General features: G+C 35.0%; 1 protein-coding gene across 2 annotated transcripts; it reads left to right on the forward strand.

The window, feature by feature from the left end:
* The first annotated feature begins 7,383 nt into the window (after positions 1–7,383).
* LOC114257639 (Zn-dependent exopeptidases superfamily protein) lies at positions 7,384–53,603 on the forward strand. Of its 2 annotated transcripts, XM_082887663.1 has the most exons (16): positions 7,384–7,809; positions 9,483–9,602; positions 9,745–9,859; positions 12,988–13,070; positions 13,170–13,246; positions 28,320–28,397; positions 30,833–30,904; positions 31,021–31,094; positions 34,642–34,774; positions 34,890–34,961; positions 35,951–36,070; positions 48,532–48,603; positions 49,898–50,038; positions 51,789–51,873; positions 52,004–52,445; positions 53,015–53,603. In XM_082887663.1, the coding sequence occupies exons 1-16, from the start codon at positions 7,746–7,748 to the stop codon at positions 53,277–53,279; spliced, it is 2,013 nt and encodes a 670-aa protein (XP_082743789.1). In that variant the 5' UTR covers positions 7,384–7,745; the 3' UTR covers positions 53,280–53,603. The 2 variants fall into 2 exon arrangements, with proteins under 2 accessions (XP_082743789.1, XP_082743799.1); XM_082887673.1 differs by lacking the exon at positions 35,951–36,070 and having other exon boundaries at positions 7,431–7,809.
* The last annotated feature ends 18,486 nt before the right edge of the window (positions 53,604–72,089 follow it).

A 72,089-nucleotide genomic window follows, 5' to 3' on the forward strand; every position in this document is an offset into this window, starting at 1 on the left:
GGCGTATCAAGTAGCGCTTCCTCCTGAAATGGAGCATATACATAACGTGTTCCATATTTCAATGTTGAGGGAATACCTTCGGGATCCCTTCCATGTGATTGAGCCTACCCATGTAGTGCTAAGTGATGACTACACCTATGAAGAATGGCCTATACAGATTGTAAACAGACGAATCAAGAAGTTGAGGAATAAAGAGATTCTGTTAGTGAAAGTTGACTGGCAAAACCATGGTGGCGTGTATGCCACTTGGGAGAGGGAAGATGATATGATCAAAAGATATCCTGAACTGTTCCCACTGAATCCTGTTTTCTTCCAAAATGAAGGTAATTCAAGTTTGGAGGACTAAACTCTTTATAAGGAGGGGAGACAGTGACAAACCCCACTACTACTTACTAATAACACTACTGATTAGTGCTAATCTATGATTAAGCATGTTAATTGGCTGACTGACTGAATTATGAAACTGATTGATTGATTGTGCTAGTTTGAATGCAATTCTATCCGTTGACTGTTAAATTATCTGTTCATGTTTTATGCTTTAAACTGCAAATTGAAGGCCTTATCGGCGGCCGAATCTGAAATTGATTGATGTTTTGTGCTAATTAAGATTTATATGATTTTATAATATATTTAATTGAAATGTGATTTGGTATGATTAAATTAGATTAAATATTGATAAATTACAAGAGTTGGCCTTATTTACAACCTTGCCACTTAGTGGCCCACTCCATATCATATTTTGAGACTTAGAATCAACACTTCTTCAGCCATTTGCTTGCACCAAACCGACTAGAGAGAGAGAGAGCTAGGAGAAAAACTTGGTTTCAACTTGATTTGCTTGGAGGCTTAGGGATTTTGGAAGATAATTGGCAAATTGAGCTTTTAGACTTGTAATTGAGAACCCAAGGTAGGATATTCAACCTCTCATTAATGTATTCAAGTTAGTTCTTGCATGGTTCTTGATTTATGGAAGAATTGAGTCTTGATTTAGTCTAATAATGTTGAATTGGAGCTTAATCTATGCATGCATGTGCATGGCCTTGTATTTTGAGGTTGTTCTTTATGAAATTCCACATGCATGTTCATATCTTGAGCTTAGTCCATGAATTCATCTTGTTTTTGAGGCAATTGAGCTCATTTGAGCAAGTAATTGAAGCTTTGAATTTGATTGAACACATGCATGTTACATTTGAAGTATGTTCTTGAAGTTTGGTTTGAAATTGGGTTTAATTGACTCACCTTTGGGCCTTGATTTTACAAATTGAGTTTTGAATCATGTTATACTATGAGTTTTAAAGTGTTTTCCAGAAAATTAGGCCAAAAGGATCGAATTTGGTATATTGAAACTTGATTTTGAGCTTGAGGTTTAAATCTGAAAATTTCAGATTTTGGACTCCCGCTCAAGCGGGAAATTTGCGCATCCAGCACTTTTGTTGTGTTTACAGTCCGCTCGAGCGGGGTTTTTCACGTGCGAGCGAGGACTTGTGTCACACGCTCGAGCGGGTGTTGAGCACCCATCGAGCGTGATTTTCACACATCCAGTGCTTTTGCAGTCCGCTCGAGGGGGGAAACCCACGCTCGAGCGGGACCTCTGTTTTCTGAAATTCTGAAAATGTTTTTAAAGTGCATCTTTGTATCCTTATTCCATTCTAGGCATTCTTAGGCCTAGTTTAAGGCATCTTAATGAGGATATTGATGTAGAACCACACCGAGTCAAGATAGGGATTAAGTTATTATTTCCCAACTGTGTAGCTTAGTGTGTGTTCACTCTATAACTGTGTAGGGTTGGCGTCCGAGGACGCGCACTAGCTTATCTGTAGCCCAGAACTCTGTGAGTAACAATGTTGTAAAGATATGTTCAATTGAGATTATTTTCTGAACAAATGACTGCACTGTTTAATGAAATGACACTGTTTATTGAATGAAAGTTTGTCCTATTTGTGAACTGTATTCGTGGCATCCACAGCAATATACTGTTACTGAACTGTTACTGCTACTGTTACAGAGATCTCTGTCAGTTCCCATGTTTGGAACCACTACTGTTTACTGATATGATGGCCATCATTGACTGTTCGATCTGTTAAGACCTATTGCACTGTTTTGCTATTGGGTGTACCACATATGACTATTATAGTTTCTGAATTACTGTATGGCATGAATTATGAGCCACAAACTGAATGACTGATATACTGATAATTGACTGCTTTCAATACTGAAGGGACATTCATTCTTAACCTCTTTACGCATATGTTATTCACTGGGCTTTAGCTCACTGCTCATATATATATGTAGGTGTACAGGCACCGGACCGTTGCTAGAAGTGTCAGGGTAAACTCCAGTTTTGTCGAGCCAACCACTGTGCCTCACTGAGAGATTCCAAGTCCTTCAAGTTAGGGCTTTTAGGGTGTTTTAGTTTCCCCCTTTTTGTATCTGTTTTGTAATTACTGTATAGATTGAATGATATCGTACTGTACTGTTATGGTAGGGATCCAATCCCTAACTTGAATATCTGTATATGATGTACGTATGTACTGTTTTGTTCTGAATGTGTATATGATATGAAAAGTCTTTTTGCATACATACTGTTACAGCTCATTGGATATCTTTTAATTACTGTTTTGGCTTCCGGCAGCCCCTGTACTCTGTATTACTGTTATTGCTGTTAAGCAGGCCTTCGGTAATCTCGGATTACTGGCCGGTTACGGTGCTAAACCCATAGGGGCGGGTTTGGGTCGTGACAATTATCTAGAGAAATTGAAATTTTTCTGAGTTCAATCCAGAGAAATTCAGAGAAAATTGAATACTTTGAATTTTCTCTAGTTTGAACCCAAAGAATTTCTGGACTTCCCAAAGAATTCAAGCTTTTTGAATTTTATAAGGGTTTTAAGTTTTTTAGAGTAACATTTACGATATGGTCATCATTAAGAAGCAAGCCATGAACTTCATACCATTGTTGGTGAAATTTACTAGTCTGGTTAAGTGTTGTGTTGTGATCTCCATTGCTTTTGGTGTTTTGAATGTCTTACAGTCCTGAGATAGTTGGTCAAAATGAAAATGGTGTTTGTTCAATTTTTTCTGGGTTGTTGTTGCTTGAATGTCTTTTAGTTTAGAGAAAATTGGTCAAAATGAAAATGGCGGTTGTTTAATTTTCTCTGGTTTGATAAAAAAAACACAGAGAAAATTATGAGCAAACCAGACAAAATTGATAAAAAACACAGAGAAATTCTTTGGGGAAGTGCGGAGTCTGTAGAGAAAATCTTTGGGAGGTCTAGAGAAAATCTCTAGGAAGTCCAGAGAAATTCTCTAGGTCGAATTTTCTCTGGATCGATGTTGAGGAACCTTAGACATTATGAAAATGTTTGGTGTCCTTTATATTATAAAATTTTAATAACAGGGACCTTAAAAAAAAAACTCCAAAATTTTATCATATTTTTAATATGAATTATGATTATCAAATAAATTATTTTAATTTCATAAAATACATTTAATTTTAAATATTGAACAGCATTTAGTGTGTTTAGTTTTAGTTTTCTAAATTCAGTTTTTTGAAAATTAAAATTTTTATTTTTCACGTTTTTTTGTTTTTAGTGAATATTTTTAAAATTTTAACCATTTTTTTTTACTTTTTTAGATACACCTTACTTAGATATATCTAAATAGTAAAATATTTTAAAAAATTAATAAATACAAAAAATATACTAAATTTTTGTATTTTTTAAATATTTTTGGCATTTAGTGAATTTTTTAAAAAAAAATTTCACAAATATTATACTTTTTAAGCATATTTATGTTAGGTGTGCCTAAAATTAAAAAAAATTGCTTAAAATGTTAAAAAAAAATCATTGAAAATAAAAAAAATACGAAAAATATACTGAGTTTTTGCATTTTTATTTTTATTTTTGACATTTAGTGAATTTTTAAAAGTTTTTTCACAAATATTATACTTTTTAAGTGTATTTATGTTAGGTGTGTCTAAAAATTTAAAACATTTGCTTAAAATATTAAAAAAATTCATTGAAAATGAAAAAAATACGAAAAATAAAAAAGTATAATTTTCTGAAAAGTGTTTTTTAAAAACCAAAACCAAACAAGCTGATTAGTTTCTTTAGTAAAAAATATTTTCTACGATTTGTTTTTCTAAAAAATATATTTTTTGCACTCGTTTGGAAAATGGCTACGGGGTTAAAATAGTCAAAAAAAAAAAATTTAAAAAGTCAATAAGACAAAATGTCACATTCAAGTTATGATCATTTCATTTTTCTCTCACAAAAGTTAAAGAAAAGCCAAAAAGTCTACCCCAAATGAGACAAATTAAACATATTAGCTAAAAAGTCAAGTTGTCACATCACTCTCTCTATTTTTTTCACATTTTTTGGTAAAAAGTCAAAAAAAATTACAAAAATAATGTGTTCCCAAAACAAGACTTAAAATAGTTAAAAAGTCAACTCACATACTAAACAAACCCTTTGTATAAAACGTTTTTGTATGTAGAGTTGTATTCTTAAATCTAATGTATTAATGGTTGTGGGGTAGTGATGGTCATGATGGCGATAACAGTGGGAGGGTGGAGGAAATAATGGTGAGATAGAGATGATGGCAGCAACAACGATGGTGGTAGGATAGATGTGGTGATAGCGGTAGCAATAATGGTGGGGTGATAGTGGAAATAGTAGTGTTGTGGTATTACAACACTTTATTTTGAAAAATATTTTTCACCCTTTAAAGTGGAAAATATTTTTTGTCCAAATAACTTTATTTTTTCTTGACTATATTAACTTTCATTTCCTATTATGCTAAATACCAATAAAGTACATAAAATATTTTTTTTTAACAAAAGGAAATATATATATATATATATATATAATCACGGTTTGATCATTGTAACAAAATAAATTCTGAATTTTTAGTTTTATTAATTTAAACTCTAAACTTTTGATTTGTTTTTAATCTAAACCATCAACCAATTTTTGTTAAGTAAAATCGATAAAAAAAATAATATTTTAGATATTAAACTTAATGAAAAGAGTATTTTGGACATTTTATGCATGCTTACAATTAGTTTAATGACTAAAATATTATTTTTCCGTAGACTTTACTTAATAAAAATATACTAATAATTTAGATTGAAAACAAATAAAATTAAGATTTAAATTGATAAAATTAAAAATTCCTTGCACGGATATAAAGAGTTTTTTTTTTATGATTACAAATAAATAAATTTGGCTTAAACAAACAGAACATATACATAGAATTTGTTGGAAAGAGGGCTGAGCTAAAATAGTCCACTAACAGATAAAGTAGGCTAAAATAATCAATAAGACAAAATGTTCATTCAATTCATAATCATTTCACTTTTGTTCTTACAATTATCAAATCAACTACCAAAAAAGAAATAATAATAATTTTCCAAACACAAATTTTCTAACCAAGTTAAGATAACCAAAAAATTTAATAATTAACTAAAACAGCCAACTTCTCAAACAATGAATAACTTTTAGAAAGATGCTAGAGATTTCAAAAAAATTTCTAGCAAATGTCTCATATGGGCATGGGTTCCATATAAGACCTGCACCTATATGAGACATTTGATAAAACTTTTGAGATCTCTAGCATTACTCTAAGGCCATGTTTGTTTGACTCTTTAGGAAGAGAAATTGGATTAATAATTTGTGGGACCCACTTAAAGAGTGTTTGGTTAGGGACGTGAGTGAGGGAATTAACTATTCATTTGGACTAGAAATCCTCCCATGTAGTAGGACTAACAAAGTCATAGGAGAGTTATGATTAGAAATTAATTGAGGGGATTAGTGAAATTTTAAATGATTTTTAAGTAAAAATTATATTTTTTATAATAAAAAAATAATAATCATATTATTAAAAAAAATACTAAAACTTAATAAATATTTTATATACAAATAGTATTACTAATCCGGTGGTGTAGAAACAAATACTATTTATCCTACATTTCTAAATTAATATCATCTTATTAATAATCTTTTCACTCATCAATTAGATCGTATTTTTAATCCCTTTCATTCTAAGAAGCCAAACAAACGTGACTTAAGTTTTATCAAAGACAATCACACTTGTATAAACAAACAGAGCATACATATACAGCAGGGGTACTCGCGGTTCGATTGCGGCCAGGAGACCTCTAATCCGCCATTCGTCTATTGGATTGGTAAATTGCAAAACAATCAATCTGCATCTGTCTACCGGATTGGTGAACGCGAATTGAGTAGATCAGCGGATTGGTGGATGGATGCAAATCGGTTTGGCGGTTTAAACTTTTACAAATGTTGAACATAATATAATAACTTGTAAACATTTTTTTTGGATAACAATCCAACTCAATATAACCAAAAGATTATCAAGTAAATTGTCAAATACCAATAATAAATACATATAAGAAAATCATGCATTATCAAAACTACTTCATTACTTTTTTTTATTCAAAAACTATTTAATTTGATTTTTTTTTTAAATGACAAAATTAAGCTTTATATTTTTCACACAAAAATATTAAATATTAACACTGCCATTTGATAAAAAGATTTCCAAATTGAAAATAAATTGAACACACAACAGAATATCCAAACTTTTTTTTAATTGAAAACACAAACTAAATATCTAAGGGCCTGTTTGGTAACCATTTAATTTTTAGTTTTTAGTTTATATTTACAAAAAATTTTAAAATTGCCATAAAAATTTGTTTGATAATTTTTTTGGTTTATAAATGGTTGTCTCAGTTTATAAATTTGAGAAAAAAACGTAAATTCAAAAAATGAGTTTACATTGGTTTTTAAACAGAAATTTAAATATTTGACTAACAAATTTTTTTTTCAATTATTTTTTTTCAAATAATTTTTTTATTTATTTTGCAATGAATTTTTTTTCAATTAATTTTTTTCCCAAATAATTTTGTTTTCAATTATTTTTTTTTCAAATAATTTTTTTCTCAATTAATTTTTTTTTCAATTAATTTTTTTACAATTAAATTTTTTCAATTATTTTTTTTCCCAATTAGTTTTTTTAATTATAATGTGTATGATCCACTGTCATAAATAATAAAAAATAAATATAAAATATTTTAGGCTTGAACAAATATATTTTTTAATTTATATTTTTAAAAATTTTTAAATATTTTTTTCAAACCAAACGCATTTGTAATTATGTTTTTTTAAAAATAAACAAAAACTAATTTATAAAACTTTTATAAATATAAATTAAAATTATAAACATTACCAAACGCTACCTAAACAAATTAAAAACACAAAACGTTATAAATTATTAAGATACTCATGATTTAACGGTTTAATTAAAATTAAAAAAATCTTAAACTCGTCATTCGTTCAAAACTAAACAAATTCAAAAAATTAATCCGTAACTATCTATTCATCGTCACACGTCTATCTAAAATGCGACCAATCGATTAATTCCAACGATTCAGAGGCGGATCAAAACATCAGCTAAGGGCCTAATAAACAGGTCATCGAACAAGATCCGTACCCGTAAATTAACTTGTTCAGAGATGCATAGCATACCCAATCGAAAAGCCTTCTCTAATTCTAAAGGAAGAAGAAGAGTCTTATCCTCAAGTGAGTCTCTCAATTAACCAGTCAACCCAAATATTCAGAGACTAGAGAGAGAGAGAGAGAGAGAGAGAGAGAGAAGGCTGTGACGACATTGATGGGCGTAGAGTTTAGGGTTTCTGATTCTTTACACTGATACATTCCTCTTCGCCCATGGCTTCCAAGCTCTTGTATTTCCTTCTATGCTTCCTCGCTCCCCTTCGCACCTCTCTTTCAGGTGAGACTCACTTGTCTTTGAATCGCTTTTTCTACATTTTGTCTTCTAATTTGATCCTTCCGTTTGGTTCCTGAGAAAATCAAATGCTTAGTCAGTCCTCCGTGTTCCTGTATTGTTTGTGTACGTGTGTGTATTGAACACAATTTAATCGTGGTGTACCGTATTTACTGTCAATTAGTTTTAAAGAATTATTTTTTCGTTTTTCTTAACTAGGCAACTGAATGGAGCATGAATTGGGATTGTCATATGAAAAGGGTTTATCGGATAACTTATCAATTCCATATTGAGTCACAGAGCGTCACACATTTCTGATTAGCTTGTTAAAACAATGGTTAGGAGGAATGTCTGTTTTGTGATATAATTCATTGACTGCTCAAATTTCCAGGGCTTTAGTATTAGTAGGGCACTCCAGCAAATCCAAATCCAAATATAGAAAAAGAAAAAGACGAAGGACAAATTTCTATGGTTTTTACCCAGACTGATTAGCTGGAGTTTGGCTTATTTTTATCTTATTTTGAGTTTATGATGTGAGGTCAATACAGAAATGTGAACTTCATATGAGAAAAGCTTGAGAGCCCATTCTTAGTGGTCACTTGTTCACACACGCACACACTAAAAAAAAAAAAAAATTGAATTCCCAATCACTCTAGCAGTGCATCAAGTGTCAACTTTAAGCCATTACCTATGTGTCTTAGTCATGAATGAAGTAACTAAACATATTCAAGATAACATCCCATGGTGGATGTTGTTTGCTAATGATATCGTTCCAGTAAATGAAACTAAAAAAGGAATTAACACTAAATTAGAAATATGAAGAGGAGAAATTGAGTCAAAAGAGTTTAAAATAAATAGAAATAAAACTGAATATATGGAATGTAACTTTAGCAATAATAGACGTTAAAATAGTGTAGAAGTGAAGATTGAAAACTAGAAGATAACAAATAGTGAATATTTTCGTCACTTAGGTTCAATTATTAACAAGGATGGTAAGGTTGGAAATTATGTGATTCATAGAGTTAAAGTAGGCTGGCTCAAGAGAAAGGAGTGTGTCTAACATAATTTGTAATCAAAGAATACCAACAAAATTGAAAGAAATTTTTTATAGAACAATTATAAAGCCAACGATGCTTTACAGGATACAGTATTGGGTGACTAAGAAACAACATGTGCATAAAATGAGTGTAGTTGAGATAACAAGGCTTAGATGGATATGTGGTAATACTATAAAAGAAAAAATTAAAAATGAATATGTTTGTGAAATGGTAGCAGTAGCACCTATTGAAGATAGGTTGAGAGAGAACATGTTAAGATGATTTGGTAATATACAACGAATACCTATAGATACAACAGTAAGGAAAAGTGATGTGATCACATAAATAGAGATGCTAGGGGAAGGGGGAGACTTAAGTTAATATATGATGCAGTAGTAAAAGAAAGATATGAATTTATTTGATTTAACTGAGCATATCGCCCTTGATTGAGCTAAATGGAGGAAAAGGATTCATGTAGCCGACCCCAGTTGATTGGGACACAAGGCATAGTTTGGTTTGGTTTAATCATGCTTGGTTGTGTATTGTATGTTTTCTTGAAATTAGATTACTTCTTAATCTTTCTTGTTTTCATATTTTTGATTTTCTCTGCTTCAATTTGAATCTTTTTCTAATTTTGAGCAGCTTCAGAAGATGTGAACTTGCTGGAGTCAGTTCCTGACCTCGAGAAGTCAATGTACATGGTTGTTGATGGATTTCCTTGTGTACGACTTCTTAACTTGTCTGGGGAGATTGGTTGTTCAAGTACGTATCCATGTAGTTCACCTCATAAGAGTTTCATGGAATCAATTTATTTTTATTTTTACGTAGTATAATATGTATATATATATATATATATTTTTGCATTATTATTCCCCTTTATCAACAACTTCCATTGTATTCTTAGATCCTGGCCGTGATAAAGTTGTTGCTCCAATTGTAAGATTCAAGAATGCCGATAACTTGGCTCAGTTATCTGCAATATTGGTGTCATTACGTGAATTTGACAGTTTTCTTCTTAGGTATGATTAGTCTGTAATTTTTCCTTAATAATTGTAATTATTTCTATTTTTCTTTCTCTTAAAATATAAGTGAAGTTGTACTTTGCATTTTATTGTAGACACTTACTCTTTGGTATACCATGTGGTTCTTCTATTTCCCCAATTTTCGTGGTTATATTTATATCTAATTGTTACTGAATGGTAGATAGCCTTGATCTGAAATTTGTAATTTTGAGCTTATGATTTATAATGCATTCAGGCCTCATACATGGGATTGTTTTTTCTCCAAACAGTCCATTTGAGCTATGAAATTGGGTGGACATTCTATTATATTCCCAATCGGGGTTATCTGTTTGGCGAAATGTTGCCTAGAATTACTGGAGTTGTAACGAACAGATCTAGTAACCATTTTTCTGGAAGTTGAGGGTTGTGCTTTTAAGCAGGAATAAATTAAAGCTGTTTGCCCTTATACATTTTCCTTTCTCTCCTGTCTGTTTTTGACTCTGATTGGAAAAGGAAAACTTTTATGTAAATCAGTTGACTTGTAAAGTTGAAATTTTACATCAGTTTTCAGCTATTGACTAAGACCTTTGGACAAATTAGGAGGAATTATGGTTGTAGAAGATTTGCGTAACTTTTTCTTTGAACTTGGGAGTATTCTTGCATAGGTGCCTAGTTCTTCTTATTTTAATTCCAATTTTTTTGCAATAAAAAGAGCCTTGACCTTGGAAATCGTAATGATAGAGAATCTATGATTGCCTCTTTGTTGACATTTCTTGAGGGCTTTTCCTTGTCCAATGGCTCTTTTGATAAGAGGTTGTGGCCTAGGGTTTTAAATATTGGTTCTTGCACGTTGTAAGGGGATTTTGGCCTCTTTTGTTGTAGGAACTAATTAACTTATTCCACTAATTATTTCATTAGCTTAATTGACCAAGTTTAACTCAAATTAGTCTTACTTAGTCATCAAGAAAGAGAATTTACTAAGTAATTATATCTCAACAATCTTTATTTAACTTAAGCACCTCACTTAAGGTTTTCTAGATCACCTAAGTGTTCAATTCTTAAGTCCAAAAGGATAAATTTAAATTTGCTTTGATTTTCTTCCTATTTCTTTTTGTTTTCTCTAACTTTCTCTCCTACCTCTCAGTAAAAAAGTTTCTCTCAAACTTTCTCATTCTTTCTCTATCCTTTTTCTCTTTTGTTGTATGAACTAATTAGCTTATTTCACAAATTGTTTCATTACCTTAAGTGACCAAGTTTAACTCAAACTAATCTTGCTTAGTCACTAAGAAAGATAATTTACTGAGTAATTATAGCTTAACGATCTTTGTTTAACTTAAGCACCTCACTTCAGGTTTTCTAAATCACCCAAGTGTTCAATTCTCAAGTCCAAAAGGATGAATTTAAATTCGCTTTGATTTTCTTCCTATTTCTCTTTCTTTTTTCTAACTTTCTCTTCTACCTCTCATAAAGAAAGTTTCTTTCTAACTTTCTCTCTGTTTCTCCATCATTTTCTCTTTTGTTGTAGGAACTAATTAGCTTATTCCACTAATTGTTTCATTAGCTTAAGTGACCAAGTTTAACTTAAACTAATCTTGCTTAGTCACTAAGAAAAAGAATTTACTGAGTAATTATAGCTCAACGATCTTTGTTTAACTTAAGCACCTCACTTAAGGTTTTCTAGATCACCTAAGTGTTCAATTTTCAAGTCCAAAAGGATGAATTTGAATTTGTTTTGATTTTCTTCCTATTTCTCTTTGTTTTCTCTAAATTTCTCTTATACCTCTCAGTAAGAAAGTTTCTCTTTAAGTGTCTCTGTCTTTCTCCATCATTTCTCTCTTTTGTTGTACGAACTAATTAGCTTATTCCACTAATTGTTTCATTAGCTTAAGTGACCAAGCTTAATTCAAACTAATCGTGCTTAGTCACTAAGAAAGAGAATTTATTGAGTAATTATAGTTCAACGATCTTTGTCTAACTTAAGCACCTCACTTAATGTTTTCTAGATCACATAAGTGTTCAATTCTCAAGTTTAACAGGATGAATTTAAATTCGCTTTGATTTTCTTCCTATTTCTCTTTTTTTCTTCTCTCTAACTTTCTCTTCTACCTCTCAGTTTGAAAGTTTCTAGCTAACTTTCTCCGTCTTTCTCCATCCTTTCTCTCTTTTGTTGTACGAACTGGTTAGCTTATTTCACTAATTGTTTCATTAGCTTAAGTGACCAAGTTTAACTCAAACTAATCTTGCTTAGTCACTAAGAAAAAGAATTTACTGAGTAATTATAGCTCAACGATCTTATCCTGATTCCATTATTCGAAACCATGGTGTGGTCTGTCCATTCATCTTGAATGATCTCTTGCAAATCCTTTTTTGGGAAGCTTATTGATTGCATATGTTATCTTCCTTCTCTTCTTTGTAAGATGATTTAGGATGCTTATGTGCCTCTTAACATTGAAGTGTTCACATAGACATTGGCTCACATGAAGCTTAATAATAATGGCATGATTCAAAGAAGGCCAATTTGTTACATGTTTCCACAGTGGTATGTTATGTGTGGGGATGTTGAGGAAAACATCAATCACTTATTCTTGTATTGTCCTTTGGCTCTTTCTTTTTGATGGAGAGTCTTTAAATTGGCAGAGGTTTATTGGTTCATTCCATTGTAAGCATTGCTTCGCATTGACTTAAGAGGTCTTGGATCAAATGGCAAGACTCAGGCTCTTTGCAGATATGTGGTCGGTGTAGTTCTTTGGGTGTGATGGCTTGAATGATTTTTTTTTTGAGGGGAAAGAAGATATTGAAAGCATTTGGGAAATGATCTGTTTTTTGGGTGTCCATGGCGGCTCCTTTTAGAGGGTTCCTCCTTTTTTAACTTCTAGGGATTGGAGAGCGATTTGTAGAATGTGAGATTGTTTTTTTCTTTCTTTTTCTTGGTCAACCTCTAGTACCTCTTTTGACTGTTCTTTTTCTTTATCATTTTAATAAAATTCTTTTTTGTTGTTGCCAAAGCCAATCAAAAAAATTCTGTGCGCATTTCCATATCTGACATGAATGATGCTTTTGGAAACTGATGCAGTTGTTCTTATACCTAACTGACTAAATTTTTTTCTACATTCTGACTGATTTTAAATTTTTTGTTTCTTTTTCAGAGTATCAAATGATTCGAATTTTACTAGAAATATTGGTGGTGTTTTGGTTGAATCAGGAACTGATATCCAAAATGAGTTAAAAGGTAAGTGGGGTTAGTTAATCATTGTCAGCTTTGACAAAGCTGACTGGAGATTTTTTTTTTTTGGGTGGCTATTAACCATGATGTGTCCCTTTGTTGTAGGATTTTCTCCCGATGAAAAGTTTCCGCAAGCTCAATTCTCTCCTTATCAAAATAACAGTTATCACTGGAACCCAATTGTATGTTATGAATTAATTATGAGACAAAATTCTTTTTTGTTTTATGTTGCCTTCCCTGTAATATTACTCATCGTTTTGCTAGAACTTACAAAATTATTACTTCTAAAAAAAGTACTAATCAAAATCTGTCCCAAAAGAGCTTCTATCAGACTGGCCTACGTTAGGATTAGGGCATAAAATATGGCTCTTGGGGCTAGTAGACTTTGATGCATGTGATCTAGGTCTGTTTAGAGGTTGGAGACGAAATACTTGGGTATGCATGTTAGCCAAATTGGAGGCAAATCTCTCGGCAAAAGAAGGGCTGCTACTTGTAACTACTTTTGTGGGATTCTTTAATCCCACAAGTGATTTGTGTATGGGTGTTGCCACACAATGTTGAAGGAGGGGGGGGGGGGGGATGGGTGTTGCCACACAATGTTGAAGAAGGGGAGGGGGGGGGGAGGTGGGGGGGATGTAGGCAGTGGCGGAGCCAAGATTGTAGGTCAGGGGGCAATAGTAAGGTAAAATGTTTTGTGTACAATAGTGTCCGCCACCCTCACCGTGCCTCGGCCCTAACACCCTTAACCTTTGACCCTAACTGCAACACCGACTTGGACTGTGATGGTTGTCCCCAAAGAAAACAAGAATTTATTGAGAGATTTCATCGAACAAGTAGTCATTCTACATATTTGTACATATATTTATCACACAAGAAGAAAAAAAGATAGCAATAAAAATAAATTAGCAAGTATTAGTAGAAAGAATAAAAAACAACCTTTTAAAGGTAGACTTTATAACATCATAAAGGAGATGTCATCATAAATAAACATTTAAATAAAGCAAATTATAGAAAAAAATTTAAAATAAAAAAAACATAAAGAGTATATATTCAAATTTAGAGGGGGCAAATTGAACAACTATTTAAAAAAACCTAAACTAAAGCGTGAATTTCATAAAGTTGAGAGGGGCATGTGCCCCTCCTAGGCCCATGCTGTGAATTGTTTGTATTTGTAGTTTATATTATCCATTAAGGGTAATTTAGTCTTCTAAGTTATTAGGGTTTATTCCATGAGGTTATATATTTGTACTTAGCTTTGGTGTTGATCAATTCAATAAATCGAATTCCTCTTCTTAGTTATCATGGTATCAGAGCAAGGTTACAACCATTATCATACCTGTCGCAGGTCATCATTGACCATTGCAGCTGTCTCTCTTTCTTCGCAAGGCCATCGCAGCTCGTCTCTCTTTCATCGCAAGGCCATCGCAGTTTTTCCTCTCATCGCAAGGCCATCGCAGCTCTTTCTCTCTCTTCGCAAGGTCATTGCAAGGCTTCGTTGGGATTCTCTTCTTCGCACATCGAAGCAGTTCGTCTCACACTTGCTGGTTTTGGTTCTGGTTCAATCGAAACCCTAGGAAGCCTTCATCGCTGGTCTTTGGTTCTTCGTTACTGGTCTCTGGTTCATTTGGAGACCTAGGTTGGGTATCTCTCTTCTCTCTTTGTTTCGACCTGGCTCTATCTCTGGCTAGTTCAGTGGAGGAGGAAGAGAACGACGAGGGGGCAGAGAACGATGAGGACCATAAATTGCTAGTGACAGGTCATTCATTTCTCTCTCTCTCTTCGCTGCTGTTTTAACCCTGTTTTGAATTCACTGCATAGTTTGGGTATAGCAATATGGCTAATGATAAATTGCAAGTTATCATTACTAAGTTGGATGGTACCAATTATTCTTACTGGTCTCATGTAATGAAGAATTTTATAATGGGTAAAGGTATGTGGAACTATGTTATTGGTGTAACAATTAGACCTATGGAATCCAAAGAAACTGAGGATGATGTTGCTAAATGGGATAAGGAAAATGCACAAATTCTTACTCGGTTTCATAATTCAGTTCAAACTACCATTGGTATGAATTTTTCCAAGTATTTTACTTCTAAACAAGTTTGGGACTATTTGAAAACTATGTATCTTGAGTCTGACTTTGCAAAACAGTATAAACTTGAGATGTCTATTTGCAGTGCTAGTCAGAAAGATAAGTCCATTCAGGAATTCTACAATGAGATGACAACTTATTAGGATCAGCTTGCTTTAATGGAACCATCAGATTTGCAGTTACTTGATAGTTATGCCAAGTATCGAGAGAAGCAACGTCTTGTTCAGTTTCTTATGGCCTTTCGTGATCAATTTGAGCCACTTCGGGGAGCTATCCTTCATCGGTCTCTCTTGCCTTCTGTTGATGGTGCTATCCGTGAGCTTATTGCGGAAGAAACTCAGTTCAAGGTGGCTCATGGTACTCCTCTCTCCTAGTCAGTTTTTGCCACTCCTTCACTCTTGCCTACTCCACCATCTCATTTATTTCAAGTTACTGGTAAGCCCAAGCCTCGGGTTTCCATGGATGAGTGTAATTTCTGTTATCAGAAAGGTCATTAGGAACATGCTTGTCCTAAACTTTTGCAGCCCAAGGGTCGTTCGTCTGCTCTACCATCTTCTAAGCCTATATCTTTAGGATCTCGCTCATCTGTTGCCTTCTCTGCACCAGTTTCTGAGAATGATCTGTCTTCCAGTTTGCGGTCTATGTTTGAGCAGTTCAAGTCTTTTATGGTGGCCAATCCAAATTTTTTGTCCCAAGCCTCCACTATGACTACCACTCAGTTAGGTTTGTTTGGTTCATCCTCTTCAGGTAATATCCACACTTCGTGGATTTTTATTCTGGTTGTTCCCATCATATGACCCCTGTTGCATCTTTCTTTAGTAATTGTGTCTTTCTGTCTTCTTCTATCACTATTGCTACAGCTAATGGTTCCTCTATGCCTGTTCACTCTATTGGTTCTATTTCTTCTTCCCATTTGTCTCTTTCTCCTGTATTTTATGTGCCTCACCTCTCACTCAGTCTGATTTCTACTAGTCAATTATCTGATTCCAGTTTTGATGTTGTTTTTTCTTCTCATTGTGTTGTGCAAGATCGGATATCCAAGAGGCAGATTGGGTCGGGCGTAGAGTTTGAGAACTGTATATCTTGGACAGCTTGCATGTTCCTCTACAAGTGTTTTCTACTGCATTGTCTTCTTTTTGTTTAACCAATAAGTATTCTTTATTTTATATTTGGCATTCTAGGTTAGGTCATCTAACGAGTGACCGTTTGAGGATGTTAGTTTGGTCTGGACATTAGGCAATTTTCCCATTGATGATATGTCTGAGTGTCGTGGTTGTAAAATGGCTAAAATGTCTGCTCTTCCTTTTAATAAAAGTAGTTCTTTTTTTTCTTCTCCTTTTCAATCGGTTCATACTGATGTTTGGGGTCCTTCCCCTATAGTTACTAAGGGTGGTTCGCAATATTATGCGTCTTTTGTGGATGATTATAGTCGGTTTACCTGGGTATATTTGATGACTCAAAAATCTGATTTTTACAAAATATATTCTAATTTTCACTCCGTGATTCGTATGCAGTTTTCTACCGCAATTAAAGTTCTTCGTTCGTTCTGATTTGGGGGGTGAGTATTACTTGTTTGAGTTTGAGGAGTTTTTAGCTACTCATGGCACTATTCATCAGTCTTCATGTTCTGACACTCCTGCCCAAAATGGTCGAGCTGAGCGTAAACATCGCCATCTCTTTGATATAGCTCGTTTTTTGTTGCTCTCGTCTTTTGTCCCTTCTGTCTTTTGGGGAGAAGCTGTGCTCACTGCTGGATACCTTTTCAATCGGATGCCTACTCCTCTTCTCTCTGGCTCATTCCTGTATGAGCGTCTTTTTGGTGTTACTCCCAATTATTCTCTTTTGCGTATTTTTGGTTTTGCATGCTTTGTGCTCCTTCCTAAACGGGCGCGCTCTAAGCTTAGTTCTCGTTGTGTCCTATGTGTCTTTTTAGGGTATGGCATTAATCAGAAAGGTTATCGATGCTATGATCCTGCCACCAAAAAGCTATATGTGTCTAGGCATGTCACCTTTTTAGGAAAACTACCTTGCTACACTATACCTTCCACCCCTGTTCCTTTTACCAAGGTTGAATTAGTTCATGTTGACCCATTTCAATGAGTTTGTTTATGATCTTGAGGTCTCTATCTTGCCTCTTACTAGCACTTTTGATATCTCGCCAGCTCCCTCTCTAGCTCCCGCTTCTCCTGTTCCTCTTTTTGTTTATCAACGCCGCAAAGCACTTCCGAGCACGCCGGTCTCTAGCTCTACTGTTTCTCTAACTGTTTCTTTGGATCCCGCTCCTCCTGCACATCGCTTTCCAAAGCGAGATCGTCATCCTCCGAACTGATATGGTTTTTGTAATACATGTTTTTCCCTTTCCTATCAGTCTTTTTTTTCTTGTCTGCACACTTATTTTGAGCCTAGGTCCTACAGGGAAGCTTGTCATGATCCCAATTGGATTGCTGCCATGAATGACGAGTTAACTGTTTTGGTTAACACTCAGACTTGGGATTTGGTTCCATTTCCTGCTGGTAGAATGTTGTAGGTTGTAAATGGGTGTATAAGGTCAAAACTCTTTTTGATGGTTCTTTGGAACGGTACAAAGCTCCTTTGGTTGCCCAGGGCTTTTCTCAGGAGTATGAGATTGATTACGATGAGACTTTTGCCTCCGTTGCCAAGATGACTACTGTTCGCGTTCTTATTTCTTTTGCCGCTGCACATCAATGGCCTTTATTTCAACTTGATGTGAAAAACGCCTTTCTGAATGGGCATCTTGTTGAAGAAGTGTATATACGTCCTCCACCGGGTCTTTCTCACCCTCCTGGTGTTGTTTGTCGTCTTCGCCATGCTTTATATGGTCTCAAGCAGTCTCCTTGTGCTTGGTATGAGCGATTTCACTCTGTTGCACTTCAGCTTGGTTTTTACCCTGGTCATCATGATTGTGCTTTATTTGTTCGGCACACTTCTATTGGCCTTGTTCTCCTTCTTTTATATGTGGATGATATGATCATCACTGGTTCTGATTCTAGTACTATTAAGGAGGTTAAGCATCAGTTGTTTCAGGAGTTCGAGATGAAGGATTTGGGGTCTCTTCGATATTTTCTTGGTATTGAGGTTGCTACTTCTCCTATTGGGTATCTTCTCTCTCAAACTAAATATGTACATGATATTCTTTCTCGTGTCAATCTCACTGATGACAAAATTGTCGACATTCCTATTGAGTTGCATGCTAAGTTTTCTGCTTCTGATGGCGTCCCTCTTGAGGATCCTACTTTGTATCTTGAGTTGGTTGGGTGCCTTATTTATCGCACTGTTACTCGTCCGGATATCTCATATGCTGTGCACATTCTCAGTCAGTTTGTTTTTGCTCCTCGTTCCACACACTGGGCTGCTTTACTTTGTACTTTGCGCTACCTTCGTGGTACTTTGTTGCAATGTCTACTGTTATCTGCCTCTTCATACTTGACTCTCCGTGCCTATGCTGATGCTGATTGGGCAGGTGACGTCTCTGATCGCAAATCCACTTCTGGTCCTTGTGTTTTTCTCGGAGATTCTCTCATATCTTGGAAGAGTAAGAAACAGTTTGTTGTTGCTTGTTCCACTGCTGAGGCTAAATATCGTGCCATTGCTCATGCTACTTCCGATATCGTTTGGCTTCGGTGGCTTCTTTCTGATATGGGTGTCTCTCTTTCTGATCTGACTCCATTCTATTGTGATAATCAGAGTGCTGTCTAGATTGCCCATAATTCAGTCTTCCATGAGCGGACTAAGCATGTTGAAATAGATTGTCACTTTATTAGACAGCATCTTCAAGTTGGCACTCTTACTCTCCCTTTTGTTCCCTCTTCTCTTCAGTTGGCCGATTTTTTTACGAAGACGCACACTGTTGCTCGTTTTCGTTTTCTTCTTGGCAAACTTTCGATAACTTTTTATTCTCAATTTGAGGGGGGGGGGGGGGGGTGTGAATTGTTTGTATTTGTAGTTTATATTATCCGTTAAGGGTCATTTAGTCTTCAAAGTTATTAGGGTTTATTCTATGAGGTTATGTATTTGTACTTAGCTTTGGTGTTGATCAATTCAATAAATCGAATTCCTCTTCTCAGTTATCACGTGCTCCCTTCACCCTTGGAGGTGGGTTAATCTCCTTCCATTTTTCCTCTTTACGTTTTATGCTTTTCTTGCTTTCTTTGGAGGAATGTTTTCATTTTTTTACACTTGAACATGGGATACTAGTGATGTGGACTCTCCATTACCCCAACGACCCACCATCGTAGGACTCTCAGAGATCTGCGTTGTCTCGGTATCTTTAAATTCTAAATTGGTACTTTTGTGGCTCTGAATCCACTTAAAGAATAATAAATATTATAGTTACTCAATATAGTTGAATTAAATGAAACATATGTATACAATGTTCTCATTCAAAGTTTCACAATGATTGTTCCAATTTATTTGGCAAGTGTATTCAAACATTCAATAAAAGTAAGATGCTTTATCATGAATTCAATTTTTGTTTTTCTTTGTTGAATCTCATTGATCACTGACATTAAATTAAATGAAAGATATTTATACAATGTTCTTGTTCAAAGTTTCACATGATTGCACCAATGTATCTTTTAAGTATATCCAAACCTTAAATAAATGTAAGATTCTTTGCCATGAATTCAATTTTTACTTATTTATTTTTGAATCTCATTGATTGCTGAGGGTGGCCATAAGCATAAAAATTTGTCTAAATAGGGGCAGTGGAGAACGAAAGGTACTTTCGCAAGTGGGTTGGTAGTTGCTCTATCTGCTCAAAGATCACGACAAAGACAATTCATGGTTTAGGTGGATTGAGAGGGAAGAGGTGTGCATTGAGATGTTTGGCTCCGTCGAGAGGTGCTTGGGTAGGCTTGCTTGGTGTTGGTGGAGGGTTCTATGGAGGACAAAAATTGTTACTTCTTCAGATGTCAGAGTTGGGAACCTCGAGTGGTTGGAGTGTTTTGCCACCAAAATATGGGGGGGAGTTTAAGTGGAGGGTGGCGACCCTTTGGTGCGGGGTTTTTTCCAGAGCCTAAGGGTTGGGTGGGGAGGAGATGGCGAAGGTTTTTGTTGAGTTTGGATAGTTTATTAGCAAGGTGGTGTGGAGGGATCTTTCTTAGAAGTCAGAGTTTTGGGACTAGCCCAATTACCTAGTTCAAGTGTCTCGGCAGAGAGGAACTTTGATTGTGCTTTTAAGGTTGATTGATTCTCTTGTGATTGTGCAGTGGAATATCTCCAACGATTCTCGGTCAAGAGGTTCGGAGGTTGGAGTTTTTTAGTACCAAAAGTTTAGGCAATGGAGGATTGGTTTCACTAAAAGTGGGAGGTCCTAGTAGGTGTGGAGGTTTCAGAGATAAGTGGGTCCTTTTTATTATTGATATTGTCGTTGGATGGTAAGGCTATTTGGGTGCTACAACACCGAGGGTTTAGATTATATTGGCAGTGGCTGGTGGTTGCTTCGAAGGAGGTTCGGCCTTGTGGGTAAGAGATCTTGGTCTTTCTTTGCATTTGTGGAACATATTGGTGTTTCAGCAATCAACAAGTCTTGTGGTAGCTTTGTTATGGTGGATGAAATTTTGTTTTAGCACACACTTGAAATGGGCTAGAATCTTGATGTGAAGGACTGGTCGACCTTGCGATCGGCCTTTTCTGTTGTTGGTCACCAACTAGACAATCTACTAGAGATTCATCATTTCTTTATGGGTTGAATTGAGGCCACATATAGAACTATGGGCTACCATTGTCTGGGAAGGTGGGGGATGGGTGCATGGTAGTCACATGATATTGCTACCCAGTTCTGGCATAAAGGGGTACCATTGAGGTGGCGAGAGAGGGATGCATGGTAGGCAATCGTTATCATATAATTTGATGATGGCTAGGCAATCATTAGCAGCTCATTTCAGTTTTTTGTTGGTAGACAATTTGGTGAGGGTATAGCTTGGCAAAGGATGATTGCACATGGGTGGTCAGATGTGGGGGAACTTTCTTCTGATTTGTTGGGTCCCCTATGGATAAGGGTAATTTGCCATTTTTGTTGAGAGGTGGACTTGAGAAGTAGGTTGGGGGGATAGTTTGTCATAGGCTAATTTGAACCAAATGATTCCCATGGGTTGATGAATATAAGGGGGGATGGTGTTTTAGCCCAGGTGGTTATCTTTCCCTAGGTTGATGAATAGTAGGAGGGTTGGTGTTTAAGCTTGGACAATTAAGTTTTAGCAACAAAGCTAAGGCCCTTTCAGGAGTGCCAATTTGGCGACTTGGAGCTAGGCGTAACTCTAAAACCCTACACAATTGAAGTTGCAAGCCAAGGAATATGTTCAAAATTTGCCCAACATGAATGACGACCAAATTATGAAGGTGAGAAGCCTCCAATTGAAGCTCCATTTATTGAATTTGAAAAGGCTAAGGGTGAAATCAGAGAAATTGTTGTTTTTTATGCTCTTAATAGCAATGAATTGAATAGGGCAGTTTCTGGTCTAGAACTTATTATGCCTTTAGAGGTCATGATATTGCATTCCAAGGTCTTTGATGCAATGCCTACAAAGTCACCTACATCCTCCGTCCCAAAATATTAGTCTCTTATTCCATTTTTCATTGTCCCAAAATATTAGTCCTTTTTCAAAAATCAAGTACAAAAATAATATAAATTTTCCATTTTGCCCTTCTTTTAAATTCATTAACAACATAAAAAGTACAATTATGACATTAATATTTCTCAAAAAATGTACTATCAAAGGGTAATTTTGGAAAATCAATTTTTTTAAAGTGTAATAATTATACTACTAGAAAAAGTTGGATTCCATAAAAGGGGCCATTATTTTGGGATGGAGGGAATAGTAAATTTGCTCTAATCATAGTCGGTGAAGCAGCCAATAATGAATCAAAAGATGACCTTGTGTTGGGAAAAGAGATTAAAGAGAAAATAATTGAGGTTGTTGCTAGGAATATCAAAGAAACAACACTTAAAGGCGGAACCTATGAAGCATGGGTACTTCAAAAAACATGCCGTACCCATACCGGATACTTACCGGCTTATGATATCGCGTATAGTACTTCTGCATACGTATTGGGTACACGAAACACATATTAAAAATTTTTCTTCTTAATTTTTGACGTACTCAAACGTGCCTAGTATATACCCAAGTCGTACCGTACCTCAGTTGAAACAATATTTTCTTCTATTAGAGAGATAAAACTTCTTTTACTAGATTTCTTTTTTATTTTTTGTTTTATGCTTAGCATGATTTTAAAATTAAACTATGGTTTGTAAGTTATTTAATATATTGATGTTTAATTTTGATTTATACTTTTACTTTTGACATTAAGGCTTCGTTTTGCATAACCTAAAAAAGCTAAAAAATCAAAAAGTCACTATCCTATTTAAGTCACATTATCTTATTTAAGTCATATCACCTCTCTACCACATCATTTCAAACCCAACCCATACCCAACTCATATTTCATAAAAAGTCAAAAAGTGCACTTATTTAGTTTATCCCAAACAAGCCCTAAATGTTAATTGTAGGTTGGACCTTAACAAATTTAACCATTTAATTAATTTTTGCATTACTCTAAATTAAAAATAAATATTTTTTTACAGGCATAACAAGGTGTATCTGTACCTTGTTTTTTTTTTGAATTTTACTGCATCGACGTACTCGTATCGTACTAGTACCAGTACTCATACCCGTACCTGTGCTTCATAGGGCGTAACCAACGGAAAGTTCTCACCTTAATAAAAACTGATTTGGATCAATTCAAGGATGTGATTTCTATGCCAATTGGCTTTATTATTTCAAACAAATTTAGTGACATAATTGAAAAGATTAATCTCTCATTATTTTTGTTGTTGTCTCCAATGAAGAAAAGGCAACGACAACTTGAAGATTTTAATATGAAGCTGTGGATGCAATCTAGCTTGTGGATTTTTATACTTCAATATTTTAAAACTTGAGGTCAAGTTTTCTCCAACCAAGGGAGAAAGATGCAGTCCACAACAGGAGCAAGGGAAACTAAAATTAAGGAAGCATTTATGTTTGAAAATTGCTTGGTTTTGAGCTGAACTCGATTGGGATCAATTGGAACCATCTATAACTATGTTTTCAATTATTTATGTTTATTTTAGGTTAAGAAAGTTGTTGGTTAATTTTATAGTTAGGAGTAATTTGGAAATTTGTTGGATGAGTTGTGCAGGTTAGGATGCCCCTGGGTCATATTGTGGATCAAAATGTTTAATTGATTTTTATTTATTTATCGGTTTTATTTGGGCTTGGATAGGTTTTAGAAGTCACAATTTTAGTAGTTTCCTATTTTGGAATCCTAGTTGGTAAAGGTAGCTCTAATGTCTGTATAAAGTCATGTAATGCTTTTAAGTTAATAACGTTGATATTTTATAGAATTTTTAGAACTTTGATGCCTCTTTTGGGTTTGTTTGATGTAACCCTAACCTTTGATGTGATGTCTAAGGGATTCTATGAGTGATTCTAGTTTTCATCATCCTCTTTTAACTTCTTCGCAACAATTTTCCAAGGTACTGTTCTCTGGTACTGTTCACAGTACCCAGAGCAACCTTTACACAATGTTGAAAATCTTATTTTTAATGAGAAAAGTGGATAGCCTAAAATGTAGTGATTGTAAAGTGATTCCTGGAGAGAGCTTGACCTCTCAACATAGGGTTTTGGTACTATATTTATATTTTGCGGGGCAATACCAAGTTAGGAAGGATGATGGGCATCGTAGAATGAGATGGTGGGACCTAAAAGGGGATAAACTAGAAATTTTCAAGAATAGAATGGATAAAGAAGATATTTTTGACTTGAAAGATGATGCTAACACTATGTGAAACTCGATGGCCAATTGTATGAGGAGAATCTCAAGGGAAGTTCTTGGAGAATCGAAAGGAACAGGAGCCAGCTCTAGGGAAATTTGGTGGTGGAGGGAAGAGGTTCAAGCGATTGTTAAGGCAAAAAAAGAGTTTTAAAAAGTGGCAGAATGATAGAATTGAGAAAAACCTTAAGAGCTATAGATTGGCTAATAGGAAGGTCAAGAAAGTACTGAGAGAGGCTAAGTTAAAAGTTCATGATGATCTATACACTAGACTAGATAGCATAGGGAGAGAAGAGGGTATACAAACTTGCTAAGATACGAAAGAGGAAAATAAGAGATTTTAATCAAGTTAAGTGCATTAAGAGTGAGTATTCTAATGTGTTGGTGAAGGATGAAGAGATTAAGGAGAGATGAAAGAACTATTTTGAGAAACTATTAAATGAGGAAAATGGAGGAACGTCAATAGGAGAAGAAATAGACAGTAATACGATAAATTAAGACTATAGATTCTATCGCAGGATGAGGAACTTTGAAGTGGAGATTGCACTTAAGAAGATGAAATCAAATAAGGCTTTAGGACCTGATGATATCCCTATTGAAGCTTGGAAGTGTTTGGGTAAAAAGTGGTTGCTTGGTTGACTAGGCTGTTTAGCAAAATTTTGTTGACTAGGAACATGCCAGATGAGTGGAGGAAGAGTATTTTAGTGCCAATCTATAAGAATAAAGGAGATGTCCAGAATTGTAACAACAATAGAGGAATCAAGCTAATGTGTCATATAATAAAAGTGTGGGAGAGGGTGATGGAATGCTAATTGCGAGACATAACAAAGGTGTCAGAGAATCAATTCGGGTTTATGCCTAGCAGGTCAACAATGGAAGCGATCTATCTTTTGGAGAGAGTAATAGAAAAGTATAGGGAAAATAAAAGAGTCATTTATATGGTGTTTATTGATCTTGAGAAAGCATATGATAGAGTGTCTCGGGATATAATATAATGGGTGTTAGAGAAGAAAGAGGTGACAAAAAGTTATATTGATGTAATTAGGGACATGTATGAAGGGGTGGTAACCACTATTAGATCGCCTGTTGGAGAGAAATGAATTTTCTATTACTGTAGGGTTACACCAAGGATTTACCTTAAGCCCTTATTTTTTTGTTTTAGTTTTGGATGAGTTGACGAGAAATATTTAGGATGACGTGCCATGGTGTATGCTTTTTGCAGATAATATCGTGTTAGTGGATGAGACTAGAGAAGAAGTTAACACAAAGTTGGAGATTTGAAGAAAAACACTTAAATTTAAAGGATTCCGGATAAGTAGAACTAAGACAGAGGAGTATAAATTTAGTAAGAGTAACAATGAAAGTAGAGGAGAAGTGAAGATTGAGAATCAAGAACTGCCTAAGAGTGAACATTTTTGTTATATAGGGGATTATCACAACGGCGAGGGAGATTGATGCGGATGTGGCCTATAGGATTAAGGCGGGATGGCTTAAGTGGAGAAGTGCGTCTGGGGTACAGTGTGATAAACGAATACCCACTAGACTAAAAGGAAAGTTCTATAGAACGACTATTAGACCAGCGATGTTGTATGGGACGGAGTGTTGGGCAATCAAGGAACAACATGTAGATAAGATGAGTGTTGCTGAGATGAGGATGTTAAGGTGGATGTGTGGCGAGACTGAACAAGACAGAATTAGGAAAGAGCGTATTCGGGAATGGGTAGGAGTAGCACCGATAGAAGATAAGTTGAGAGAGAATCGATTGAGATGGTTTGGTCATATTCAACGGAGACCAACAGAGGCAGCAGTGAAGAGATGCGACGCAGTGACGGTAGATGGAAGTGGTAGGGGATAAGGTAGGCCTAGGTTAACGTTGGCTAGCGTTGTAGATAGAGATGTGACTCTACTTAATTTGACTAACGAAATGACCTTTGATAGAGTCGCGTGGAGAAGAAGAATTCATGTAGACAACCCCATTTGATGGGACTTAAGGTTTGGTTTGGTTTGGTTTGATTTATTTATAACCGGGTGTCCGTTCCAGCTTATGTGCACCTCTTCTAATCCCGAGGGACCAATCCCACCGCTCACTTGTGTTAAAGCCAGAGCAAACGCCTGTATGGACTGGCCCCAGGGAATTTAGTGCCTCTAACGAGTATTGAACCTGAGACCTGGAGGGATCACACCCCTAAGCTCCAAGTTGTGCCCACTAGGCCAACTTTAGCATTAAAATCTATTCAAAATCAGTCTATAAAACCCACTTTTGTTGATTTCCCTACTGGACATGTGGGTGTATGTTCTTATAGCTGAGGGGTGCATGGGCTGATCAAAAGGTTTAGAGGGGCAGGGACACATGGAGGAATAGAAGGCTTTGGATGAAATGATTTGAATTTTGAAAGGGGGAGTAGACAACTGGGAGTTTGTGCTGGAAAAAGACATGAAATAGCCGTGTGGGGGTGATACTAACAGCTTAGAAGGATAATGAAGGTAGTGGGTCACGGTGGCTGAGGTTAAAGGCGGAGATTTGCTCTCCAGTGGACTGCGGAAGATTAAGGCCCAAGATGATTGTCCTACATCATATTGATTTCTCCATGGATTTATGCACTGCAATGTCCTCTTGCTGAGACTCTCATTGATTGCAGGAAGCACTAAATCTTTTGCACCATGGTTGTCTTACATCATTTACCCAATCGGAAAATTATCATCCTTTTTCTAGAATTGCTTTCCAAGCATCAGGCATCTTAATTGGGTTATTCCACACCAAAGTTACGCCTCTTTTTTTTAGATGTATGCATGGAACTCCTGCCAATAACATGAAATGCAGGGTTGCTTTGCAATGATAATTTTAATTCTCCTGTTTGGGATGATTGGCGTTATTTATCAGCACTTCATTTTTACAATATTTGGGGTTTGAGAAGCTTGCAGTATTTGTCATGATGTAATGTTGGGTTGGTTGAGTAATAATGTTGTGAAACTACTAGAGATGAATCAATAGAGATTAAGTATCCATATCTTAGGTTCTATGAAATGAGAGGAATAGAAAGAAGTTTCAAGGTTTGGAGTTCTTTTACATTTGTTGAAAGTTTTCGCCTTGATGAGTGTCCTTATTTGGAGAAAATAAAGGGGAAGGGAATTTTGTTGATTTTACTAATATTTTTGCTTTTACATGTTTTGGCTTCTTTCTTATCTCACTATACCTGTCATGGCTGGCTTCGCTATTGCTGTTCTAACTGACTTTTGTGTTCACCATAAAAGTTACTCTTGGCTTGCACCAAAATGTTCTTGGGCACTTGGAGGTTATGAAACAATGAAGAACTAAAATTGCACATGTGAATTTATTAAATAAATTAATGTTTGTTATGTCTTCACAAGCATTAGAAGAAGAGTAGAGAAAATGTTTTTTTTGGTTATTCAGTCACTGGTGGATGACAGTAAGATTCGTTATTCAGTGATATAATTCTCTTTCTATCCTTGTTGATTTGATTTTGTCTTAGTGATCCTTGTGGTAGATAAAGAATGTTGTGGCCATAGCCATGGTATTGTTGCCTTTTTATGCGAGAACACTTGTTTTAAGTTTCCATCAAAAGATTTGACATTAAAATAAATGCGTTGGTCTTTTTTTTTTAATTTTTTTTTTTTTTTTGGACTCTATGCTTTTGTGTAGTAAAAAAATTTAATTTGTGATTGGACTTTTGTTATGATTTCTTCCTCATCATTTCATCTATACACAAATTACTGAAATATACAAATAAATTAAGGGATGAGTGGTTGTATCTCTGCTCAGGATCTAGTTACCAATAAAAAAAGGGATGCCACTTTTTATTTATTTATTTTTATTATAGAATTTAAATATTATTTGGATTGGGAATTGCATAGAAAGTAGTCACTCTCTATAGACTCCCAACCGACCAGTCAGGTGAAGCTGAAACTTGACATCCCAGAAGCAACAAAGCACTCAACCAACTTGTTTTCCAGATGTTGACTGCCTCCTTTTGCCTCAGTTTATGCTTCTAATGTACATGCAAGTCCTTGTTGGACCTTATGAGAAGTCTCAATAATGCAATTTCCTTAAGAACCACAGTGCTTTTTTTGTGTGGTCATTAAATTGCCAACATTTGGTCTTGTTGGGTTTTATTCACATGAGTGAGCTTGATATTTTATTTTAATTCATCAAAAGAGTGTTAATGTCATGAGGATCAGTCCAAAATTTTGTGACTATTCTGTATAGTTTATACAATGAACATCAACTTTTGAATACCAAACAACTGTTGAATTTTAAAGTCGTCCTTTACATATTTTTTTTGGGGAAGCTAAAGTGTCATTGCTTGTCAATTGCAGGGATCTGGTATCATGTGGAACAATTACAATTTTCCGGTATTCTTACTTTCTGAGAGTAGCACATTGACCCTGAAGGAGGTATGGTGTTTTTGAGATTTCTTTAGCTCATGAAGCAAATTTTATTAGTTTAATTATTGTCTTATTGATGCAATAAATAAAATTAGTTCAGCGGCATTAACAAAAAACACGAAACATGTTTTTTTTTTTTTTATTATTTTGGCAAAAAAGAAAATTTTTTTGGTACACACATGTAAGACCATATAAAGGTGGTGTTTGGCGAGACTTCTCAAAGCCCTTCCTGACCATAGAAGTCCTTCTAATTTTTTTTATTTTTTTATGTTTGGTGAGGTTAGAAGGAAGGAATTTCTGCAAAAGTAATTTGTCAGGAAGTCCATTTCCTAAAAATTAGCTAGGATGGCTTCTAATTTGACTTCTTGGGAAGTCTTTCATTTAATTGAAGTAAAGTGCTTGTATTCTCTATACTATCCTTATTATATGTAATAAATTGCCCATAATACTCCTAATATCCTTATTGCTAGTTTCAAATATATATATCTTTGGGGCTTTTTGTGGTGATATATTGCAAACCCACCCACCCCCCTGCTTTACATTGCTTTTTATTAATTTTGAATATATATAGATATATACATATGTTAAATGTATACATTAAAAAGGCATTAAGATCATGTTTGTTATCCATTGTAGATGTTGGAATTAGATTACCAATCCTATGGGCCCCACAATTATGATGTTTGGTTGTTTTAAATTGGACTGACTTCAAAGGACATACAAACAAACCATTCACCAAATATACATCTTCTCATAAAAGTCCTTTTATGAAGTTCATACAAAGTCCTTTTTCACGAAGGACTTCAAGCACAAGAAGCTACGCCAAGTGGGCCCAAAAAACAAAAGCAAAGAGACATGTTTTGTGGGTTTCTAGAGATGGTGGGGGTGTGTGGAGAGAATCAAAACTTGTTTTGAAAATACTCTTTTGATTTAAAAAATTTTGAAAATTTTGCCATTTTTTGGAAACAAAAACCCCGAACATATTTTGGTTACTAGTTTTCAAAATTTTAGAAAACAAAATTTGAAAATAGAAAACAAAAAACAAAGACATTACCAAACAGGCCGTTAATATTCCATTGTTATTTTTTTGTTAATTTTTAAAATGAGAACTAGTAATTTCAATTGATACTAGTCTAGCGACTATACTTGTTGGCAAAATCCCTATATTTTTCCCTCCTTGTGTGAATAGAAAATGGGCAACAAACCACAAACAATAAGAAATAATATGGCTGAAAAATTAAAGGCAACAAAAACAATCACAAAACACCAAATTTACGTAGTTTGGCAAAGTGACTATGTCTACGGGTCCAACTCTGAATCAAACTTCCACTATAAAAAAATGGGGTTGCAAGATGTCATTTCTAGTTACAACTAGAGGTATACAATCATCAAGCGAATATTCATGGATCACTAATCATCAATTATATCACCATCACAAAGGTGGGTTTCAACGAAATCAACAAAAGGTAAAAGTTTAGGTCTCACCAAAGTGGATTTTCAAAGCTACAAATCCAAGAGAGCTTTGACAAAATCAACTCCAATCAAAGTGTAGAGCTTGTCTTCATGAGCAACATACTCAAATTTCATCAAAATGGGACTTAAATTAACCACCCGATCTTGGCTTGAAGTATGGAAGAAAATCTAGCTTTTTTCTCCTCTTCTTGGTCTCTCTCGCAACACTCTATTTTGCTGTTGCTGTGTGTTGATTAAATCAGATACAAAAGTCTCCTTTTTTTCTTTTCTTTGTTTGACGGTGCAAGACTTCACAAAGAAGCTTAACAAATAAAAACAAATAAAATAAAATACAACTAGTTGACTCATTTTGAGTCTTGGTGTGGGACCCCATTAAGGAGGGAACCACCCAACAATACAATGCAATGGAATACAAAATATCAAAATTATGTTGACAACCAACAAATAAAAGTGTACACAATTGATACCAGTTTTCATCCTTTCATTTTTCTTTGTTCTTCACTTGGCTCATTTTTTCCTTCTTTTATTTGTTTATTCTTTTCTTTACTTCTCGTGATGGATGACTCTAGAGAATAACAAGTCTAGAGAAAAGTCAGTGTTGTCTTTTTCAACAGTCAAAAATTGGATTTAATTATTTACACCCATAATATTTTATGAAGACTCCTAATGTATCAGTTTGAATAGTATCCAAGGTCTGGTTGGGCTTCCTTCTGGTAGCGCTGGAATAGAATGGAGGTTCTAGTAACCAAGAGTTTGAAAGTTCTGCAGAAAACAAGAGGTTTATCTTTTTATGCTAAGAGGTGTCTTTTAAGTAATATTTCAAACATGAGGAACACTTTGTTTACCGTTCTACAGCTTTTTAACCAGATGAACTTTATGCAAGCTGATGGAGTCACTGCCACTCTATGAACTACCATCTTGGACTCTTGGTTTATGTTGTGTGTGTTTAATGCTCTCACTTGTACATTCAGGCAGCCATAAAGAATGATGGAAACAAGAAAGGTTATACTGCAGATGTTGCTGAATTTGATTTAGTCATGCAGGTTAGAGATTGTGGTGGTGCATATTGTTTGATCCAACATGTGACGATTATTTCAAGTAACTCTTTACAAGTTCTATATACTGTGTATTGATAATTAGTATGTTTCATTTTGATTAGACAACAAAAGTGGGAACTCATGATTCAGAATCTTGCTTGAAAGAAGAGACTTGCCTTCCATTAGGTGGATACAGGTGAAGTTCTTGTGATTTTCTGTTTCCCTGGTGTTTTCTTATTGCCATTTAAATTTGGATTTAGCAGATGTTAGGTGGAAATAAAACCATCACGGCGAGGGTTAAGGGTTATTTTTAGGTTTAAACATCTTTCACCCTTCCCTCTTTTGTTGTTTCCTTTAACATCTAAGGCCAAGTTTGGCGTATTTCAAATAATCCATCTTTTATCTTTTTTCCATCACATCACCTCTCTACTTTTCTGCACATCTTTTCGTAAAAAGATAAAAAGTACATTTATTTAGGTCATCCCAAACAACCCCTTCCTATCATCGGCATACACCAATTAGAACTTGGTGTTCTTGGATTATTTTGTTATTATTTTGTTAGCTATTGACTTGTCAGTTCAGGGTCAGTAGGAGAACAACATGGTGCTAGGAGCTTGAACATAATATGAAGTATTCTGTGATCTACTTAAATCAATTTAACTTGTGAAAAGCCTTTGTCCAACCAATTGTATGTTGCTCACTGGATGGTATTTTCATCATTCTACTTCATTCTTTGGCTTAAACAATACTATTTCCTTACAATTTTTGTTAAACTTATCATAGACTAGTCCGACCCACACATTCCACCCCCACCCTCTTGATAAGTCATGTGATTTCATTGAAAGAGGAGGAGAATGATACACATGAAAGAAGACTTGAAATCCATTAACTGCCTCTCTATGTGCTAAGATGTGTTTTATGTTAGATTAACCCCTATGCTAGCAAACTCTGTAAATCGTTATTCATCTATTTTTTTTTTTTTTGCATAAATAAATGAACAACTTTATTAGAAAGGTATCAAGACGATGCAAAGAATACAAAAACAGCCCACAAAGGCCCAAACAAAACTAACTAATCAAATCCTCCACAAAATCTACAAAAATCAAAACATTTGGATCAACCAAATCCGTAACCCAACTATGCAACACCATCAACAATCGGTTCTCTAACCATAAAACGGAATGGCATTCATCTCGAAAAACATGCCTATTTCGCTCCAACCACACCAACCAAAGCAAACAATGGGGAGCAAGAACCCAGGCCTTCCGACGCCTCTTCCCCACCCTAGCCCCACCCCACCTTTGTGACACACCCGGCACCGACCCCGGTTGCACCCAAACCAAATCAAACAATGCAACAATAAAACTCCAAAGTTGGGACGCAACGGGGCAATGTAGAAGCAAATGATCCACTGTTTCCTCATTCCTATAGCACATGCAATACCAGTTAACCAAAACATGCCCCCGCTGGATCAAATTGTCAATAGTCAAAATCTATCCCAAAGTGGTTGTCCAAACAAAGAAAGTAACCTTAGATGGTAATCCCGTCGCCCAAATGCTCTTCCATGGAAACACAACCGTACTACCCCCCACGAGCACACCATAAAAAGAAGCCACCAAAAAAATCCCTTTAGATCTCAGACAATCCCACACCAAGAAATCCTCCCCATCCCCTCTATCCCTCACACCATACAAAAAGCCCAGAAGGTCCACCAGTTGATCCAGCTCCCAATCTTGCATATCACGATGAAGATGAACATTTCAAACAGACATTTGCCCTTGCCTAACTATGACAGACGCAACCACCTCCTCCACATCCGCAACAATAGCATAAATCATAGGGAACATACTCACCAAAGGCACCTCGCTGCACCACCGATCCTGCCAAAAGCGAGTCCAACCCCCACCTTCACCCCCACCTTAATCTGAGTCCTATCCTAAAATTCCTTCCACCCCAACCAAATCCCCTTTCACAAACTGTGGCCATGAGATTTGAGCACCCCCCCCCCCCTCCCCTCCTCCCCCCTCTCCACCCTATACTTCGCCACCACCACCCTCCTCCATAACCGCTCCGTCTCCTTAACAAAATGCAACAACCATTTCCCCAAAAGAGCCCGGTTAAACACCACCAACCTCCTCACACCCAAGCCCCCCCTCACCTTAGGAGTACAAATCCTCTCCCACACCACCAAATGATAATGAAACCCTCCCCTCCACAGCCCCACAAAAAATCTTGTTGCAGTTGCTCCAAATAGAGTTCCCTAAAATTTGGCATTGGTAGCTATGCATGAGCTTGGTGCTATTGTGCCACTAAACCAGAGCTATTTACTACGTGTTGCCTTAACCAATATTATTCTTCCTCCTTTTTTTTTTTTTTTTTTGAATTGGCAACAAAAACTAAATTTTTTCCAGTCCTCTTATTCTTGCACACCTTAATTTGGACCTTCAGCTTGTTATGTATTGTTTTATCGCAATATCTCATCTAACAATTGGGATGTGATAAAAGTAAGCTAACAATGGGTTTACTGTTAACATGGTAATGACCAGACTTAGTTGGGCTATTATTAAGGGATTTATTTCCAATATAGGCTGACCTAGTCCAATAAAAAATGGTCCTGTGTCTTATATTGTAGCGCCATTCTAGATTATAGTCTCCTGTAGCTAGCTTTAAGTAGATCAAAGTAAGTTTGTTCAAGTGGAGTGTGTATGACATATTATGTGAGCAACGAATATCAACAAAATTGGAAGAATTTTTTTTTTTTAATAGAATAACTATATGGCCAATGATGCTTTATGGGGTAGAATGTTAGACAACTAAGAAACAACACATTCATAAAATGAAAAAGATGGTCAGATGAATATGTGATAAGACTAGGAAATATTGAATTAGAAATTAATATATTCATAAAATTGTAGGAGTAGTACCAATTAAAAGTTGAGAGAGATCATATTATGATGGTTTAGTCATACAATGATGACATATACGGTTAGGAAGAGTGCTATGATCACCATAAATAGAAAAGTTAAGGGGAGGGGAAGACCTTGACAGAGCATAATGGCAAAAATGATTCATGTAGTAGACCCCATTTGCACAAGGCTTAGTTTGGTTTGGTTATTCTTCAAATTATTCATGTGAAAACACAATTCTAGGAGCATTATTGCCTCTCTATTTTTATTATTATTATTTTTTTTTATACATTTTATCATGCCAAAACTCTAATATAGATTTTAGTTTATCAGATTGGTTTCTTTCTTCCCAAGGAATAATTTAAAGAAAATACATAGGAAAGAAATTTGAGATCAATTTGCATTGCTAAATTCACTATTCTGGAACGAAAGTGTATTATATTTCGGAATGTGCACTCCAGAACATAAACGCTAGGGTATTAGTGTTTTCTAGCAACATTGGTTGATATACCTTTAGTGGTTAATGTGTCAAAAACCATAAGTTTTCCAGCTAGGTGCTGACATAAAATTGCAAGTATTAGCCCAACCAGAATATGTCTTTTTGTTTGCAGTATTGATGATGCTTATGTCTTGGGGGCATACTTATTCATGCTTACTGTAAGTTTTACCCCAAATCTGCCTGTAGCTTCTAAAGATCGAATGTTGTGGTTTATACCGGAGAATGAAGAGAATCTTTAGCATTGCTTATCAATTGACTGCATAAGATAAATATATAGAGAAGTGGGAAGGATTTTCACATTAATCTTTAACTTCATGTATCTTTAATATGAAGGGCAGTGTGTGGTCAGCACTTCCACCAATTAAAACTATGTCTTCAGAATCATCCAAGCGTACCATATTAACAGTGGCATCCATGGACTCTGCTTCTTTCTTTCGTGACAAAAGCCTTGGTGCAGATTCCCCTATATCCGTAAGTGAAAGTTTCTTGACACAAATATTTGCCATTGTAGAAGCCAATCCATTTTTTTTGTATTGCTTTTCTGATCTGAATTAAGGCAGAAGATTATGTTTAAACCACTGTTTAGGGATTGATCTCATTGCTGGTGGCAGTTGATGCTCTTTCTCGTGTTGATGGTTTGGATAATCTTGGTAAACAGGTGCGTATATGAGATAGTACTTGTATTTTACGTAGCTGGTGACAAGTTTGCTGATTTTCTGGAGTTTTTAATATAATGATATGCTTTTGTTAATAAGTTGATAGAATTTTTTATCTTTAAAGTTAGCTGTTTTTATTGACTATTTAGTGGTTCGGGATGTGTTTATAGTTTTGGCGGTAATATTTAATTTAATAATTACTTATTGTGCTTTTTGTCCATTCACTTCTTTGAACGTACATATGTATATTGTGCTTGTGTCAGAAAATCCATTGAGTGATAGGGAAGGAATGGATATCTTTACGTTTCTGCGGTGAGAGAAAGGTTAGCCTACCATTTTTAGCTCTTTGCCTTCGGATGGAAAAGGGAGCCAATTGTGAGCTATTTTTGTTTCACTGCTGTTAGTGAAGGTTACTCTGGAAATGTGTGCTTTAGTCTAGACAGATGCATTGAATTTCTTGCAGACATTTCTGCATACTAAAACAGTTTTGGTCTCCATTTTTTATTTATTTGTTATAAATTTATATGTTGAATGCCCAGCTCATAGGTTTGCATTAGATCAATGGAATGGTCATCACCAATTAAGTCTGTAGGCTTTTTTTCTTTTTTCTCGGCTGTTAACTTGTAATATGTTTTTTGTGTCTCATTTTTTCACCATTAGAGATATCCCCTGCTTGTAAGTTTGCCTTACCTACTATGTTGAGTAGCTCAGCACACTGACACTCATTGATGGCCATTGTTGATATCATCTTATATTTTCTTGTTATCCAAGCATTTCTAGGTATTCATGCTTAAGTATGTCATTGGAATGGTAGAGGTCATTGATCAGCTGGTGTGTTTCATTAGCTGTAGTATGTGTTTTGACTTTTGCTGATTGTCCCGTGATTTTTCCTCCTTTTTGTTCGTCAAATATATTGTTGTTCTGCTTGTGGTTTTTTGTATTGTTGCTTTGCTGATAGTTCTCCTCCCCACCCTACCTTTTCTTACTGCAGCTTGTTTTTGTAATTTTCACTGGAGAGTCCTGGGGTTACCTTGGTAGTCGAAGATTTCTACTTGAACTTGATCAGCATTCGGATTCTGTTGATGGGCTTAACCACACATTGATTGATACGGTATCTTCTTATCTTGGCTGAGTGACACTCACAGCGTAATTTCAAAGGTTTGTTGTATGTGACATCGTAATTTAAAATGAAGTTGGACTTCTAAAATTGTTGTCAGACAATCTTGGAGTTGATCTGACTGTGGGGTTGGTTCAGTAATTTGCTATGGACTAGAGGTTACCATATCCCCAATCCAACATCAAATTTCACAAGGACAAAAATGCGAAAATTAAAAATCCTACTAACTTCTATACACAAAGTTGGAGATTTGGAGAAAAGCTCTTGAATCTAAAGGTTTCCGGATAAGCAGAACTAAGACAGAGTATATGGAGTGTAAATTTAGTAACAGTAACGATGAAAGCAGAGGCGAAGTGAGGATTGAGAACCAAGAACTGCCGAAGAGTGAATATTTTCGTTATTTATGGTCGATTATCACAGTAGAGGGAGAGATTGATGCAGATGTGGCCTATAGGATTAAGGCGGGATGGTGTAAGTGGAGAAGTGCGTCTGAGGTACTGTGCGATAAATGAATACCCACTAGACTAAAAGGAAAGTTCTATAGAACGGCTATTAGACTAGTGATGTTGTATGAGACGGAGTGTTGGGCAACCAAGAAACAACATGTAGATAAGATGAGTGTGGCTGAGATGAGGATGCTAAGGTGGATGTGTGGCAAAACTAGACAAGACAGAATTAGGAAAGAGCGTATTCGGGAATGGTTAGGAGTAGCACCGAGAGAAGATAAGTTGAGAGAGAATCAATTGAGATGGTTTGGTCATATTCAACGGAGACCAACAAAGGTAGTAGTGAAAAGATGCGATACTGTAACGGTGGATGGAAGGGTTAGGGGACGGGGTAGGCCTAGATTAACGTTGGCTAGCGTTGTAAATAGAGATATGGATCTACTTAATTTGACTAATGAAATGGCCTTTGATAGGGCCACGTGCAGAAGAACGATCCATTTGATTAGACTTAAGGCTTGGTTTCATTTGGTTTACTGATTTTTTTTTTTTTGGGTATTACATTTATTGAAAATTGGCAATCTTAAAATTTCCCAGAACCTTTTTAATAAACAGATTCTTGAGCTTCTCAATTTTCATGTGAATTTGTGGTACTCTTCTGGTTGGATTTTTAACCATTCAGTTTCTAGGCACTGTGAATGACACAATAATTCAGTAACTATTTTTCTTTGAAAGAGGTTGTTGAAGTTGAGAAAGTGGATATTTTCTGCTTAAAGATTGTAATCTATGAGTATCTTCTTTCCCAAAGGTGGAAATTTCATAGATAAAGTTAATAGTAGATCGTGCTAAGGTAGCGTTTGGTTCACTGGAATGAAGTGGAATGAAATGATCATTCCATCAAAATATTCACTCCCATGTTTGGTTAGTCTAAAACAACATTGACAAATGCATTATAAATGGAATCATCTTACACCATTTTAGGGGAATGATCATTCCATAAGAAAGCCTAAGGAATCACCATTCCATTCCATTCCTTCTCATTCTAGTGAACAAAATAGAGCATGAATGTTAAACTGTGCATAACATGTCAAATAAATATGTGTGAAGAAGAGCTCATCACCAATCATGTCTACAAATTGTCTTCCATGTGCCTAATTTTTTTCCCCACTAGTGAGCAAGAGATAGGAGAGGCATTGAGAAGTTTATTTGGAAAGTACTGATGTTCACTGGAATGAAGTGGAACAAAATGATAATTCCATCAAAATATTCATTATCATATTTGGTTAGACTAACAAAGAATGACAAATGCATTACAAATGGAATCATCTTTCACCATTTAAATGGAATGGTCATTCCATAGAAAAGTCTAAAGAATCACCATTCCATTCCATTCTCTCTCATTCTAATGAACCAAATAGATTATAAGTGTAGATATACATCCAAGTTCCAACAGTCAGTTACTCAGCCATGAGAAATTCGTTGGACCTTCTCTCATGTTTTTATGCTACCTGCTTGGTAGTGGTGGACTTTCTCCGTTCAGTTTGATGCTTAGTCTTTTTATGAGCCCTTAAGAGGTGATGGGGGCCCATCCTTGCCTTGGAAGGAGGTTTGCGGGACATAGACTCTGTCCGAGGTGACTTTATTTGTTTGGTGTGCATCTCATGATAAGATCTTCACCATTGTCAATTTGATTAAAAAAAGGCAAGTGCATGTCAACTACTATTGCATGTGCAAACATGACGAGGAAAGCATGAGCTATGTAGCATTGATTGTAAGGCAGTCCAAGAGTTGTGATCTTTGACCCTTTTCTTGTTTGGTGTGGATTGGGCATTCCCTAAGAGGGTGAGGGGTCTCCTTTGCTCTTGGAAAGGTGCCATTGTTGGGAAAAGAAGGAAGATGGCCTAGAGTTTGGTTCCTTCAGCATGCATGTTGGTAGTATGCAGAGGGAGGAATAAAATAACTTCTGTTGTGAAGAAGAGTCAATTTTGATATTAAAGAGCATGTTTTAGTTCATTTTGTATAGTTGGTTTTGGTGGACAGTTAACCTGTCCTTGACTCTTTTTTTGGTTTTTCTAGAGACCTTTGAATTGGTTTTTGGTGTATAGTTTTCTTTATTTGCTCTTGTATATGATTGGCTTTGGCACCCCCTTGGTCCTTTATAGAATATTATTTTAAAAAATATATGTTGGGAAGACGCCCAATCCTTTTTATATCATTAGTTAAGACCCATATGCTTTATTATCATTTTTTTTGCTAAAAGAATGCCTCGCACCTTAAGAAAATTTACTTTCCTAGCTTTATGAGATACATAATTACTAAATAAATCTTTGTACTCAAGTTTTGCTAACAAATCATTTTCAATTGATAATATAGTGCATAATCCACTTAATCTTGTCAATCTTAAGTAGAATTTTATCAATTTTAATTTTAAAAAGCTTATTTCTGCATAAGCAACGATTACATGTAATGTCAATAATACTCTGCAACCAATACATAAAATTAGAAGGAAAAAAAATCTAATATTTTAATATAATTTATCAAAGTTCCCAAAAGTCAAAAGGAGTCAACTTATATTACAATAATAGAAAAAATCAAAACCAAATTTACAGAGGACCAAAATACACCTACTATTTCATTTATTTTCTATCCATCAATTTTAAATATATGAAGGTGGTTTTGGTTTTTATTTGATTTCAAAATTTTAAAATCATTATACAATGATAGTTTAAAAAAATATTGTTTTAATCTCAAATATAACCTAAAATGTGACAATTATTTTGATATTGATGGTTTAGATTTGTTTTTAGGATTGAAAGTTTTAAAATAAATTTTACAGAGAGGAAAAACACTTCAATTGAGATAATAAATGATATTAAAATATTAGGAGGAAAAACACTTCAATTGAGGTAATAAATTATATTAAAATATTAGATTTTTTTCCTTCTAATTTTATGCATTGGTTGCGGAGTATTATTGACATTACGTGTAATCGTTGCTTATGCAGAAATAAGCTTTTTAAAATTAAATTGATAAATTTCTACTTAAGATTAACAAGATTAAGTGGATTATAGCCTATACTATCGATTGAAAATGATTTGTTAGCAAAACTTGAGTACAAAGATTTATTTAGTAATTATGTATCTCAAAAAGCTAGGAAAGTAAATTTTAAATAAAAAATTCGACAACAGTATTAATTTTTTTTGAAAGCCTCATTTTAAGTTGTTCACTTTAGGCTTCAAAATGCCTTGAGCCGGGGCAAGAACACTTCTAAGAATATGATATGTTCATGTCAGATGCAGACACTCATTAGACATGCCCCAAATGATGTCCCATTTGCCTGTATCTTTTTTCTATTTGATATCGAAGTTTCTTGTTGGTTTGTGATGAATGGTGAATGAAAGCTTTTCTAGTGCAAATATACTCGTGCTTCGTTGCTCTGTTTTCATGTTGAGACACTTTATTAACTTTCTTTTGTTTGGCTTGAAATATCTGAATTTGTTTTAATTATTTTATAAATGTTTCTTTTATAAAAGGCTAAAAAGGTCATTTTTGGTTACACATTACGACCTATGAAACATGAATAATTTTAACAGGGAGTCGTGTCCATATGGTACCCATATCAAACATTGATACTCCTTGGATACATACTCGATACTTCCAAACATATCAAATACTTATTGTTATTTTTTAGAAGCATCATATACTTTTTGGACATTCTAGGTCAAGTATCTAAACTGTTATGAAAATTAGATTGTAATAATTTTTGAATAGTATTTGAGTATAATTATTAGAATAAATACAATAATTTTTCAATATTTTCTTATTTCTTACCAAGCAAGAATATGGTGAGATTCAAGTAGTACCCTACTCTTTTTATTTTTTATTTTAAAAATTTTATCAAATTAATGTATCCACTAAAAAAAAGTTAACTGATTGTTGTCACTTAAATTAGGCCAAGTTTGGCAACCCAAAAATAATCCATCTTTTTATTTTTTTTATCTTTTTTTCATCACATCAACTCTCTACTTTTCTGCACATCTTTTCGTAAAAAGACAAAAAGTGCACTTATTTAGGTCATCCCAAACAACCTCTTAATATCTAATTCTTTAAAAAAGGTTTCTCATTATTTTTTTGAGCTCATGTAATATAATACCAAAAATTATATATATATATATATATTTTCAACGTATCTTGGCCATAAATGTATCCCTTTTTATAGATTTTTCGTATCGCTGTATCCATATCATATCATATCTTGTATCTGTATCCATGTTAAATAGATTTCGACAAATCAGTTATATATTGAGTTTTTTTTTTAATTTTTTTTTTTTATTATTCCTAGTTACAAGTATCCTTTTGTTTAAAAACCGTGGGCATGAGAGGTTAGAGGTGGTCGATTGTGCACCTCTGGAAAGATGGCTGGCACTTAAATGGCTCAAGATTACCAGAGGTGAAGGAGGAGAACAAGGCAACATTGAAGATAGAGAGAGTGGCACCTTGAACACTTTGTTGTGGTGTTGCTGTGCAAGTGTTATGATGTTATATATTGTGGTGGTTGCTTTCATGATACTATTATGTAGACTTTAGGAGTATTGAAGCCCAAGCAACTTATGGACATATAGCAAGTTCTCTTCAACTTCACAGGAGGGTGATATCACCCTTACTAGTTGTGTATGATTCAAGTCCTTAGGAAGGCTGCATCATAGGAGTTGTGGAGGTAGGTATGATATATCAGGGAATGTATCATGTACGTAGCAAGCATGAGTGCAAGGTCAACGTTCCCTATCTCTAAGCCTGGTCAAGATGGAGTTGTCATTGCAGGGAGACAACCAAGCAACCTTGATGAACCCGTGGTCTTAGCCTAAAATCCACAATCCATCAATAATCCCTAGTGGGGGTGCCTAGGTACTGCTCCTAACCTAGGCAGGCGAGTGATTAAGTGAGTGAGTACATAGTTGAGTTAAGGGCTTAGCCTAAGCAGCTAAGTGAACATAGGTGAGCACATGGCTCAAATTTGTTGCCATTAAGCGAGAGTGAGTGGAGAGAGAATGCATTCTCCTATGAGGTATGAAGTGTAAGTGTAAGTGGAAGTGTAAGTGTAAGTTTAGGGAAGAGAGAGATAGAGAATGATTGAGATCTTATCCCATTTTATATTGATAATAATACGTAATTACAGGAGTGCCATAAGACATAAAGTATGGGTCAGCCCATTACATCAATCAAGGAAAAGATAATTAAGAATAAAATACAATCAATATTATTTTCTATTCTAACACTCCCCTTCAAACTGGTGTGAAGATATCTCTCATGTCTAACTTGTTGAGAATGCCATGAAATGGTTTGCTCCCTAGTCCTTTGGTGAGAACATCGACTAGTTGGTTCCCAGTCTTCACGAAAGGAATACGTATGGTGCTACTAGTGAGTTTTTCCTTGATGAGGTGCCTATCAATCTCCACATGCTTAGTTTTATCATGTTGAATTGGATTATGAGTTATGTTGATTGCGGCCTTGTTGTCATAGTATAGTCTCATGGAGTCGGTCTGATGGATTCCCAAGTCTCCCAACAATAGTTTAATTCATAGCAACCCACATACACCCTGAGCCATAGCCTTGAATTCTGCCTCAGCACTAGATCTAGCAACCACATTCTGTTTCTTACTTCGCCATGTGAGTAGGTTGCCACCAATAAATGTGCAATATCCGGAAGTTGATTGTCTGTCAGTGACTGATCCAGCTCAATCTGTATAAGTAAATGCCTCCCACTGAGATGACCATGTTTTGAGAAATAGAGATCCTTTTCAGGAGAAGACTTCAGGTATCTCAGGATCTTCATAACTACCTTTAAGTGGGAAGTTTTAGGAACATGCATAAACTGGCTAACCATGGCAATGTTTGGACATGAGTGGGATAAGTATATGAGCTTGCCCACTAGTCTCTGGTGTCTCCCCCTGTCCACTGGCTCTCCCTCTTGATCCTTAGTTTCTGGCCTGGTTCTAGATGTGTATCGCATGGTCTACCTCCAAGCAGTCCAATTTCCTTTAGCAAATCAAGTACATACTTTCTTTGATATATGAAGATGCCATCCTTGCTCCTAGCTACGTCAATACCCAAAAAATACTTTAAACTACCAAAATCTTTGATTTCAAACTCCTTAACTAAATATTCCTTCAACCAAGGGATCTCCTCAACGTCATTCCTTGTCAGAACAATATCATCAACATAAACAATAAGAGTTGTGGTCTTACCATGTGAGGAGTGTTTCACAAACAAGGTGTGATCAGCTTGACTCTGCTTGAACCCATATTTCAGCATAGCTTGAGCAAACCTTTCAAACCAAGCCCTCGGAGACTGCTTTAGTTCGTAAAGCGAAGTTGAGAGCCTGCATACTTTACCTTTGGACTTAGCATTTGTAAAACCAGGGGGAATATTCATATAGACCTCTTCTGCTAGGTCTCCATGAAGGAAGGCATTCTTCACATCAAATTGATGAAGTGGCCAATCCAAATTTGTAGTAAGAGAGAGTAAGATTCTCACAGAGTTTATCTTAGCAACCAGTGCAAATGTCTCCTGGCTATAAGTCTGAGTGAAAGCCCTTAGCAACCAATTTTTCTTTGTACCGCTCTATAGAACCATCTGCTTTGTGTTTTACCATGTACACCCACTTACACCTAACTGGATGTTTGCCTCTATATAACTCCACTAACTCCCAAGTGCCACTCTTGTTGAGAACTCTCATCTCTTCCATCATGGCATGCTTCCATTCAGGAATATAGAGAGCATCCTGAAAATTGGTAGGTAGACTCACAGAAAACACTTTAGACAGAAAAGCTTTATATGATAAAGACAGATTAGAATAAGAGACATGATTAATAATAGGATGCTGAGTACATGACCTAACTCCCTTCTTATTAGCAATGGGAACATTAAGATCTGAAAAAACAGGAATATGAGCACTAGAATCAAAATTACCTGGACTCTTAGGAGAGGGGTGTGATTTTGGACACTCATCTGGAGAAGAAGTTGGCAGTAGAGAAGGGAAAGTAGGCTCTTGCATCCAGCTAACTCTCTGTCTGTCCTTGTCCCTGATATAAACTTTGCCTGCTCCCTTTTCCTCCACAACTGCTGGCTCATCATCCTTGATTTGTTCAACCACTAGCGAAAGTGGAACATGAATCTTTTCACACTAAGGCTCCCCCTGAAGGGATGACTGTGACACGGGGGATGCAAAAAAGTAAGACTGAGACTCAAAGAAGGTGGCATCCATGGAGACAAACCATTTGCAAGTGGGAGGACGATAACAGTTACAACCCCTTTTTGGAGGTAGAATAACCCAAGAAGACACACTTAAGAGACCTAGGATCCAATTTACCACGGGTGGGGGAATGATGATGGACACAGCAAACACAGCTAAAGGTCTTAGGAAAAATGGAGAACCCGAAAGAGGTAGACTCGAACAAAACTTGAAGAGGTGTTTGTTTGTAAAGGACTTGGGTAGGAAGACGATTAATCAAATAAGCAGCAGTGAGAACCACGTCCCCCTAATAGGATCGGGGAACCCGCATCTCAAAGAACAGACAACGGGTGACATCATGGAGATGGCAATTTTTACATTCGGCAACACTATTTTGTTGAGGGGTATTAGTGCATGAAGTTTGGTGAATAATACCATGTGTGGCGAAGTAAGTGGTAAAACCAGAGTCAATATATTCTCCCCCATTATTAGAACGTAGAATTTTGACAACCATCCCAAACTGAGTACAAACCGTTTTGTGAAAGTTTTGAAACACAGAAAATGCCTCACTTTTATCTTTCATCAAACATACTCAAGTGGCTCTGGAACAATCATCTATGAAGGTAACAAACCATTTTTGACCGGTTAAAGACAAAACGAGATGGACCCCATACATCAAAATGAATCACAGAAAATGGAGCTGAACTTTTATTAATAGAAGGAGCAAAAGAGGCTCTGTGTTGTTTTCCAAGTTGCAAGGACTCACATTGAAAATCTGACACATTATTTTTCTCAAAAACAGAAGGAAATAAATGCTTAAGTAATAAAAAGGAGGGATGTCCTAAGCGACGGTGCCACGGCCAAATGTCTACCTTGGTGGATGGTAGCTGAATAGATGAATGAGCTAGCTTGTCTGTCTAATCTAGAATGTAGAGACCATGTTCCTTTTTACCACTGCCAATCCTCTTTCTCGTGACAAGGTCTTGAAAAAGACGATGATCAGGAAAAAAACGTCACGCTACAATTTAAATCACGGGTAATACGACTCAAAGATAAAAGATTAACACTAAAATTAGGAACATGGAGGACAGAGGACAAAGGAAGGGAAGAGGTGGCATGAATTAAACATTTCCCTGACATAGGCGAAATAGTACCATCAGCAATAATACGCACTTTTTCCTGACCTGAGGAGGGGTTATACTCTGAAAATAAATTAGAGGAGCCAGATATATGGTCGGAAGCACCAGAATCAATAATTCACGGTGTAGTCGTATGAGATATTAATGCCTATGGAGAGGAAGTCAAGTTACCTGAATTGGCAAAGAAAGAAGAGGGTGCACTTGTAGCAGAAGTAGAGGCGCGACGGTCTAGCAAGTGGCGAAGAGCAATTTCAAAATCAGAGACAGATAACCCCAAAACATCAGCAGCCGGTGAGATAACGGGAGATAAAGGTGGTGGCTCAACCGTGTCGGAAAGATGTGCTCTTGTATTTGCCTCTCGGCCTCTCGACTGATCAGACTGACCCCCTCTAGTACCAAGGCGGTCTCCTCGGCCACCAGAAGGGGTTCCATGCAGCTTCCAACAAGTTTCTTTGGTGTGGTGAGGTCAACGACAGTAGTCACAGCAAAGTTGATCCTTTCAGAGAAGGGACGAGAATCACGAGGCACACCATCTCGAGGAGGTGTAAAAACCAAGTTAGAGCGATCAGTAGTGACAGGAGAAAGCATAGCAAAGCGGCGACTTTCTTCATTTTGTACAAAAGCAAAGGCTTTCTGGAGAGAGGGAAGTACATCTATGCCAAGCCCTCTTCTTCGAACAAGATCATACTCCACATTCAGGCCTTCCAAGAACTTGAAGACCCGCTCTTGCTCCACAAATTTTCGGTAACCAGCAGAATCAGTGGGACATAAGGCTTGTAATCTTGAAGGTGATCAAGTCGCTTCCACCCATTGCTAAAGAAGGTAAAATACTGGAGAATAGTCATCTCACCTTGCATCGACCTCTCAATGGAGCGACGCAACTCAAAAGCCTGTGAGAAGTTTCCTTTCCTGGAATAAGTAGTAGCGACATCCTCTTAAATATCCTGGACAGTGTCCATAGACAAGTAACCCTCACCAATCCCCGGAACCATAGAATGGATCAACCAACCCATAATCAAAGAATTGGCGGTCTCCTATTGGTCATAACGAGAGTCAGTGATACTAGGTGCCTAGACCCTTTCATCCACATATCTCATCTTTTCTCTACTCTTCAAACAAATAGTCAGACTCTGCGACCACGCAAGGAAATTCTGACCATTGAATAGAGAGGTAGTGATTTGAAGACTAGGGTTAAGATTATCAGTCATAGGAGAAGGGATAACCAAACTCTCGCCCTGAGATGGGTGAGAGGTAGTAGATTCACTAGTCAAATCTGCCATGGAGATTTTACTAACTATTCCTCAATCATAATGCCAATCACAAACCCAAAAGATGAGAGTGGAGGAACAAGTACAAGAAGAATTAGAAAAGCATAAAGAATTTAAGAGTCTTTTTTTTTAATTTTTTAATTTTTAATTATATATATATATATATATAAAAAGAGAATTAAAGGGTGTTTAATAACCAACCAATATAGATGATGGGAGACGAAGGCATAAGTCAAACCGAGGCTTAGAGGTGCCGATAGGAGTCATACATACCAGAGGCTCTGTCGACAAGGGCCACGAAGGCCAAGGGGACTGCCGACAGGCCCCTAGTCAGTCAGAGGGACTGCCGACAGGCCTTGAGGGGCTCAGAGAAGCTGCCGAATAAGCCTAAGAAGTTGTCGGGGAGCCTAGATGATGAGTCAAAGACCTGGGAAGGGTGTCAAAGGTTGTGGGGTACTTGGGTAGACTACCAACTGGTCTGTTGGACTGTAAGGTGGGCTGTCGGCAGAAGAGAAGAATGGCAGTGGAGGGATGGGCTAGGGTTTTAGCTCTGATAACATGTAAGTGTAAGTTTAGAGAAGAGAGAGATAGGGAATGAGTGAGACTTCATCCCCTTTTTTGATAATAATACGTAATTACAGGAGTACCATAAGGCATAAGGTATGGGCCAGCCGATTATATCAATCAAGGAAGAGATAATTAAGAATAAAATACAATCAATATTATTTCCTATTCTAACATGAAGGACCATGGCTAGCGAGGGCTTTAGGTGAGCCATGGTGCTGCCAAATTGGGCTCTTCATACTACTCATTTGCCTATGAGCTCTTGTGACTAGGGCGGCAGCTGCAGTGAGTTCTGCACTTTGTGGTGTGTAGGCTAGGCATTCAAGTCAGCTGGTCGTGGTGCCCTGAGGTCTATCATGTAAGGATGTGATGATGATGATGTGGCACCCGTAGGGGTTGCCATGTGCTGGGTGTGGTTACTAATACCCACAAAAACTAATCGAACTAAGACCAAATTGTGATCTAATGGAATTTTTGTTACTTCATTATTTGAAAAATAACACTTTCACTTGGTTGACCAAGGTAGTTATCTCAAACTATAAACTGATATAATTACTTTCAGGGAGTAAAGCAGCCAAGCTATTTGAAACCAAACCTTAGCCTTTATATGCTGATTAAATGTCATGGCAATCAAGACATAATGTGGCAATTGATCTTCACCAGACACATGGGTTGTTTACAGCATTCACTTCTACTGAATTAATTTTGACCACTAGCTAGTAAAAATTTCAGTATAATCAACTGTGGACTCATTCCTTCGTGAATCTTGTGTGGGAATTGGTAGAGGATCTGAATTGTGTCTTATTTTGAAAGTTCCTTGTAATATCTTTATGTTTTTTCCAACTATGTCTTATTCGAGTTAGAATTTAGAGAATCAACTTGGCTTTTTGCTGTTTCAATTCAGCAGCAGCAAGAGAAGAACGAACCAGGCAAAAAATGCCCTTTCAAATCAACCTTAAATTTAATACAAACTGGATTTAGTGACAAGAAGTTACATTGCCCTGATTGGGCTATGGAAAGAAAGCTCAAAAGGAGTTTATTTATTTCTGAACAAGCTCCTCTTTTAAAAATTTAGTTCAATTTTCAGTCCAGATCAGGATTGAATTGTTCTGGACAGGTTACAACACAACCAAACCAAACCAAGCTTTAAGTTCCATCAAATGGGGTCAGCTACATGAATCCTTCTTCTCTACTCGATACTAAATAGTTTTGAGAGATGAACTGATGTAGTTATGAAAGAACATTGATGCTAGTGACATTATGAAAGGATTCAAACAACGCGATGATGAGAAAAAGTAGAAAGTAAATAGAATACTAGTGCCTCCAATCAGTGGGCACCTAAAATTATTTTTAAAATTCTAGTGAAGCCAGCATGGTAAAAACATTGCTTGAACTATATTTTAGAAATTTACACTTCATCCTGTGGTAGTCAGAGAGAACATTGAACTTCATGGAAATTGCAGCATGTCAGACTCTGGGGCAGTGATAAGGAAAATAATGTTATTTGGTGTCATGCTTCCCAGCTTTCAAGTTCCTGCACCATTATAAGTAGTATGACTATATCTCAGTAACCACATGAAATTAAGTCTTTTGTCATTTACACTTTGGTTTGCTGTTTCCTTACACTATTGAATGCCCTTAACTTGTTTGGAGCTTGTTCATTCTTATTTTTATGAAGTCATGGGCATATGTTCATTGTTGCTTTTGAGGATATTGCATTTATTATGGAACTGATTTGGCGCTTGCTGAATTTTATATTTGAGATAGTGTTGAAACATGCTTACTTTTACTATTGGATAATTTTACCTAGGTTGTGGAAATTGGATCTGTTGGGAAGGGCTTTAGTCAAGGAATCACAAGATTTTTCGCTCATACCTCACAGGTAATAAATAATTTGTTTCTGGTGCTAACTTGTAAATTCCTATACATGATATATGCACTTCCTGCTTTTCATTTGCACTAACGCTGTTCCTCATTTTGTATTTACATCATTGTTATGACTAGTAATGAAGCAAAGACATGTTTAGTGTGTACAATGTCTTGTGGTGCTGACTTTGGAAAAGGTGAAGGTAATAGTGGGAATGGTGGCAAAGTTGGTGGTTGTGATTATGTGTACGGTGTGTAATTGGTCTTGTTTGTGAGTTAATGGTGAGGAGCCTAGGGAGATGATAGTGGTGTACAGAGATAGTGATGGCAGTAGTTTTAAGGAGATGAGGGGTGGTGGAAGCAACAGCAGTTTTAACTACAAAAAAGGAGAAGGGATTTGAAAATTTTGAAAGATAAATCAAACATCAAGTCATCAAGGGAAACGGAAAACCCTTGGTACAAGTAGCTTGTACAATGGATTAGCAATCGGCTGCTTTAGTCCAATAGCTCTCCCAACAAAGAAAAGATGCTTACTATGTTACATTACCTGCTGGTTTATGATACATAAATGGGAGAAAAATCCTAGCCAAAGCCTTTTATCTTAACTTTAGGTCAATTTACTTCGCCGAAAGGTATCAACATTGTTTGACGCCTTGTTTTTTTATGGAGTGATTTGGTTAGAACCCCAAGGCGTTGGCTTGGTGGCAAGGCCTTGGGTCTTGGAGGTGTGCTCCCTCTAAGGTGTAGAGATCGAAACTTCTTAGGTGTTAACAATTCCTTGGGGCCATCGGACTAGGGAAAAACACTTGTATTAGCCATGGTACACTTGCGGGAAACTCCTTGCCGAGGGCCTGTGCACCCCTAGGGATTAGTCGGGCTTTGATCTGGAAACCCCGGTGCCAATAAAAAAAAAATGGAGTGATTTGGTTAGTTATGCATGAAAACTTACTATGATGGATCTCAATATTTAGTTGGGAGCAAAAGAGTCCCTAAATACCTGGGCCTAGTTTGTGTTTAGAGATATCCTGCATAAATGAGTATTTTGGATATTTCTTTTGTTAAACATCAAACGAAAGCAAAGCTGGTCATTTAGTACTTGATTTTGTTTTCTTTCTTCAAGACACTCTATTGAACTAATATGCTCAAAATATGATATTTTATCTGCCAAAATGTTTTGATTGTAATCTAAGTGGTATCACATCTCTGATAAATAAATTAATATTCTTATTCTTTAATTTTTTCCACAAATAGGTTTAGCATTCACTATTCAGCATGATTATGACCGATACTTTTCTAAGTTATTCTTGTAGGTTTCAGCTGCCACAAATGAAACATTGAATGCCTTGCAACTTGCCCAAGACTCGCTTCAATCTAGTGGCATTAAGATCTCGAAAGCAAATGTGTCGAATCCTGGCATACCTCCATCATCGTTGATGGCTTTTCTGAGGGAGGTTTGTGACAGCATAAATGAAATTCTCTTTCCTGATTCCACTATCCATGGCTTTTCTGAAATGTGATCATTTTTTCAGTCATCTTTGAAGACTAATGTACAAACTTTTGTTCATTCATCTTGATAAAAACAGTTGAAATGGCTGTTTATCTGGAATGTCATGAAGTTACACTGGGGAAAAATATTTGTAGGAAACTTGTAGGGTAGATGCAAAACTAGTAGCTCCTGTAGCTAGGCGAATGTAGGATGGGGAGTGATACTAGCGAGTATGATAAGGGAAATAGGGGATAAACAAACAGGAATGAGCTAAGTTCCACCCTTTCCAATATGAATATGAGCTAAGCTAACTGAGTCCTCTCTACTGCATTCTCCTTTCCTTGGTCCTTCCGTGGTTCTCAAATGGTCAGGTTTGAAGCATCGTCCCAACCTTATTTATTTAATATTGATCTACTAGACATAGGCCCAGTTTGGTAGAACTGTGGAAAAGTTATTATAGATTATAGCTTAATAGATTATGGCTTATAACTGTGAACATAAGCTGTAACTTATTTGATGCAGCTGTGAGCAGAGTAGTGTTTGGTTAATAAGCTGTAAAATAGTTTTTTATTGTATAATTGTCCTTTTTGCCCTTATATGATGTAAAAATGATTATGTTGTCATTTTTTTCAGTTTTAATTTTAAAAAAAAAATTATTTCATTAATAAAAGTTAATATAATTAGTATTAATTAGTATCAATTAATATGAAAATTGATACATTTGATAAAAATGTAATGGAAGTATTATTGTTACAATTTTTTTCCATTATAAATTAATTAGTATCAATTAATGGCTTAATTAGTCTCAATTAATACTAAAATTATTAATTAGTATAAATTAATATTAATAATTAATTTTTGTTAGTATCAATTAATATTAATAATCAACAATTGTTATTAATTAGCATCAATTAATAATTAATTCATTACAAAAGTATACAATATTAATTTATTAATAATTAATACCAATTAATATTGATTTTTAATTAATATTGATTTTTTTCTTTTTCTTTAGAAATATACAATTTTTTATGTTTTAATTAATATAAAAATATCCAATATGAATTTATTAATAATTAATAACAATTAATATTTATTTTTTAATTAATATTGATTTTTTTTCTTTTTCTTCAGAAATATACAATTTTTTATTTTTTAATTAATATAAAAATATACAATATGAATTTATTAATAATTAATACCAATTAATATTTATTTTTTTAATTAATATTGATTTTTTTTATTTTTTAATTAATATTAATATTTGGGTATTGACGAGGGCATTTAAGTAATTTTAGTACCCCACATCAACTGCGTGCTTAAGCCGAAAATTTAAGCACCCCCTTGACCAGCTTTTGAGATAAGCTGAGAAATAACTTGATTTAAACTATAAGTTGATTAACTTAAACTGTACCAAACACAATAATTTAACTTAAATTAAGTTAAAAGTTGAAATAAGCAGCTTATAAGCCCTACCAAAACAGGCCTATAGAAAAAAGGTAAAAAAGACAACAGACTCATGTGAAGAGGGTAATAGGTCCTTATTTTATTTACCATGTCACTATTTCTTGAATACAATGTTACTTGTTGAGGCAAGAAGAAATGTATAGGATTTTATGTTTGATAATGAATTTGAATCTAGATTGCAAACTAAATTTGAGAAGTATTTGGTTTGCCAAATTTCTTTTATGCACTTGACTGTTTTTCAATAACAGAACTCTCAGATTTCTGGGGTTGTCTTAGAAGATTTTGACAGTGTCTTCACCAACCAATTCTACCATAGTCACCTTGATAATTTGTGTGAGTTGATCTGAATTCTTGAATTTTATTTATTTATTTATTTATTTTTACTTCAGCTGATTCTTATTGAATTTCACAATTTTTCCTCAACGGCTTGTCATTTTATCTTTGAATGTGTATCTTGTTGCAGCAAACATTAATTCCTCAGCCATAGAGGCCGCTGCTTCTCTTGTTGCCCGCACCCTTTACATTCTTGCCAGTGATAATAAGGATCCAAGTACTGTGGCTCTAAATGCTATCAATGTGAATACCTCTCTGGTTGAAGAACTTATGGGCTGCCTATTGAGCTGTGATCCAGGCTTATCATGTGGGCTGGTGCAGCACTATATTTCTCCCTCTGGCACCTGCCCAAGCCACTATGTTGGTGTCCTTCTTGGGGAACCTTCATCCACACCTTATCCTCCATATATTGGTGATGTTCCACGGTTTTTGTGGAATTTTCTGGCTGAAAAAACATCTGTTCCTTCTGAGAATTCAGGTTCTTCTTGCCCAAAAAATTGCAGCAACACTGGTCAATTGTGCATTCGATCAGAGACTGATGGGAAAGGAGTTTGTGTTGTCTCTACAACTAGGTATACGTTACTAGCTGGTTTAGTTTGAATTAAACAGTGTTTCAATGTCTGCTTTGGATATCTTTGGTTTGTCAGATTGCCTTATGTGCTCTTAATCTCTGGGGTCCTACCATGATTAAATTTTGATCCAATTTTGGAACTTTCTGCCTAACTCAATTCATTCTACCCTCATATTGTCAATGTAGCTCAAATGTGGAATCATCAGCCTGTTGTGCTACTGTCCCTATTATAATATCAGTCCGCAAAACTGGGTCTGGTCTGAGAATTCATTTCATTCCTTTGCTTTTATACCATTGTGACATTGTCTGTATACCAATCTGGTTCAAATAGCCATGGAAATTTAGCAAATTAATTTGCGATTTTGCCATTTTAAAATGTGATCATCGACATCAACAACCCTTCCCTTAGATTTCCAAATATGTTGACAATCAATGCGTAGGATTCGTCACATAACCTTGAGTTGGTGATTCCAATGCATTGGCTAGGTGATGCGACTAACCGTTGCTTGTTGTTTCATAATTACTGATCACATCTGTTGACTTGAATTAACGTATAGTTGTCAACTTCAGGTATGTACCAGCATATTCAACCCGGTTGAAGTATGAGTCTGAAAGTTGGAAGGTGTTGACCCCCAATTCCTCTGATCAAATGGGGATGGTTGATCCTGTTTGGACGGAGAGCAATTGGGGAGTGATTGGGCTTCGGGTGTATACTGTACAGGATGCAGCTTATGACCGCATAGTTTTGATGGCGGGTTTTAGTGTTACAGTGTTGGCTTACCTTGCGATAGTAAGCACAAGAGCCTTCATTGCCAAGGCCTTGAAGCGGGATTGACATGAAAATACATTTTTGTAACCTTGTCTTTTTTATTTTGTCACAAAGATAGCCTTAAAGTACGGTCCACAGGTTAGGCTTCTGGTTATGGTACTTGTCTGACGTTGCCAGACTCTGGGTAAGTTTTTGAATTATACCCATAGAAAAGTTATGGGAATACAGGGGTGAAAAGAACCAAAAATCAATTGCATTGTACATTTTATTGTAGGAACTTTTAAATTTTTTGCACTTGTAGGGTTGTTGCTTATTTGAGTGGCATCACTGCATTACATCATTACGACATTGCAATTAATTTAATTGAAATACATATATTTTTTTTATGCATCTTGTTAGTGTGTATGCTTAGGCACATGTAAGATAGCATAAATTGTAAATTTTTTGTTATACGTATTTTTCTGTAGAATGTATAATTTTTTAGACTTTAACATGCATTCTAAGTGCATCCGGCTCTTGTTTTTTTTGAAAATTGATTTTTTATTGGGTAAATTATACTGGCACCCCCTGAGGTTTATGTTTATTACAGTTTTTTCTCTTACTTTTTGAAAATTATATCTCCCTTTTGAGGTTTAAAGTTTTATTACAAATTTCTCCTTCAGTAATTTAATTTTTTTAAATATCAATTTTGCCCTCATTGGGTAAATTACATTGACACTCCTCACATTTTAGAAATTACAATCCCCTCCTTAAGGTTTAAAGTAGCATTGCCAATTGCCCTCTCTGTTAGTATTAGTTGGAAAAAAAAATCATTGAAAAAAAAATTAATTACATTTTTTTTTTATTAGTAAAATTTTTAAATTTTTGTTTAAAAACCAACTTTAACTTATTTTTTGAATTTGCGTTTTTTTTTTTTCTCAAATTTACAAATTGAGACAACTATTTATAAGCCAAAAAAATTATCAAATAAGTTTTTATGATTTTTTTTTTAATTTTGGTAAATATAAATTGAAAATTGAAAACGAAATAGTTACCAAATAGGTCTAAGATGATAAAAATATTGTAAAATTAACAAATAATTAAATAAGTTACTAACGTAAGAAATGACTTATCAAAATATTCTTAGGCTATGTATGGTTGGACTTTTAGAAAAAAAAATTTAAAAATTAATAATTAATTTGGTTAAGAAATAAAAAATAAAAAATAATTATCCTTTAAGGGTAAAAAATAATTATAATTTTAACTTTTGGGTAGGTTATATACATACGTATGACTGTTTCAATTTAATTTATAAAAAATTATTTCTAACCACTGAAAAGATAAAAATTAGGGTAAATTATACTTTACCCCCCTGTTGTTTGTGCAAAAAACACGGAGCCTCCCTGTAGTTTCATTTGTAACATTTAAACTCCTAAACTTAATACCAAATTGTAATTTTTGACAGATCCGTTTATTTAACCAGAGTGTGAGATTCACGAATATAAAAGTGTAACCAACACTCTCCCTTGCCAAAAATGTTACATCTTGGACCAAAACACCCTTTCTCTCTCCCTTCGTTATATAAATATATAACAAACACATTGAGGCCTTTAAAATTGCCCAGATTTCTTCCTCACCGCACAGCAAAACCAGCCTGAAATTCAACGCCGCCATCCACCATCCATCTCCTTCTCATTTTTCTTTCCTTATCACTCACTTCATCCAACAAACTAAGGCGATACCCACTGTGACACCATTCCCATTTAGCAGCACTACAACTAATATATATATATATATATATACACATCTTCAAAAGCAAATCTCCAAATAAATTTGTCAAATGGATCGGACCCAGTTAGAATTAAAGGAAATTATTTTTTTGAATTGTTCAATAAAAGTTGCAAATTATAATGAGAAGAATGGTTGGAACTTGAAATAGTTTTTACCTCACAACTTCATACTTTTTTGGTCTAAGGTGTTGTATGTAGGTGGCTGCTTCAACTAGGACAACCATGGCTTCTTCCATAAAAGGAAAAAAAAAAACTAGTGGTGAGTGCTAAAGAGAGGGGAGAACAAGAAAAAGAGAAAGTGAAAAGGAAAAGGAATAGAAAGAAATAGTTCAAACTCACTTTCTCTTCTCCTTATATTTCTTATCACCACCATTTCTCTCTCTAAAAATTATCCAAACCCAATTTTTTCCTTATAATTCAAATTAGTAACAAACCCAACCCATGGAGTCTAACAATTAATAGATGTAACGTTTAGATTTTTGAAATTGCATTGATGAGATTCATGCCAACAAAACCCACTTTATCTTCTCCAAATCGCATGCACAAACAAACCTGAAAATATCAAATTTTCAGATTTAAACACATCATTTCAAGCCCTTATATCTCTTTTATCGTAATTTCGTTTTGCCTCATTTTTGAGTCGTTGGATTCACCTCATGGCCTAGTTTTCGTATCACTCCTTACATGCCTCATTCCACTTCTTTTTGCATGCTTTTGGAGGTCTGAAAATTGACCAAAAATAACTTTTTTTTCTTCCCGTTTTTTACATTTCTTCGGCCCATCTTTCGAACTCCATAATTTTCTTAATTTTTAACTTTTTTGCCCCGTTCTTTCACCAATCTCTTCACCTTGCTTTATACTTCATCCTATGCAACCTCGTTTTCTCACTTCTTCTTGCAATGGGTTGTTTCGGCATGCCGAAATTTGTCCAAAAACCAACTTCACACATTCCAAAGAAATATCTATAGCACTCTTTCCTTTTCATCATCCTCCTTATTTTGCTACGTTATCTATAGCACTTTGTGAATGGTGGTTCTTGGTTTTGACGGAGCTAGGCAATAGTGGTCATGATGGTCCAACAACAGTGACGACAGAGTTCACGGTGATGGTGGTCGTGGAGCTTGTTGGTAGTGTGATGAACCTTGGTTGTGAAAATGGGTGAAGGAGGTGGGTTTGGTGTCGAAAGGTGGTGGTGATATGGTGCTCATGGTGAGAGAGTAGATGGAGAGAGAGATATGAAATAATACGAATGAAATGACTGAGTAGAAAATATCTAAGGGAATTTATGACTTTTTATTACTTCTGTTACGTTCGTCCAAAATTACAGTTTGGTATTAAGTTTAGGGGTTTAAGTGTTATAAATGAAACTACAGGAAAGCTCCGTGTTTTTTGGGCAAACCACAGGGGGTTAAAATGTAATTTACCCTAAAAATTATATAAAAATGATAATTATTTTTTATTTTTTATTTCTTAACTAGATTAATTTTTAATTTTTTTTAAAAAAATTCTAAAAATCACACCATACATAGCCTAAGAATCTTTTGATAAGTCATTTCTTACGTTGGTAACTTATTTAATTATTTGTTAATTTTACGACATTTTTACCATATGAAGCATGTTTGGTAACCATTTCGTTTTCAGTTTTCAATTTATATTTACAAAAATTTAAAAACTGTCATAAAAGCTTGCTTGATAATTTTTTTGGTTTATAAATGGTTGTTTCAGTTTGTAAATTTGAGGAAAAAAACGTAAATTCAAAAAATGAGTTTATGTTGGTTTTTAAATAGAAATTTTAAAATTTTACAAACAAAATTTTTTTTCAATTTATTTTTTTTTCAAATAATTTTTTTTCCAATTAATTTTTTTTTTCAATGAATTTTTTTTCCAACTAATACTAACTGATGGGGCAATTGGTAATGCTACTTTAAACCTTAGGGAAGAGATTGTAATTTCTAAAATGTGAGGGGTGTCAATGTAATTTACCTAGTGAGGACAAAATTAGTATTTTAAAAAATTAAATTGCTGAGGGGGGAATCTGTAATGAAACTTTAAACCTTAGGGGAGAGATGTAATTTTCAAAAGGTGAGGGGGTGAGTTGAAATAAACATAAACCTCAGCGGGTGTCAGTGTAATTTACCCTTTTTTATTTTTTATTGTTTTTAATGATTTTTTTTAAATGTTTAATGTAAATTTTTTATTTTTTCAGATACATTTAATCTAGATACACTTAAAATTATAATATTTGTGAATTTAAAAAAAAAAACCAAATACAAAAAAATATAAAAAATATAAAAATTTAGTGTATTTTTATATTTTGTTGTATTTAATGATTTTTTTTTTTAAAAATTATATAAATTTTAAATTTTTTAAGTATATCAAGATCGGCCGTGCTACAGGCCTCAAATATTGCGGCGTGAATTTGCCTCGAATTGGTTTTTGTTTTTTTTTTTGCTGTGCTGGTTTGGTTAGGCTTCTTTTTTTCTTTTTTTTTTTTCGGGGAGGGAAGTGTGATTATGTGTATTCTAAACCTCTAAACCTCTAAACACTAAATTTTAAATCCTAAACTTTAAACTCCTAAACATTAAATCCTAAATTCCAAACGTAAAACTTTAAACCCTAAATTTTAAACCATAAAATTCTAAACCCTAAATTTTAAACCATAAAACTCTAATCCTAAATTTTAAACCTCAAAATCCTAAGTTCTAAATTTTAAATCATAAAATCCAAAACCCTCAACTCTAAATCCTAATTTTTAAACCATAAAACTTGAAATCCTAAACCCTAAATCTTAAATTTTAGACCATAAAATCCTAAACCCTAAAATTTTAAATCATAAAATCTTAAATCCTAAATTCTAAATTTTAAACCATAAATCCAAAATCCTAAATTTTAAACTATAAAATCCTAAATTCTAAATCCTAAACACTAAATCGTAAATTGTAAATCCTAAAATCTTTGCAAATAAATAAATAAATAAATAAGCACCAAAAAATCAAGCACCAACACAGCCCCCCCCCCCCAAAAAAAAAAAAAAGAAGAAAAGATTCAAGGCATTTAAGGCCTCAAGCTTTATTCTATCAAGATTAAGTGAATTTAAAAAATAAAAAAATGATTAAAATATTTATAAAAAATTATTAAAAATATGAAAATAAGAATTAAAAATTTAAAAATTGTTTTTAAAAATTCTAAACCAAACAATAATGTTGCAAAATTATGGGGGCTGGCTTGGAGAGGTCTTCCCAATTCACACACAAGGATATGTGGGGGTTCAAACTCTGGTCAGTAAGTTGTGCTCTATCTAATGTGCGAGCTAAATAGGTTCTACTGTAAACCTTTCTTTTTTTTTTTTTTTTCTTTTTCTATTTTTTTGAGTGGGTTTGTAATGGTGTGGGTTGTTTTTTGGGTTTATTGGGGATAAGTTAATTTCTATGAGATATGATATTAGATTCAATGATTGATTTTTTTTTTTGAAAACAAGAAATTAATAAAATTATTTGGTGAAGAGGATAAATTTTTGTTTTAAAGAATTTTTTTCATTTCATTTTACCCATTGCCACTAGATGGTTGTTGGACCATAGTTGCGGCTAGAAATGTTGTCGGAAAAGTTGTCAACCGTGGCAATTAGTGATGGTGATATGAGCAAATAGATATATTAAGTGGATTGATAGATGACGTATGAATAGATATATAAATAAATAGGTGACATGGATAGATAGATGATGTGAATAGATAAAAGTTGCCAATAATGGTAATTGGTGGTGGTGATATAGACAGATAGACATCTTAACTGAATAGATAGATGACATGTAAATAGATATATGGATAAATATGTGACATGAATAGATAGATGATGTGAATAGATAAATATGTTGATTAAGGTAATATGATCTTTCAAATTATTTTACTCTTTTGGTCCCAAAAGTTTTTTAATTCGACTTATGATTTGAGTGTTTGTTTTTCAATATATGGCCCATCAATAATTAAAAATAATAATAAAAATAAGAATTACACTGCTGAGATTTCTCACAATTGTAAGATAACCATTGATGTTTTGAAATAAAATTGCACTCCATTTAAGGATTTGTTTGAAAATAATTTTTTTAGCCTGTTTTTTTGAGTTTTTTAGTTAATTTAGTTTGGCTAAATTAGTTTTGTTTAGTATTTTTTTTTGACTTTTTTTGTTTTTTTTTTATGAGAAAAAAAGTGAAATAATTATCGTTTGGTTATAATATTTTGGCTTGTTTCAAGAATGTGGTTAAAAGCAGTTTTTTGGTTTTTTTAGGTCATATCTCCTCTCTACTTTTTTGCATACTTTTTAAAAAGAAATTAAAAAGTCAGCTTTTAACTTACTTCCTAAAATTGTCTTATTGTCTTATTTAGCCTATTTTATATTTTTATGTTTTTTAGTCCCAACTCAAAGCCAACTCACTTGCCAAACGACAACTTAATAACTAATGTTGACTTTTTAATCTGTTACGATTATTGCACTATTAAGGTATATGTTATTTATCCAAGCAACGTTGCCATCATTATCACCATTACACTACAACTAATCAATAATGCTATGCATATAGAGAACAAAACACAGAAACTGTTATGCATACAAAGGACCAAACACAGAATTTGTTATGCATATAGAGGACCAAACACAAAAATTGTTCATTCGGATAACTGGGTGATTGATTGGATGACAATATGATAGCTATGGTCGAAAAGATGACAGCTACAGTTGACAAAATGATAGCTGCGGTCGACAAGCTTTGGCCGATCCACCACCCGATTATCCGATCGGTGGTCCGGCTAAATAGTTGCTATGTTTGATTCTATATTTGGTCTTTTGTGTGCATAACATTATTAACGACCAATACCATCACCATTGTCACTCCATTACTACAATTCATCCATCTCTACCATCATGTTTGTCACTGTTAAAAGTTGGCTTTATGACTTTTCTTAAAAAAAAAACGTGTAAAAAAGTAAAGAGGTGATGTAACTCAAAATATATTAAAAGCCAAAAATTAGCTTTTAAGCCAAATTCTCAAAACACCTCACAATTACCATTATTGCCACAACCATCATCGTCGTACCACCATCACTGTACAACTAGTTGTGTTGCCACTACCATTATTATAGCACAACTGTCAACATCTCCATTACTATCATGTTGTCATCACCATCACTATACAACCACTATCTTTGTTGTTACTACCACTATCACCACATTATCGTTATTATCACTTTTCCTCCAATATCATATCACCACCACTATCACGATTGTTATAATCATCATCATTGCCACCATCACCTTCACAAACCCTACATTATTACAATTGTTATACAAATTGTGTGATACTAAAACAAATAAATTCATATTTTATATGTGAAATTATAGAATACAACATCATGCTAGAAATAACAATTAGAGAACAAAAATACATAAAATAAAATAGCAACATAAGACAAATCGAAGCCTGCACTAGACAGTGTCCTTAAAATAGATTCGCCGTCTCATCGGTTGGGTGCTAGAGGTTGTTCGACGTCTGTCTCCTAAGATACAATGGTTGGACTAGCTACAACAATGCAACGACTGAGTAGCTCAGAACTTTGCAGCACTCTCTCACAGGAAGAATATAATATAAAGTAGAGGGAAACTTTTGAAGACAGGAAGAGCAATTTTTGGTATAGAAAACTGAAGGAGAGGGCCTCCTTTTATACACATTGAGAGAGAGAGGAAGAGGCTCCCTTGTAACAAATGCAGGAATTAATTCTGAGAATTAATCTGCAAAACTGATGGATTAAACCATCATCATTATAGAGGAGTTACCAGCTCTAATATACACATAAATTGTGTGTATATATATCTACAGCCCACAGATTTGGCTTGGCCCCAAAATATTAAGATGGGTGGGCTAAGTCCAATCCCCACACTCAATCCATTCCCTCAAGCCTCAAGCCTCAAGCCTCAAGCCCAAGTCCAAGCCCCACAGCCCACGGACCAGGACCCTGCCCAGTCCGGGCGGGTGACGCATGCGTGCGCGTGTGGCAATTTTTTCATAACCAACTTAGACCATAGTCTTGGCCCAAGTCTATCCTTGAAGCATTCATAACTTCCTTCCTTCGAAAAATTTGGATGCCTCAAATGGCTCACACCTTAGGCAAAAAATGGAATTTAAATACCCATCAATGCTCTCATCTACAATCAATATGGGATAGAAGATTTTACACCTTTCTCAACACCTATTTCATAAGGCCAACTTAATGAGTCAATTTCTCATTCAAATCTTAACAATTTGTGGTCATTCTTTTTGTGGTGTAAAGATTTCACTATAAGGAATCTAAATCCACTTTAATCCACCTCAATAGAGGATTAAAACCCACTTTAATTCTGCATTAAAGTCATCAAAAAATCATCATTATTTTTTCAACAATCCCCCCACATGAAAAAAATTGACCGAATAACAACAAACGGATAACGTTTAACAACAAAGACTCGGAGAGAGTGCAACGGACTAACCCCTGCATCGAAAAATGTAGCTTTTGGCTTTGAACCATTCCTAGTGAAGTTTATCGAATTTACTGGCTACCCAGTAAACATGAAGTGTTAAACTGTTCTGCCGTTTATGTAAACTAAGACAATAGACCTCACACAGGAATTACTTCGACCATCGTTCTATTCTCATTGTTGTGTCCGGTTTGGCCCTAGAACACTAGCCTGGTTCAATGAGTGGTTTAAAGAGTTAGGCCTTGTCAATTCTTATAGGAGCGGTCCCACTTCACACTCACATAGGTGACTCTACTTGAGTATCCTTCTATACTTAGCTTAACAGCTAAACACACTAGAGTTATTAAAAGCTCAGCTTAACCTCTATGCTTGCAGGTATCACTGATAAAAGGAGTGGCTAGAGGTTGAACCTCCTTAGTGACATACCACTGTTACATGCAATTAGGTTGTCCCATTGAACTTAGATCTTGGGATCTCCAGTCAACTAGGTTGGGTTTCCATTCTGGTAACACCTTACACTAAAGGCCTTAACCTCATTCCTTCTGACGACTTCTCTACTAACACTTGATTTAACCATTTGGTTAGCAGATCTGCAATGTTGTCCTTAGACTTTACATAGTCTAAAGTGAGAACTTCGTTTAACAGTAGTTGTCGTATGGAATTATGTCTACGACGGATATGTCTAGACTTTCCATTATACATATTACTCTATGCCCGTCCAATCGCTGATTAGCTGTCACAATGAATACAGATGGCTGGCACAGGTTTCGACCAACGTGGAGTATCCTCAACTAACTGGCGAAACCATTCAACTTCTTTAGTTGCTTTATTCAAAGCAATAAACTCAGATTCCATCTTTGATCTCGATATACAAGTTTTCTCGGAAGATTTCCAAGACACGGTTGCCCCTCCGAGGGTAAACACATAACTACTAGTGGATTTGGAGTCTTTTACATCAGATATCCAATTAGCGTCACTATACCCTTCTAGTACCGCTGGTTATCTGGTATAATGCAGCCCATAATCCCGAGTGTAGCATAGATAACCTAACACCCGCATAATATCTTTCTAATGAGTGGCATTTGGATTACTCGTGTATCTACTAAGCCTAATAACAGAGTAGGCTATATTCAGCCTTGTATAACTCATCAGATACATCAAACTTCCAATGACCCAAGAATATTCTAGCTGAGAGACACTCTTACCATTATTCTTAGTCAAATGTAGACTCACGTCTACCGATGTCCTATACACACTTGTATCTGATTTCCCAAATTTCTTAAGTATCTTTTCAACATAGTAAGACTGAGAAAATATAATACCACTAAATGTTCTGGTAATCTTAATATCTAGAGTTACATCTGCAAGGCCCATATCTTTCATGTCAAACTTAGAGTTTAACAATCTCTTGGTAATTCTAATCATCTTATCATTACTATCAACAATGAGTATGTCATCAATATATAGACACAAAATGACATAACCTCTGTCAGTGTCTTTGAGATATACGCATTTGTCACACTCATTGATTCTAAACCCATTTGACAACATAGCGTTGTCAAACTTCTTATGCCATTGCTTAGGAGCTTACTTTAAACCATATAATGATTTGACTAGCTTGCAGACTTTCTTATTTTGTCCTGGAGTTGAAAACCCCTCAGGTTGCTCCATGTAGATTTTTGCATCTAAATCTCCATTTAAGAAAGCTGTCTTTATATCTATCTGATGTATCTCCAGACTACGTAAAGCTGCCATCGCAATCACTATGTGAATGGATGTAATTCTTGTCACAGGTAAATACGTACCGAAGTAATCCAGGCCTTCTCACTATCTGTATCCTTTGATAACTAGCCTAGCTTTATACTTATCAATTGATCCATCCACTTTCATCTTTTCTTCTAAAGATCTACTTACTCCCCAAGGCCTTACTACCTGGGGGTAAATCAACCAACTCCCAAGTATGGTTTTGTAAGATGGAATCAATCTTTCTCTTAATTGCTTCTTTCCACAACAGACTTTCAGGTGAAGTCACAGCTTCATGGAAAGTTTGAGGTTCTCTCTCTAACATATAAGTCAAGAAGTCCAGACCAAAGGACTTTGCATTTCTAGTTCTCTTACTCTTTTTTGGCTCATCTACTTCCCCAGCTTGATCATCCATGTGAATGTGATCATAGTCATCTTCAACTTCTCTCGTGGAATTCAGAACTCCTTCTTGGAGACGATGAGGAAATACATCTTCAAAGAAATATGCATTTCTTGATTCCATGATAGTATTCTTGTGTATATTTGGAATAACAGATTTAAACACAAGAAATCGATATGCACTGCTATTATGTACATAGCCAATAAATATACAATCCATTGACTTCGGTCCTATCTAAACCCGCTTGGGTGTAGGCACAGCCACTTTAGCAAGACACCTCTACATTTGTAGGTATTTATATGAAGGCTTGTGGCCTTTCCATAGCTTATATGGAGTCTTGTCTACATTTTTACGAGATATTTTATTAAGAATGTAATTCGTAGAGAGAATTGCTTCCCCCTCACAAATTCTATGGCAACCCAGAACTTATTAACATTGCATTTATTATTTCTTTTAACATCCTATTTTTCTACTCAGCAACACCATTTGACTGAGGGAAATAAGGCGCTATGATTTGGTGAATAATCCCAAATTGAGCACACAACTCAGCAAACGGGGATTCATATTCACCGCCACGATCACTTCTTAAAGCCTTAATCTTTTGGCTTAGTTGATTTTCAACTTCATTCTTGAAAAGAATAAATATATCGATTGCCTCATTTTTGCTTTTAAATAAGTACACATAATAGTATTTAGTTCAATCATCAACAAAAATGATGAAGTACTTGTTACCACCATGTGGTTGTACAACTTCCAAGTCACACACATCACTATGCACTAAATCTAAAGGCTCGGTACTTTTTCAATAGAATGAAAAGAAGTCCTTGTCAATTTTGCTTCTACACAAGTTTCACACATGTGATTTAGATTAATCTTGAAAGATGGTATGTGATCTACTTTGATTAATCTACACAAAGAGTCAAAATTTACATGACCCAGTCTACCATGCCATAAATTAGGGGACTCAAGCATATATGCAAAAGAAGAAGCTTTCTCATTAATTTTCAGGACAAAAGTTATTACATTGAGTTTAAACATACTGCCCGACATATACCATTTTCCCTACATAAACCCTGCTCTTGGTCAACACGACCTTATCAGCCTCAAACACCATGCGGAAGACATGCTTACTCAAGAGCGACCTTGAGACAAGGTTCTTAAGAATGTCCGGCACAAATAGGACATCGTTCAGAGTTAGCTCTTTGCCTGAAGTCGTCCTCAGGACCACCTTACCTTTTCCCTTAACAATTGAGGTGTTAGAGTTCCCCATGAACAACTCCTCACCATTTGAAACTGGTTCAAAAGTTGTGAACATTTTATTCTCAGCACAGATGTGGCAAGTGGCCCCAGTGTCCACCCATCATTCCTTCGGGTTGGACCCTACCATGTTCACTACTGAGATGATAATTGCTAGATACATGTTGTCCACATCTTGTGATAGATTCTCCATCTTAGCCATGTGAGCCCGCCTTTTTGTTTTGTGGAGGGTACTTCATGTAAGGTTTCTTTTTCTTACAATAGTCAACCGCCTGATGCCCATTGCTTCCACAGTTGAAGCACTTTTCATTGAACCTAAAAGTAGGTTCCTACGGCTTGTAGACTAGTCTTTTGCAGACACCGTCTCTCACCCCCCAACTTTGAGACTTTACCTATTGGTGGTTTTTTTTTCACCCCGAGGACTGGCCATGCTCAACCACGTTTGCTTTTACTGTAGAGGTACTCCTCCCTTTCTTCCTATTGTCTTCCTCAATCTGGAGTCTGACAACAAGCTCTTCGACTGTCATCTCCTTTTGTTTGTGCTTCAAGTAGTTCTTGAAGTCTTTCCAGCCATTAGGCAGCTTCCCAATCAACGCAATTGCTTGGAATGATTCACTCAAGAACATTCCCTTTGCATGAATCTCGTGCAAAATTACTTAGAACTCTTGAACCTGACTGATGACTGTTTTTGAGTCCACCATTTTGAAGTCTAGAAACTGGCCAACGACAAATTCCTTTGCCCCAACATCCTCGGTCTTATACTTCTTGTCCAAAGCATCCCACAACTCCTTTGCTGACTTCTTGGATAAAACACGTTGAAAAATGAATCTGCTAAGCCATTTAGAACATAGTTCTGGCAAAGGAAGTCTAACTGTTTCCAAGCATCTAGAGCCATGAGCTTCTGTTTGTCTTGTTCATTCTTCTCCACAGCTGGTGGATCCTCATTCAATAATCTCACAAGGCTAAGAGTGGTCAGGTAGAATAGCATTTTCTGCTGCCACCTTTTGAAATTCACTCCCGTGAACTTCTCCGGGCGCTTGTGATGGTTGAGCGGGCCTCGCGGAATAGTAGGAGTGACAATAGGATTGACTACAGAGGTCACAGCAACCAAGTTGACCACAAAGGTCACAATAGTAAGGGTTGGCAAGCCAGTGCCTCAAGGTTCAGATCCCCACCAACATTAGTAGTAACAGCAGCATCGGTGACTGTTGCCATTTCTGAAAAACACAACAGAATTTCACTTCCCGTGTTTCCAGAAATTAAACTTAACACTATAAAATTCGCAGTTGGAAATTTAATTTAAAACTAGTCTCACCACTTAACCTAGAATTGAACATGGTTAGGAATGTTCCCAAGAAGACTTGAGGGATCACATCAGTCCCACTTAAAACTCAGTTAATATTTTGACAAAACTTTCAAGAGCATGTTGACTCCTGATCCATAGGAAACAATTTTTAGAATTAAGTTTTTTCAAGGGATGAATTTGGTTAAAACAAACTAAGGTCCAACACTTACAAGTAATTTAAAAATTGCTAACCAAATTACAAGCAATGTAAAAAATTGCTACAACAATACAAGCAAATAAAATGCTTCCAACATGCTAAGCAAACAACCTTGCTTAAAAAATTGGCAAGTAACCACTACGAAATCTCAACCAAAAAATTGCTTAAATGATAAAGATCGTAACCAATCCATAAGGATTTCAATTAGTCCAAAAATTTATTTCCACGCTTAGGTATTCCTGTTCAACACAAAGGTTAGTAGTCCAACCATTTTTGTTTTTGACATCCGAAATACTATTCATTTGGTTTTTCCAATCCCTTTCGCATAGGTATTCCTGTAAAGAAAGTTAGTAGAAAAACACAAGAAAATACACACTAACCAATCTAAAGAAACTTTAAATATAATAAATTACTTGAAACCATCTAGCAAACTATTTAATAATAAAATTAACTAATCAATTAATATGCCAGATGAGTTACAAATATCAATCTATAACTCTAGGAATTAAACTAAAAGTTAATAGTCAAGAGTTATATACATATATATGTATATATAAAATTATTACACAAGTTATCAATCCTTATGACTCCTAAATAAATAAATTGAATTACTAGGCACGAGTTACACAAATAAAACTAAAACTTCAAAATTAAAGTTAAAATTTAATTATACAATAACCATGTACATAAATATAAACAAATTACAAACATTTTATAACTCCAAATACATTAAACTAAAATTTAATAGGCTAGAGTTACATAAAATTTAATTTACACTAATTATGCAAGTGACTCTAGCAATTAAAATCATGCAAATATTTCTAGAAAATAATAAGCATGTAACAAAGAAAAATTAAAAAATATTTAACATGTCAAAAATTACAATACCCATAAGCATGCTGTTTGGTGTTTACCAATTAAATCTAATGAACAAAAATCAAACCATGACTTCTATAAACAAACAGTAGCCTATGCAAATATTTAATATATAAAACAATAGCCTATATGCAATTGTTGGTACATAAAATATATATATATATATTGGTGCACAATGCAAAACAGTGAGCTATGTATATAAAAATCAGGAATTTTTTTCCATATTTATAATAGACAACTATTATACAAATAGTGCACACAATGAAACAGTAGCATGCACTAATTCTGATTTTTGGAATTTCAAGAAAGTGTAGAACCATGAATCGGTTTTACTTTTAAATTACTACCAAACATCATGGATAAATTTGTACTAAAGAATTTCATTCAGTAAAAGAGTGAGCCTATATGCTATAATTCCCAGTGATTGACTACAACACCTAACACGTTCTGCAGTTTATTTATTTATTTTCCAAGTAGCAGATGCAAAGTAGAAAATTCATACAGTAAAGAAAATTAGTCTATCAAATTATTATGAATCTATTTGTCCAATTTCATGTGAAACATATAATCTGTTTTAAGTTTGTTGTACATATTGTGTGATACTAAAACAAATAAATTCATATTTTATATGTGAAATTATAGAATACAACATCATGCTAGAAATAACCACTAGAAGATAGAAATATATAAAATAAAATAGCAACAGAAGGCATATCAAAGTCTACACTAGACAATGTCCTTAAAACAGATTCACCGCCTCACCAGTTGGGTGCTAGAGGTTGTTCGACGTTTGTCTTCCAAGATATGACGGTTGTACCAGCTACAACAATGCACTGACTAAGTAGTTCCGATGAACAAAACTTTGCAACACTCTCTCACAGGAAGAATATAATATAAACTGGAGGAAAACTTTTGAAGACAGGAAGAGCAATTTCTGGTATAGAAAACTGGAGGAGAGGGCCTCATTTTATGCATATGGAGGGAGAGAGGAAGAGGATCCCCTACAACAAATGCAGGAATTAACTCTGAGAATTAATCTGCAAAACTGATGGATTAAACCATCATCATTATAGAGGAGTTACCAGCTCTAATATAGACATATGTTTTGTGTATATATTTCTCAATCCATTACAGCATGCCTCAAGCCTCAAGCCTCAAGCCCAAGTCCAAGTCCCAAGGTCTAAGATCCACGACCGGTCCAAGTGGCGTGTGTGCGTGCGCATGTGGCAATTTTTCTTGAACTATAGTCTTGGCCCGAGTCCATCCTTGAAGCATCCATAACTCCCTTCATTCGAAAAATTTGGATGCCCCAAAAGCTCACACCCTTAGGCAAAAAATGGGATTTAAATACCCATAATGCTCTCCTCTACAATCAATGTGGGATAGAAGGTTTTACACCTTTCCCAACACATTTTTCATGAGGCCAACTTTCGGAGTCAATTTCTCATTTAAATCTTAATAGTTTTTTGTCATTCTTTTTGTAGTGTAAAGATTTCACTACAAGGAATCGAAATCCACTTTAATCCACCTCAATAGAGGATTAAAACCCATTTTAATTTTACATTAAAGTTACCAAAAAAAACCATTCAGTATGTTTGGTTTGGGTTTTTTGAATTAAGTTTTTTTTTAAATTGAGTTTTTTATTTTTCATGTTTTTTTGTTTCAAGTGAATATTTTTAAAAATTAATAAATACACAAAAAATGTACTAAATTTTCGTAATTTTTTTTTTGTATTTTTGGTATTTAGTAAATTTTTCAAAGATTTTTTTCACAAAAATTATAATTTTTAAGTGTATTTATGTTAGGTGTGTCTAAAAATAAAAATAAAAAAATTGCTTAAAATATTAGAAAAAAATTCAATAAAAAAAAGATGAAAAATAAAAAAATAATTTTTTTTAAAAAGACTCAAACTAAACAAAGGCCTATTTTGAGAAGTGGGTTAAAAGCCACTTCTCAACTTTTAATCCACTTTCCTCTCTCACAAAAAAACTAAAAAAAAATAACTTTTAATCATTTTCTCAAAACACCTCAAAATGATTAATTTTCTAACAGCAATAACCACCACCACCTCTACCATTACAACTTTTTTTTTGGAACACAAAAATAAAGGGCTCCGAGGTGTCATCACGACCCCGTGGGCCCTGACCGCGGGGTAACCGGTTGCCAGCCAGGAATTAACCCCCGCCAAGTGAGGGACCCACCACCAGGGCACTAATGGAGCGCAACCACAAGCCCCAGCAAAGGATAGGTTGTCGAGGGGAGTACAAAACGTTTCTCTTGAAGAGATTTCAAACACCCCCTCCCAAGAATCGACCCTGGCTCAGTGCTGGGGAATGCACTGCATTCTCTACCATTACAACTTTACGACCACAATTATTATGACACGGCTATCACCCATCATTATTGTCATTATCTTATCACCACCACTACAACATTTTTTTAGTTTAGTGACATTTGAAAGTGTCACAAAATTATTCTTTTAATGACATTTTTTGGTCTTGTGGCATTTTGAACAAGTGCCACTTCTATCGGTGCCACGGCAGATACGAGTGCCACGGTAGATACTTGCAAGTGCCACTACACCATCATGGCTGAAAACTTTCAATGACATTTTAATGTCATGGTAGATATTATTTGTGGCACTATCAAGCGCCATTAAAAAAAGAGTTAGTGACACTTGTAAGTGTCATTACACCATCAAGACTAAAACCTTTCAGTGACACTTTAATGTCATGGTAGGCACTATTCGTGACGCTATCAAGTGTCATTCATGACAATAATTCGTTATAGAACAATTTGATCCGCTCTTGCAGAGACTCGAACCGCCAACCTTCCGCACCATAAACCTTATACACCACACTCTTCCCACTACACCTCTATAGCACCACATGATTATATATGCAACATATATTATTTAGATAGTACATATATCCATATTAATATAAAAGTATATGTATAAACATAATTATTTTATTGAACATAATTTATGTAAAATAAACTATTTACTACCAAAATAAAAAAAAGACCACTTTTGGCGACTAAAAATATTTTTTAGTTGCCAATTCTATACTTTTGGCTACTAATTGTTTTTTAGTTGCTAAAAAACTTAAATTTTGTAGACTAAAATCGGATTTGGTCGCCGAAGATGCACTTTCAGCTACCAAAATTTTGGTCACCAAAAAATTTTATTCTCGCCTTAGGATTTTAGTTCTCCCGCGCTAAAAATGACCACTTTTGGCGACTAAATTTATTTTTTAGTCGCCAATTGTAGACTTTTGGCTACTAAAATTTTTTTTGGCACCAAAAAACTTTACTTTTGGCTACTAAAATTTTTTTAGTCGGTAAAACCCATATAATCAGCGACCAAACTTATTTTCAGTCGCCAATTGTAGACTTTTGGCTACTAAATTTTTTTAGTCGACAAAAAGCTTTACTTTGGACTACTAAAAATTTTTTAGTCACTAAAACCCATATAATCAGTGACCAAACTTAGTTTTAGTCGCCAATTGTAGACTTTTGGCTACTAAAATTGTTTAGTCGCCAAAAAGTTTTACTTTTGGCAACTAATGCTACTTTCAGCGACCAAATTTTTTTGGTCAGGAAATTTAGTAGCCGAATATGCTTTTTCCTGTAGTGTATATTGAGTTTAATTCATTTATTTTTAATCATTTACTGCATTTTAAAAATTTAGAAAATATATTGACATTTTTTATTTTTTCAAAAATGTCATTATAAGCTTGGAAAGTTTTTGGCTTAGTGGCATTTCTCAAAATGCTATAAAATATTTGTTTATGACACTTTTCACCTAAGTGCCATAAAAAGTAATTTGCACCTACCTAGTGTCCTGACATTTTTAAAAAAATGCCATTGCAAATATTCATAAAAAGTTTTTGTAGTGACATTTTTGTTGTAGTGAAGTGACACTTTTTTTAATTAAAATGCCATTAGAGCCTTGTATGTTTGTGGCTCTATGACATTTTTCTAAAAAATGCCACCAAATATTCTTTTTGTGACATTTTTTAAGAACATGCCACTAGTATGGTGTCACTAAAATATGTTTTTGTTGTAGTGCTGTGGCACTTGTTCATTGAAATGTCACTAGAGCCTTTTATGTTTGTCGTTTTGTGGCATTTTTCAAAAACGTGCCACTAAATATCATTTTTGTGACATTTTCTAAAAATATGCCACTAGTGTAGTGCCACTAAAGTATGTTTTTGTTGTAGTTTTGTGACACTTGTTCATTGAAATGTCACTAGAGCCTTTTATGTTTGTCGTTTTGTGGCATTTTTCAAAAATGTGCTACTAAATTTCATTTTTTGTGGCATTTTCTAAAAATATGCCACTAGTGTAGTGCCACTAAAGTATGTTTTTGTTGTAGTGCACAAAATCAATGTTACTGCTACCAGCACTTGCATTCCACAACCACGATCACAGCATGTGGTTATTGGAGTGCCATCACATTATAAGTATAAGAGAAAACTTTAAAAAATTGAAAATAAATTTTAAAATCTAACTTTTTGATTAAACTCATTACTTAAATTCCATCATATATACCAAATGAATTTAAAATTTTAACATTCAATTTTCATTATTTAATTTTGAATTTTCACTTTTATGGAACAACTCATCAAAGAAATCTCTAAACAACCCCAAATATAGTACCATTTACTACTAGTAAGATCATTTCCAATGATTCATCAAATTTAAATTTGATAAAATAAAATTACAAAAAAAAAACTCATTTTTTGCTATTCCAACTCATCATCAAATTGAGGATGTATGTGCCTTTTTATCAAATCACTGTTCATAACTGTTGAATTCTCATCA

The sequence above is a fragment of the Camellia sinensis genome, chromosome 1, assembly GCF_055761805.1.
Source record: "Camellia sinensis isolate YWXY chromosome 1, ASM5576180v1, whole genome shotgun sequence".
Classification (NCBI taxonomy): domain Eukaryota; kingdom Viridiplantae; phylum Streptophyta; class Magnoliopsida; order Ericales; family Theaceae; genus Camellia; species Camellia sinensis.

Excerpts from the sequence above, each read along its gene's own strand:
- LOC114257639 (XM_082887663.1), top strand. The coding sequence starts at position 7,746 with ATGGCTTCCAAGCTCTTGTATTTCCTTCTATGCTTCCTCGCTCCCCTT. Across the intron at positions 9,603-9,744 it reads TGGGGAGATTGGTTGTTCAA|ATCCTGGCCGTGATAAAGTT; the intron begins GTACGTATCCAT and ends TTGTATTCTTAG. Across the intron at positions 34,962-35,950 it reads TGGATAATCTTGGTAAACAG|CTTGTTTTTGTAATTTTCAC; the intron begins GTGCGTATATGA and ends TTCTTACTGCAG.